Source organism: Miscanthus floridulus, chromosome 11 (assembly GCF_019320115.1).
Source record: "Miscanthus floridulus cultivar M001 chromosome 11, ASM1932011v1, whole genome shotgun sequence".
NCBI classification, from domain to species: Eukaryota; Viridiplantae; Streptophyta; class Magnoliopsida; order Poales; family Poaceae; genus Miscanthus; species Miscanthus floridulus.
The window spans coordinates 66,036,153-66,107,498 of NC_089590.1; the positions used below are offsets into that span (position 1 = coordinate 66,036,153).

Sequence of the window (71,346 nt, forward strand, 5' to 3'; positions counted from 1 at the left end):
ATGGAGGCCTGGTCCCTAATGGTGGGTTCCTATCTATTTACAGATGAACCTAAGATCTAGTCATGGGAGCACCAGTGCTAGGACGGGCTATGGTCTTGGTGAAGACTAGAGCAAAAATGGTCGTGGAGATGATCATGGCAATGCCAACGGGGAGAGCCATGAGGCCCCACTCCTTGGTCCTCCTCTGCCACCACCACCGCCTCCGATGACCTATGCTGAGATGATGGCTGAGATGTTGGCTGCTCATCGTGAGTTAGCTCGTGCCCTAGAGATGCTGGCACAAGCTATTGGTGGCTTCGCCCATGGAGGCCCTGGTGGCAATGGCGGGAATGGGGGTGGTGCTCGTAGTCTCGAGAGGCCCTATTCCTATTAGGACTTCTTGAGGACACACCCACCCATGTTCACACCGACTGCTGAGCCTCTGGACGTGGAGCATTGGCTTCATATTCTGGAGCAGAAGTTTTAGCTGCTCAATGTGACAGATGAGCAGAAGGTGCGCTTTGTCGCACAGTAGCTTTTGGGATATGCCTATGCTTGGTGGGACACTTTCAATGCCATGCAACCTATAGACCACCATGTAACTTGGCGAGAGTTTACCACTACTTTCTGTCAGTACTATATTCCTATTGGTTTGTTGAACGGGAAGTTGTCCGAGTTTCTGGAGCTGAAGCAAGGAAACATGATTGTGATCGAATATGTTAAGAAATTCAACCACCTTGCACAGTATGTTGGGACACATGTGGATACTAATGAGAAGAAGATGGATCATTTCAATCGTGGTCTCTCTTGCATCTTGCAAGAGAAGATATATACAGGGGGCTATCAGACCTTTAGTTCTTTGATGAATGTGGCCATTGCTATGGAAGAACTTCAGTGTGACTCTCGGGCTGAGTAGAAGCGCAAGAGGGTGATCACTGGGTCTTCTAGTCACCCATAGTCTCAGAAGGTACAGGTTGTGAGGAGGGTGTCATATCCCTCTCTAGGTGGATAGTCATCTCTCTAGACTCAGCAGACTTACCAGGCACCTCTCACCTAGTACTGTGCACCTATTCAGCAGGTGCAGCAGCCTCAAGGATAGCAGGTTCTGCCTCATTAGGGATAGGGGAATAAGCCGGGTGCTTATTTTAAGTGTGCAAGGAAGGACACTATGCTCGTGAGTGCTCCTAGAACTAGCCTGCTCAGTCTTTGCACCCTTTGGCCAAATCTCGTTTGGTTAAGAGTACTATCATCAGGAAGAACATGCCCGTGAGCTACTTGGGACAGGTTAACTTCACCAAGGCTGAGGAGATCCTATAGGGAGAGCCTATAATGACTGGTATATTCACCATTGATTCCCACCCAGCATATGTATTATTTGATTCTGGTACATCACATTCATTCATGAGTATGGGGTTTGCACAAAGGCATAATATATCTACTATGGCTATTCCTATTGCCTATAGAATCAGAACCCCAGGTGCGCAGTTGTGCATTAAAACTCGAACGGACATAGTGAGACTAGTACTAACTACTCACTCTTATCATCTCCAGTTCATGGTGCTTCCTAGGGAAGAGATGGATGTAATTTTAGGAATGAATTGGTTGAGAAACTATGGGGTAGCCATGAACCTTAGGCAAAGAATTGTTGAGTTAAAACTTCCTTCTTCTGAGGATAGAATGTCTCTCCTTATGCCTTCAGTTTTTGCCCTACCAGTTATTGCTCATGCTAAAGCTTCCCCTGATCTTGCGTCTATTCCTATGGTTCGTGAGTTTTCAGATGTTTTTCCTGAAGATCTACTAGGGTTACCACTAGATTAGGATATGGAGTTTGCCATTGAGTTAGAACCTAGTACTGCTCCTATTTCACGGTGTCCTTACCGCATGTCTCCAAAGAAATTGGCTGAGATGAAGAAACGGTTAGAGGAATTGTTGGAAAAGGGATTCATCCATCCAAGTTCTTTGCCATGGGGTTGTCTAGCTATTTTTGTGAAGAAGAAGGATGACACTCTTCAGATGTGTGTGGATTATCGCCCTCTTAATATGATAACCATTAAGAACAAGTATCCTTTACCTTGTATTGATACTTTGTTCGATCAGTTAGCTGGTGCAAAAGTGTTTTCAAAGATTGATCTTTGTTCTGGATATCACCAAATTAAAATTCGGCCACAAGATATACCAAAGACAGCTTTCTCTAATAGGTATGGCCTCTATGAATACCTAGTCATGTCTTTTGGTCTCACCAATGCTTCTACATTCTTCATGTATCTCATGAATTCAGTCTTCATGCTAGAGTTAGACAAGTTTGTAGTGGTATTCATTGATGACATATTGATATATTCTAAGAACAATGAAGAGCATGCACAATATCTTTGGATAGTCCTGACCCAATTGTGGGAACACAAGTTGTATGCCAAATTCAGCAAGTGTAAGTTTTAGTTGGATCGAGTATAGTTTTTGGGACATGTCTTAACACCTGAAGGCATCTCTGTGGATCCTAGCAAGGTGCAGGATGTGTTAAATTAGAAATCTCCAAAGTCAGTGCATCAGATTTGTCAGTTCCTTGGTGTTGATGGTTATTATCGATGCTTCATCTCTAAGTTCTTCAAAATAGCTCAACCGATGACAAGTTGCTCTAGAAGGATGTCAAGTTTGTATGGAGTCCAGCTTGTGAAGAAGCTTTCCAAGCCCTAAAGAAGTTTCTTACCTCTATTCCTATTCTTACCCAACCAGATGTTGATAGGCCATTTGATGTGTATTGTGATGTGTCTTGGACTGGACTGGGATGTTGTGGCAGAACCACCTAAAATAACATGCTTTTGGAGGTGCTCGTCTTCCATTAGACACTAAGCACCTCGAAAGTGAGCTACATTGGACAGTTCCATCAAGCACACCCCAAGAGAGAACTTGAAACCATCCACATTTTACATCCAGAATGCAATAATGAGTACAAGCTTATAATACTTAGTCCATTTCAAACAACAAGAGTTCTTAGAAATTATTTATTACAATACCAGAGTTCAGAGTGTGATAATTAAATAGCAGAATGAAAATAAACATCTAGCAGAAATGATATAAGGATCCGTCTGTGCCCACCAGAAGAATCCTCTATACAAGAGCTACTCCTCAAGCTGCACCTGCAATAGGGGTAAAATAAACCCTGAGTACACAATATACTCGCAAGACTTACCCGACTAGTGGGAATAGTTTCCCAACTCTCAAGGATATGATAGGCAATATGGGCTTGCTATTTTCTTTTTGTTTGCAAAAAGCATTACTAGAAGTACAACCTTAAGATCAAGTTTAATTAATAGTCATGATTACTTCATTAGGTAACCACCTGTTCTACTTCTAAGCAAGGGTTGAGCAATAGAACCATTTCACCATCTTTCATCTTCTAGTTCTTACTATGGTGCTAGACCATAGCCAAGTTGTACCGCCTCATGGAAATGGTGATTCATGAACCAATGTATCCTAGCTAGGTACCCCGAAACACATGCCTCATTTATACCCTAGGCACAAACAAGACCAACCCATTCCACTCCTATCATGGGGTCTAGGTCTCTGTCCAAACTTACACTCCAAGCCCCCATACTAGTGACCCAGTCTCAACATGGTGCTTAGACCTCCACCTTTCCCCACCTCCAATCAGTTGGTCCAGAAAAAGCCAGAACCCATGACAATTGCGTAATGAGCCTTTTCGCTCCCATAAACAAGTATGTGCTTAGGATAATAAGTCTATGACCTAACTACCATCCACAGTAATGGATGATCCTTAATCAACATGAACAAGGAAAATAGTGTAACCAAGCTAAGCCCCATTGGACACATGACACAACCTGTTACATCCACCAATACCCATACCATATCCCTATCATTTCTCCATTTTTCCTTTCATTATTTTATTATGAGAGTAATAATAATCACCTATTATGAGTAATGATAGGTTACTCACGCTACCAAAAACCTAAGCATAGTAGCTACTCGAACCTACACTAGTAAGACTCTTAGGATAGTTATATCTATGCATGTGGTTTTCATAAAATTCCTGTAACATAAATGCACATCACATATATATATTCAGTGATTATAAAAAACAAGGTTTATGCATCGGGGCTTGCCTTGGGCAGGCACGGTGTCAGCTGAGTCAGCCAGTGGTGACTCTAGGACCTCCTCCTTCATGAGAATCTCCTCCTTGTACTCCTCGATGATCTCCTCGAATTTGTGATCACCGGTGGTCACGATCTCCGCCAACTCATTCTCTACATGCATGCGATGAAGATGCAACACTTAGCATTTAAGCAAAAACAACTTCTAAACTAAGAATACACATACTAAGCTACTAAGCAAGCTCTAATGACTAAGGTACTAAGCTAACTATCATCTTTACCAAGCAAAGTGTTGGGTTCAACTAACAAACGCCTAGCTTTACAAATGAAGGATATATCTTTACTTCTACAAATGATTTAATGTATATTTGAAACGAGGAGCATTTAACTACCCTAATGCTTAGTCTATTCTAAATCTATAAAAATTATAGTGAGCACATAATAACACCATGAAGCTACTATAAAACTTTTAGGACTAAGGCTATCACCAATTTACCACAAAAATTTTTACAATAATTAACTTAATAATATTGTGCACTGTCAAATGATTTAATAGCTCCTAGTATCAACATGTATATATATGAACTAAATACACTAATACATAGAGCACAATTTTAGGAACCTAACAAAATTTGTTTCATAATTTTTGGGCACCTACATGATTTTATATGATTTACCAAAGATCGGCTCAGAAATTAAATTAGAAAACTATTTCTAATTCCTTAGGAAAAGAAAAACAAAACCTTCCGCGTGGCCCACACACGCGGCCCACGTGACACAGCGCATGCAGCGGCCCATAGGCCACCTAACAAGCCGATCTCCATCTCCGACCCGAGCGTCTACGCTAAGCGGCGGTACGGGGTGACATGACTTGCTGGGGAAGGCTACAGCGATGCACGACCATCCACGACGGCGGTGCCATAGTTCTAGTGAGCTAGGGTAGCTATAGGCCTAACTAGTTAGTCTGTGAGCATTAGGAGGCTACCCTAGACTAGGCCAAGGTGACGTTTGGGGCAGAGGATGATGGAGGAGGGCTAGCCACGTGTGGCTGAGCCATGCGGCGGCACACCACGGTGGCACGGTCGTGTCAACGATGACAGGGAGGTGGTAGCGGTTTGGCTAAGGCACGTAGGGTGAAGAGGGAGTCAAGGCTATGCTAGTGGTGTAGGTGAATTGGTTTGGGATGGGCGGTAGGAGGGCTACCCACATCCACGGTCGGACGCAGCCTTTTGGCACGGTGGCAGGAAAAACTCCAAATTAGAGCTTGGTCGTGCTCGCTTCAAGGCTAGGTGGGGGTCGGGGGTCAGGTGGCTTAATGGAGAATCTTGGGACGTGATGAATCGAGCGATGGTGACTCAACCATGCCAAATTAAGTGAGTGGGGTCAACCGATCATGGTGTCAAAGAGGGAGGGGCAGGTCTGGCTCGGCTTGTCCTTGCCTTGGCGATGCATGGATCGACCTATTTGTTCGCTCAAGCCAGAATATAGCGGCATTCACAAATAATTTTTGGCACAGCACACACTCACTCCTCGTACGCTAAATGATTCTTACGCAGCGTAAGTTAGTATACCTATAGAAGATTGATTAGATAAAACTAGTGCCACTATCCTAGATGGACCATATTACTAGGGCTTATGCTAATTTACGTAATTTATCGAATCCTACTTTTCATAAAGCTTTTGTTGGTCAAATTTTAGGTTTTGAAAAAAGTTTTTAAACTTGTACTCATTATTGGGCTCTGATACCACCTATGGCAGAACCGCCCGAGATAACACGCTTTCGGTGGTGCTCATCTTCCACTAGACACTAAGCACCTCGAAAGTGAGCTACATCGGTCAATTCTGTCGAGCACACCCTAAGGGAGAACTCAAAACAATCCACGTTTTACATCTAGAATCTAATAATGAGTACAAGTTTATAATACTTAGTCCATTTCATACCACCAGAGTTCTTGGAAAATATTTATTACAATACTAGAGTTTAGAGTGCGATAATTAAACAACGGAATGAAAATAAATATCTATCAGAAATGATACAAGGATCCATCTGTGTCCACCAGAAAAATCCTCCACACAAGAGCCACTCCTCAAGCTACACCTGCAATAGGGGTAAAATAAACCCTAAGTATATAATATACTCGCAAGACTTACCCGACTAGTGGGAATAGTTTCTTGACTCTCAAGGATATAATAGACAATAAGGATTTGTTATTTTCTTTTTGTTGCAAAAAGCATTACTAGGAGTATGTCCTTAAGATCAAGTTTTATTAGCAATCATGATTACTTCATTAGCTAACCATTCTAAGTAAGCACATGTTCTACTTTCAAGCAAGGGTTGAGCAATCAGAACCATTTTACCATCGTTCCTCTTCTAGTTCTTACTACGGTGGTAGACCATAGCCAAGTCATACAGTCTCATGGAAATGGCGATTCATGAACCAATGTATACTAGCTTGGTACCCCAAAACACATGCCCTGTTTGTACCCCAGGCACAAACAAGACCAACCCATTCCACTCCTATCATAGGGTCTAGGTCCCCATCCAAACTTGGACTCCAAGCCCCCACATTTGAGACCCGGTCTCAACATGGTGCTTAGACCTCCACCTTTCCCCGCCTTTAATCAATTGGTCCAGAAAGAGCTGGAACCCACGACAAGAGCGTAACAAGCCTTTCTGCTTCCATAAGCAAGTATGTGCTTAGGATAATAAGTCTATGACCTGACTACCATCCACAGCAATGGACGGTCCTTAATCGACATAAATAGGGAAAACAGTATAACCAAGCTAAGCCCCATTGGCTGTGGGACACAACTGTTACACCCACCAATACACATACCATATTCCTATCCTGTCTCTATTTTTTCTTTCATCATTTTATTATGCGAGTAATAATAATCCCCTATTATGAGAAACGGTAGGTTACTCACGCTATCGATGACCTAAGCATAGCATCTACTTGAACCTACACTAGTAAGACTCTTAGGACAGATATATCTATGCATGTGGTTTTCATAAAATTCATGTAACGTAAATGCACATCACATATATATATTCAGTGATTATAAAAAATAAGGGTTATGCACTGAGGCTTGCCTTGGACAGGCGCGGTGTCAGCTGAGTCAGTCATCGGTGGCTCTAGGACTTCATCCCTCATGAGGATCTCCTCCTTGTACTCCTCAACAATCTCCTTGAACTCGCAATCGTCTGTGGTCACTATCTCCACCAACTCATTCTCTACATGTATGCAATAATGATGCAACACTTAGCATTTAGGCAACAACAATTCTTAAAATAAGAATACGCATACTAAGCTACTAAGCTAGCTCTAATGACTAAGATACTAAGCTACTATAATCTTCATCAAGCAGAGTGTTGGATTCAACTAATAAACCCTTAGCTTGGTAAATTAAGGATATATCTTTATTTCTACTAGTGATTTAATGTATATTGAAACAAAGAGCATTAACTACCCTAATGCTTAGTCTACCCTAAGCCTAAAAAAATTATAGTGAGCATATAATAATGCCATGAAGCTACTATAAAAATTTAGGACTAAAGCTAGCACCAATTTACCATAAAAACTCCTACATTGATTAATTTAATAATATAAAGCATTCTCAAATGATTTAATAGCTCCTAGTATCAACATGTATAGATAAGAACTAAGTACACCAACAGATAGAGCATAATTTTATGAACCTAACAAAATTTATTTCACAATTTTTGGACACCTACACGATTTTATATTAATTGCCAAAGATCAGCTCAGAAATTAAATTAGAAAACTATTTCTAATTCCTTATGAAAAAGAAAAAAATCTCCCACGTGGCCCACGTGACACAGCGCGCGTGCGTAGTGGCCCACAGGCACGACCCACACGAAGACGGCCCATGCCGGGGAAAGCCCACGCGCGCTGGCGATTTTGCAAAAGAGATCTCGAACTTCTCCCAAATTATAACTAAGTGCTAACACTATTTCTCTCTCTCAAACCTCCTCACTTAACCCCCAGGCTTTCCTAGAATTTCCCCGCACACACCCCAAGCAACCCAGCGCACGGCGGCGTGGCAGCCGGTGACATAGCGCGGTTGCGCCGGCCACCTAGGACCTACGCCAAACCACCTAACGGGCTTGGTAGTGCCTTCTTCATGGCTAGGTGGGGTCGGGTAGCGAGAGCACCTGATGGTGAAGACATGGATGCGCTGAATTGAATGAAGGTGAGCACTCGGTGGCCAATTGATGGTGCGGCTTGAAGGCGACAGCAGAGAAAGAGATGGGGAGGCAAGTGGGCTCTTCTTGGTCTCACCTTGGCGGGACATGGTTGGCATGATCATGGAGGCACACGCATAGACGCTTCGGATGAGCGCGCGTGCCCCCGATCGACATGGCCTACGCGGTCGCAGAGCCATAATTGATAAGGCAACGGTGAGCTCGGCCACATGCACGCGGTAGTGGTGGCCTCAAACTGGGCTGACAGCGGCGTAGAGGTGCAAAGGATAGGCGCGGACGCGATGGTGATGCGATGACACCGGCAGTGGCTGCGTCGCGGCGCGGGATGGGCCGACAGTGCGGCAGCACCGCTTGGCTACGCAAGTAGCAGAAGCAGCTTCGCGCGCCAGAGGCTAGCGGTAGCTAGGCCACAGCCAGGTCAGAGCAGCCAGACATGCACGGTAGCGTGCAGCGCGCAGAGCGAGCAGGCGCAGCGACGTTGCTCCCCCGAGGTGTGGTGACCACGCTCACCCAGTGAACTGGCCCGAGAACATGCTGTGCACAAAATTTAAAGCGTCTATAACAACTAAACGATTGCTTCTGGACCTAAACCATCTTCACCATGCTCAAGATGGCATATGAGGCTACCAACCCGAGCTAAAACATAACACCTTTTTTTAACCCGATTTTGCAAAACAAATTGCCAAACATGGCATTGTCTAGCTGTCTATAAACTTAAAAATCTTCTAAGTCTATGAGCTAAATTTGATTCTAAGTTGCATTTCTAGGCTATTAGAAATATTGGCTAGCAATGTTATTTTTCTATAGCAAGTATTTTATTGCCATCTACAAAGTTTATATTTCAAACTTTATTTAAGCACTACACATATGTTCTATAGTGTTTTTGTTCAATAAAAATTAGTTTTAAACCCTACTTGATATACATGAGCTATTGAATCAACTTTCGTTTAACATTTTTATTAGTCATTTTAGGTTACAAGAAATTGATCTACACACTTTATCATATGCACTAAGACATAAACATGATGCTCATGACATGTTTTAGTAAATGATTTAGGGTGTAAGACCGAGGGTGTTACATCACAACATAACGATACACATTCATGTGTAATGTGGATTATTGATGGTTAGTCCAACATAATAGATAACAACAAAATACAAAGCTACAAGCTTACTTGCAATTAGTGCAATGTAGAGAAAGTTAACTCAGTCAAAAGGGACGCGTCTAGAACTTTAAGTCCAGATACATGCACTTAAGTATAGATTTAGGAATGCTATGCCTATTAAATATATATTACCCATATTTTTTTATGCCTTTACCTAAAATTCCTTCCCCTTTTTATGTCATAGTTACTTCAAGTAGTAATATGCTAGATGCATCATCTATGAATAATCATTTCTAATGTTCCATAGAATCCAATTATACTTCTGGTATTCATTGGTTTTGGCATGAAATTCACATATCAAGTGTACTATTTAGTGTACAACAACATATTCAGGGTAGGACATAGACTTCTAGCTTTTGGGCTATTAAAACTTAGTTTAAGATTATACTATTTCTTAGCAAAAATTGATCTTTCCAAGATTAGTTAATATGCCAGTATAGTCCAATTATTCATATACTTCTAGAAATTCAGTTTTCTTTCTACCTACATGGTAGTAATGCATAAAGAACTATAACCTTCACGCTTAATTGAGGCTTCTTTGTGGATAAGATTAATACAAAATTTGTTTAGATAGGCAATAGGAAATTGTTTATATGTAAAACATATAAATCTAATTCATTCCATGTAAGATTAACATATATCACTGTAAGTAAAAATTGCAACTAAGAACTTCACATTAGTCTTCAAGCTAATAAAGTAACCATTAACTCTTCTACGAGTTTACATAATCCACTTAATTCAACGGGAATTAAAACTTAAAGCACCACCACCACTACTATCAATACTTGAGGATATGAATTTCAAAAGCAACAAATCTATAAGCACATGAATTAAGTTCTTCTTCAAGAAAACCCTTAAATATTCTAAATAATATACATTCTCGCATGTCTTGTAACATATGCAAGCTAATAATATCCTGATTTATAAACCTGTCTAAAAATTCTGACTCAATTTCTATTTGAGTAATTTCTGATGATAAATTCAGATACTGCATGTATTGCATTGCTCTTTGATATTCTATACACAAGAGACATTTTTTTGAGAATATTCATTGATAAAATCTTATTTACCATCTTGTCTTCTAGACATTAAATACTAAGCTTTAAGCTATTGTTTATAGAGCAGCATCATACCTCAATCCATAGGCACACAAGCTTGAAAATTCAACTTTCAATATAATATGATATTCTATAATCATAATTTGGGATTTTTCTCATGCAGTGAGTCCCACAATGCATTTGTTATTTCTCTCGGCCATATACTCATTCTACAGAGTAATTAGAAAATATATATCCTAAATTCACTACACTTTAATGGTAGCAAAATATCCTACATATATTTAATAATGATCATAACAAATAATTCAACTATTCAGAATAATTCCAGGAAATTTCTTCTTTCTTTAAGGCATGCATATTAATATAAATTGGACCATGTACATATAAGTTTACTATATGTAAACAAGTAGCAAGGTGTAAAAAGATAGTGAATGGTTATGTAAAATATTCTTAGACGCATCCTAACATTTTTCAGGATATAATCATGGTACGTGCTAATTTTCAGAATTAATACCAACCTTCCATTCATCTCAAAAATTCATTATGCTAGGAAAAATAAATATGAATATCTCAAAGATGATAAGTTTAAGGTATGCAGGATTTAGAGAGCTCATATATCTTATACCATATTTCTAATGTAAACATTCAAGATTTTATTCTTGCAATTACATGGTATATAATTCATAATAGGTTTGCACTAGCCTTTTTCATAATTAAATTGAAAGCTTAGAAATTTTTAGTATATTCTACTATTTAATTCAGAAAATAAAGCTAGAAACAACACCCATTAAACTTCAGGTTGTACATGCGGGTAAAAGAAATACAGTAAATATACATAAACAGAGGGTCTAGGGTTAATTATTTAGAAAACTGTTGGGGTTGTATGCAAAAAACACCCTAAATATATAATTTCTAAATCTATTCTGCAAGAATACGAGATCTGTAAATAAAATCTGCAGGATTGAGAGATCCAACGTAAAAATTTCAGATCAATACAAGTCTTTCTTTTTTCTCTCGATTTTCTGCAGTTCTTTTTTCTCTCGATTTTCTGCAGTCCAATTCGATCTGGACCGATTCTGACCCGTTCTTGCTTTAGCACAAAGACCTTCTCGGCCTTCTATGTCTTCAACAACTCAGCCTGCTCGGTCCAATGCGCAGCGCGGTCTGCAAGCCGCTGTTACCGAGATTCTGCAAGAGGAGACGGGGCTGGAGTTTGACGGCGTGAATAAGCCGTTGATGACTCTGTGGCGTGCAAGCTGCTGAGGTTATGACGACATGCAAACCGTTCAGCGGCAGTGTTCGGGCTGAGATACCGATCCGCGTATAGGCGAGGATCAGCGGCAACGGCATGCTAGCCGAGATGCACTGGAGGCCAGGGATGAACAAAGCGTACCTACTCGGTGGCAGCTTGCAGCCATGGTTAAGGATGGTAACGGGGGTATACCCATCGGGCATCGTCGGAACGTTTTCTTTCCCGCTATGGAGAATTTATCCTGTCCCCGTCCCCGTTAACTGTCTCGGATATAGATTCTTGCCTATCCCCGTACCCATCGGGCATCGGTCGGGTAACAGATACCCGACGGGTACTGCATACCCAATAAACAAGGATACTTAGAGTCGCAGCTTTGCAATCAGAGACGTTTCTTCTTCACCCGGGTATAAGTGTCGGAGTCTCGGAGATGCTGAGGAGAAGGAGCGAGGTTGCGAGGAGGACGAGCAAAGGTGGTAGAGAGACCAAATTGAGGAAGCTAGGGGCACGAGCGCTCGTGAGGCAAGCGTGCTTGTGCTGCAGGCGAAGATGGTGAGGAAAAATTGAACTAGGGTTCCTAGAACATACAAACTATATATATATATATATATATATGATTGTTTAGATTTAGGCCAAAATACCTATGTTGAGCTTCTTTAGGCCTAATACTCGCATGACAGCTCAAATAGTCGGGTTCCCCAACGGGTAATGGGGACGGGTAAATAGGAAACGTTCCCGTACCCGCTATACCCATCGGGGATAGATTCTTACCCATTTAGATGTCCACGGGTAAAAATATAATCACATCCCTATTTCCTAATGGATCAAATACCCGTCGAGTATCCAGGTCCCGTTGCCATCTTTAGCCATGGTACGTGCGGTTCCGTTGCAGCGGAGGATGCACACGGTGGCCGTGTCACGGGACACGCGAGGTCACAGCGTTCGGGCTCATCCGGCTAAGCAAGGCACCACCTGCAGATGGCGGCCATATGCTGTCCGTGATGGAATTCCGTACATGTTGCTCACATACAAACCAAGAAAAGAAACTTCTACCTTCTTCTTCTTTATATTTTATTACCCTAGATTCCTTCTGTAAAGCATGTATTGTTCTGTACGTACTACGTGTACACAGGGACGAAGCTGGAAAAATTTAGTAGGGGCTAAACAATGGTAATTAGTAAAAAAAAAGAGGTTCAGCAAATCTCAGCCCCTCCTACCTATACATCTACAGCTGAAATTTCAGACGACGGCTCTACGGGGCTTCGCTTGCTCGCGAGCGGTAGGGGGGCTGGAGCCCCCCCTAGCCCCACCGCTGGGTCCGTGCCTGCGTGTACAAACTTATATGTACTGCATGTACTATATTACGATAGAAAGAGTAGCCAAGCTCGATGGCTAGTATAAACTAATCTGCGAGATATAATTCATTCATACGTTGCCGTGGATGCTAATTTGATTTAGCTCATATGCCACGTAGGACAGTGGTTAGTAGATACAACCGCGTAGGACATTTGACATTGTCGTAGAACTGCTTGTTTGATGACAACGGTGTATGTCGATGTAGTACAGATTAGTTACAGGTAGATGTAGCATATCCGTTCCGCTAATAATGTCGGGATGTCGATGTCGTCGAAGTACAGGGACGTCGACAGTAGGAGCGTCGGCGTCGAAGTTCGGCAGCGGCTTCAACGGCGATGTCAATGAAGAGCTTGGCGTGTTGATAACGTGTTATAAAACATGTTGCCAGTGGCTAGGATCTTTCCCTCTCCGTCTCTCATGATCAACATAGTAGATGAAAGTAGAACACATAAACACAAGAGATAGGGAGATTATTCTTTATTTCTCTGAATATCAGTGATTACAACATAGAGCTCCTACGTATATATGATCTTGTTAAGGCCTGAGAGTTTGGTAAGAGCCCACGTACAAACGTGGTCCTGTTAAGGCCTGAGAGTTTGGTAGGAGCCCACATATAAACGGACTAGGATTATGATTTCTTATTATCCTTTTCTTCTAAAATACAGTCCGTATATTTTACAACAGTTATCTGGTAGGATAGGAAAAAGTCATTCTGTACCCTCAGCTCGATTTACTTCTACGAACCAGTAAATCGGATGTTCTGCCTTCAACTTCAACTTTGATGGTGATCACATCTTTTTCTGGATTTTTTTCCAGAATTTTCAGGTACACGCACGCGTGCGTGTTTAGTGGTACTGCACGTTTCCCGCGCACTGAAGGCGACGCCTCCCAATCTCTCCTTTGCGTGTGTACGAAAGCGCAAGCGTGTATGTGTGCATGTGGTGTAAGTGTTGAGTGTGTGGGTCATGTGCGTCCAAGTTGTGCCCGATTAAAAAAAACTTCAACTATGAAACCGTTGTTTTTTCGAGTCTAATACACTTTATCAAAAAAACTTAAAAAATGTACCAATATTTTTAAAAATATATATGGAATTTAAAATCCAAAAATCTAGTTTAATTCTAGTAAACTCATACTCCCTCCGTACCAAAATAAATGTCACCATGTGATATGTATTTTAGCTCAGAAAAATATGAAATCTGTTTCAAAAATTCTCTAAAAAAAACACTATATTATAGTGCGTACTTCCTCTGTACCAAAATAAATGTCACTATGGGATGCATCCTTGTCAAACTTTCTTAAGTTTGTCTAGGTTTGTAGAAAATATTAGCAACATTTATATCTCCAAATAAGTTTATGATAAAAATATATTCAAAGATTCATCTAATGATATTAATTATGCACCATATATTACTATTTTCTTATATATATTTGGTCAAAGATAAAAAAAAAAGATGACTTCTCAGTAGGTGAGAATGGCATTTATTTTGGAATGGAGTGAGTAGATTGAAATGATTTGGATCTTATATTGTCTTATTTTTTTGTGTTTATTTACTAGTATATCTCTTGTTATCTTTTTTGTGTTCATTTACTAGTATATCTCTCCTCTCTCGTTATCTATTATAGTTTGAGGTCAAGAGGACTTTTTCCTTTCTAGTACTCGTCATAATGCTAGTTTGGGTCCGTTGACTCTAGAAACTATCAATGGGGCATTTTTTCCCCATCTTTGAACTCTATGCTTAAGCATTGAATGAAAATTACCATTTCAAAAAAATACAAGAGAGAAATAGGTAGCAGTAGGTCCCACGCAATAGAACCGAGGATGGGATAGAGAGGGCCGCAAGGGCATTATGGTCTATGTGAAGTAAAAGATTTACGCGTCTTTATATTAGGATAGAGAATATTTAATATAACACGCCAGAGTTGCGCCCTAGGAGGTCAGAAGAGTAGCACATGAACGCTCGGACCCGGTCTATGTGAAGTAAAATATGACGGATGAAAGAATCCTCTTTCCCATTAGCAGTAGGTATAAGTATTGATATAGACATAGATAGGTCAGCTAGTATAGATAGGTCAGCTAGTAAGCCAACGTCATAATGGAGCCTAGACATCGTGCGCAAAACTGCACAAAAGAAGAGCATATATAGACCGTGACAAAAGATTGAGGCCCTTGGGTTTCAATAAATCATATGAAATTTCTATGAAATGACTTGTTCCATAGAAATTTTAGAGAAATTCTACTAAGATATTGAACCTCATAGAAAGTTATCTTTGTGCCACTCTCTCTCATTAGGCCCCGTTCGGCTTGCTGAATCTTGGCTGAAACTAGCTGAAAGACACTGTTCTGGCTGAATTGTTGTGAGAGAAAAACACTGTTCCGGCTAAAAAAATAAGTCGAACAAGCCGGTTTCTGGGTAAGCCGAACGGGCCCGAATGGTTCTGAATTTTTTTTCTTGTGCTAAGTTTTTTTTTTTTTTGTATTTTCTCAGTCAATATGATTCAAGATTAAGGTTATTCTATCCCTACATTTTTTTTTCTTCTATTCCCACTTCTCAAAATTCTGTATTCCAAAGGTGCCCTGAATGGTTCTGAAATTTGAGGCCTCATGGAGTGATGCCGTTGCCAAAGATGAACTATAGGCGCAGCACTCCACATGGCATATGCAGCGTGCATCAACAGGGACACGAGCGAGTCAACACAAGCATTCAACTTCAAGTACTTCAATAAAAAAAAAACTTACATATATGCATTTATCTTTTTTTTTCATTTTGCCCAGTTGTCGTACACGGATAAGTACGTAGAACAGCAGCACAATCACACTAGCTTGGAAGAAAAAACAAGCAAATGCAGTGGAAATACAGACGCAAACTGATCACAAGGCGTGCATATATATATAATAACAATGCATGGCTAGAAGCAACGACGACGCACGTAGGCATTTCACGAGTGCAGTGGAGAAGAGGAGGCCGGCCTCTGATATATCTACAGTTCATGCCTCCGGTTGTCCTTGTCCGGCGGGGCGGCGGGAGGCCATCGATCTAGCGGCTGAAGGAGGCAGATGACCCCAGCTTGGCGGCGCTGGCCCTCAGCAAGTACTGGTGATACGCCGCGGCAATGGCAGCGCCGATGAATGGACCCACCCAGAAGATCCACTACAATCACAGACGAAGACAGGACAAGCAATCGATCTAAGACACCTCAACTGATTCTGCAGATCACTTCATCAAGTGGGTTGCGATTTCATATATATCAATTGCAGTCACAAATTAGTGTTATTGATCAGTGCAGTAACAGTAAGACGGCAAGATAACATTTAGGTATTTTAGTACATAGATTAAAGTTTTTTTGAGTTAGGTCGGAGGGCGGTTGTTGGGAAGAGATTAGGCTGCGTGTTTTGTTTCAGTGTGTTTTTAATCAAGTGGCTGAAAATGTCACTGTGGCTGTGTGAGTAGCTACTAAAGAACTGTTCAACTGTATACTAATAATCAATTTGGGTGACATCTGCTGATCAGCTTAACTAAGTGATCATCATTGAGCCTTATCCTGACTTCCTGACCCTCCAGCTTGTTATAATAATCCAACAGTTCTATCTGCTCCTCTTAGCCAGTAAACCTAGGGCTGAGAAATATCGCGATAGTTTTTGTTTGATTAGTTAATTAAGATTAGGCCAGTGTTCATGGCAGCGGCGGCCATGCCTGTAAGCCATTAGCATTTAATTTATTCTTTGGCAGGATGTCCCGTCATTATCAGTAGAGCTTTAGCAGTATGTGTGTAGGACGTACGTGGTCATCCCAGGCCTTGTCGTTGTTGTAGATAACAGCAGCGCCCAAGCTCCTGGCCGGGTTGATGCCGGTGCCGGTGATCGGGATGGTGGCCAGGTGGACCATGAACACCGCGAACCCGATTGGGAGAGGAGCAAGCACCTGAATGAACAAAGCAGAAAGCGCAAAGCATTAGCAACAGCTACTACAGTGATGAAGCTCAATGGATCGGAGGGGAGGCGCTGACAATCGAGCTAGAGGCCAGAGCTACTTACGGGGACGTGGGAGTCACGGGCGTTGCGCTTGGGGTCGGTGGCGGAGAAGACAGTGTAGACGAGCACGAAGGTGCCGATGATCTCGGCGGCGAGCCCGGTGCCCTTGGAGTACCCGTCGCTGAGCTCGTTGGCGCCACCGCCGTAGCGCACGTAGAAGGCGCTCTGGAATCCCTTGACGAGGCCCACGCCGCAGATGGCGCCGAGGCACTGCGCGACGATGTAGAGCAGCGCGCGCACCAGCGAGACCTTGCGCGCCAGGAAGAGGCCGAAGGTGACGGCCGGGTTGATGTGTCCGCCCGACACCCCCGCGGTGCAGTAGACGAGGATGAAGATCATGCCGCCGAAGGCCCAGGCGATGCCGAGGACGCCGACGCCGCCGCACGCCGCTTCGGGCGCCGTATTCGCCGTCGTGTCCGTCTGGTGCTTGTACCCGATCACCGTGGCCACCGTGATGTAGAGGAACAGCAGCGTGGCCACGAACTCGGCGATCACCGCGCGGTACAGCGACCATTTGGTCAGCTCCTCCGCGTCCACCAGCGGCGCCGGCGGCGGGTCCGAGTAGTCCTTCGCCGTGTACTCCCCGCCCTCGTGCGCCGCCGCGGCCTCGATGTCCTTGGCCATTGTCGCTCGCACTAGCCAATGAACTCACTCTCTGACGAGACTTGCTTGCTTGCTTTCTGCTTCTTAGCTTATAGCTCGCTTCTGTTGTGACGAGAGTGGCCAAGGCGAGGCGAGGTATTTAAGGAGGGGCAGTGAGAGAGTGAGACGGTGGTGGTTCGTGACAGGAACAGGCGGCTGCTTCATGATTGGATTGTTTAAGTGTTCTTCTCCTGAGAGATAAGCCGAGCGTCTGGCCAGGGAGGTTTCTGGGTTTATAATTTTGCCGACCGCGACCGACTAAAGCGCTCATCATGGTTAGATAATTCTGGAGCCTAATACGGGGGTTGGGGCTAAATTTAATCAGTGGCTGAGCTTCATTCAGCGACGACGACGATGCATGTGTGTCAGCGTGTCTATGCTTCGTGTCTGCGTCTGATAATGTGTGGTGAGGGAGGCACAGGCGTGAGCCTCATCAGTGTGGAAATGTGAAGTCTACAGTGCCATATGCATGCCTCTGCTATGCTTGCAGCAAAGACCACCGGCCTCTGTACGTGATTCAGGCAGGGCCTTTGCTAAATCTTCAGAGCTCTGGCAATCAAGGAGTGTCTCTGTATCTCTCTGTTTTCTTTTCTTCTTTGCCAATTTGTATCTCTCTGTTTTCAACTGCTGGATAGAGAACAATCAAACCTGCTATAAAAATTTGGCAGAAATTTTTTAAATTATCGTTTGCCTGGCAACGCAGTATGCTTCTCCACCGATGGAGAGCAGCTCAATCAGCAGTTTGGCTGCCAATGATACCACCGACGGACAAGGGAGACAACTAAGCAGCACGCAGAGGCACATACATCGCAAAGACCACCTAATGGCAGCTGCTAATTAAGATCGTTATGAGGCGCTTGATTAGGTGCAACCTAAATGTCTTATTGTGCGCAAGCATTCAGTCTGTTCGCTTGTCGTATTTGGCTTATAAGCCATGGCTGAAAGTACTGTTGGTTTGGTGTGAGAGAAAAATACTGTATCCCTCGTCTCTTTGACACGAAAAGGGCGTACAAACAAACTTGTGGCAGCACAGCGTGTAATACGCCCTGTCATGACGCCATGTGTCAAGGTCGTCGAACCCTCGACACGCCGGGCCTCGGCTACGCAGCTCGTAGCCGTCGGCCGTCTTCTCCGGTGAGGTTATACCCCTCTACCGCAGGCTTGTAGGTGAGATAGGAAGAGATAATAATCTTGCTTAATTTCTCAAGTGCCAATTACAATTGTTTATAGCCTATGCGGCTGCTATTAAAGGAAAACAAACCTCCTAATTTTAGGTAACAAATATATGCTAATTTCAAGGAAAATAACTTGATCACTTTCTAAATCTGAGCCCCTCTAGCCACGCAGTGGCTGCTGGGCCTCCGTGGGCGCGTATTGCGCCTGGCGAGCAGCGCGTTCGGCCGCCCTGCGTACGTCGCGAGCGCGCCTGCGCCTGAAGTACACGCGTCCGCACATGACATCTCTCCCCGCCTCGAAGGCCAGCTCGTCCTCGAGCTGAAAAGAAGGAAACCGAGCACGGAAATCGTCCCAATCTTCCCAGGAAGCGGAGGCGGGGTCTTGACCTTCCCATTCGACGAGGACCTGCCGGACACCGCGAACCAGGCGGCCCTGGGACACCCGCGATGGCGCGGGCACGACAGCACCGTTGTAGAGGGGCGGCAGCGCCGGTGGAGCAGCCGGCGGAGTTCCCACAAACTTCTTGAGGACGCCCACGTGGAAGACATCGTGCAGCCGGGCGTCTGGTGGCAGCTGCAGGCGCACGGCCGCCTCGTTGATGACCTCGGTCACCAGGTAGGGCCCGACGAAGCGCGGCTTCAGCTTACCGCGCACCGCGCGAGGCAAGGACGCAGCAGCACGCTGCCGGAGACGCAGAAGCGCCCAATCACCAACGTTGTAGACGACGCGACGATGATGCTGGTCGTAGACTCGCTTCTGGACCGCCTGAGCCTGCTCAAGACGGACACGAACGTCGTCCAAGAACGCCGCCCGTTCCTCCATCTCCTGGGCGACCGCAGCGACACGAGCTTCGCCCTACTCATAGGACCGGATGGTTGGCGGGTCCCTGCCATAAACCACACGAAAGGGAGTGTCGCGCAGGGAGGACTGAAAGGCGGTGTTGTAGGTGTACTCCGCCCATGGCAGCCATCGGATCCACTGCCGGGGGCGATCGCCGGCGAAGCATCGCAAGTACATGACGATGACCCGGTTGGCGGCCTCCGTTTGGCCGTCCGTTTGCGGGTGGAAGGCGGATGACATGTAGAGCTTCGTCCCCGTGAGCCTCATGAGCTCCTGCCAGAACGCCGAGGTGAACACCGGGTCACGGTCCGATGTAATGGACTGCGGGACGCCATGGAGGCGGACGATGTCGGCGAAGAAGGCGTTGGCGACGGACTCGGCAGTGTAGGGATGCGCCAAGGGAATAAAATGGCAGTACTTGCTGAAGCGATCCGCCACGGAGAGAATAACCGTCTTGCCCTGGACCTTGGGGAGCGCCTCAATGAAGTCGATGCCGAGGTCAGCCCAGACCGCGGACGGCACCGGGAGGGACTGCAGTAGGCCGGCCGGCTGCAGATGGTCAGCCTTGTACTGCTGGCAGGTGACGCAAGCCTTCACAAAGTCCTGCACCAAAGTACGCATGTTGGGAAAATGAAAGTCGCGCCGGAGCCTATGGAGGGTGCGGTGGATTCCCTCGTGGCCGTCGGCGTGGACAGCAGCCACGATCTCCTGCACAAGCGGTGAGGCTGGCGGGATGTACAGCCGCCCTGTGTAGGCGACCAATCCGTCCACCAGCGTCCACGGCGCAGTGCGGGCACCGGAGCGGAGCTCGGCGTGTAGGGCGACCAGGGCCGGGTCCGTGGCCTGGGCGTGGCGAAGCCGCTCGATGAAGTCAAAACGGGGCGCCGAGATGGCCAGCAGCACCCCTGCAGCATCCTGGTCGCGGCGCGACAAGGCGTCAGCGACGACGTTCGTGGCGCCCGACCGGTATTCCACCGAGAAATCGAAGCCGAGGAGCTTGCCGACCCAATGATGCTGCGGGATCGTGGCAAGGCGCTGGTCGAGAAGGTACTTGAGGCTATAATGATCGGTCTTGACGACGAAGCGCCGCCCCCACAGGTACGGTCGCCAGTGCCGGATCGCCTGCACCAGCCCGATCAACTCGCGTTCATACGCGGCGAGCGAAGAGTGGCGGTGCGCCACCGGCCTGCTGAAGAACGCGACGGGGTGGCCCTCTTGGACGAGCACGGCGCCAAAGCCGGACGTGGAGGCATCGCACTCGACGATGAATAGCTTGGCGAAGTCGGGCATGGCGAGCACCGGGGCCGTCGTCACGGCAGTCTTGAGTGCCGCGAAAGCCGTGGATGAGGAGTCGTCCCACGAGAAGCCCTCTTTCTTGAGCAAGCCCGTCAATGGCGCGGCGATTGTCCCGTAATTGTGGACGAACTTGCGGTAGTAACCCGCGAGACCGAGGAAGCCGGGAACCGCCCGAGGGGAGCGAGGTGTGGGCCAGTCGACGATCGCCTGGACCTTGGCGGGGTCCATGGCCACCCCGACGGAGGAGATGATGTGGCCGAGGTAGGCGACGGAGGGCGCCCCGAAAGAGCACTTGGACCGCTTGACGTAGAGCTGGTGGCGGCGTATCGTGTCGAGGACGGTCCGGAGGTGGCGTAGGTGGTCCGCCCATGACGAGCTGTAGATCAAAATGTCATCAAAAAATACCAAGACGAAGCGGCGGAGGAACGGCCGGAGCACGTCATTCATCAGTGCTTGAAACGTTGCAGGAGCGTTGCATAGGCCGAACGCCATCACCAGGAACTCGTACAAGCCATCATGGGTGCGGAACGCCGTCTTGTGGACGTCCTCCGGACGCATGCGCACTTGGTGATAGCCCGAGCGCAGGTCCAGCTTGGTGAAGAACTGGGCGCCATGGAGCTCGTCGAGGAGCTCATCGACCACCGGGATCGGGAAGGCGTCCTTGACCGTTAGCGCGTTCAGCGCCCGGTAGTCGACGCAGAAACGCCACGAACCGTCCGGCTTCTTGACGAGGAGGACGGGGGACGAGAACGGCGAGTCACTTCGACGGACGATGCCTTGCTCCATCATGGCGGCGCACTGTCGCTCCAATTCATCCTTGTGCGCCGCCGGGTACCGGTAGGGGCGCACGGCCACCGGCTGGGCGTCGGGCTTGAGCGTGATGCGGTGGTCATGCGCACGTACGGGGGGCAGGCCTGTTGGGTCAGCGAAGACCCCCCCCCCCCCCGTACGCGATCAGCAGCGCCTCGAGGAGGGAGTCGGTGTCGAGCGTCGCGCGGAGAGCCGGAGTCGATGGCGGGGCGACGCTGGTCCAGGTGATGGTGCGCTCGGCGCGCTGGAAGGACATGCGCTGGTGGCACAAGTCCCAGACGATGGCCCCGAGTGCGCCCAGCCAGTGGGTGCCGAGGACGATGTCGTACCCCGCCAACAGCATGACGAAGAGGTCGGCCGGGAACGTCTCGCCATCGACAAGCAGCGGCGCCGCGCGGAGGACGCCCGCGCACGTGACGCGCTCCCCATTGGCCACCAACGCAGTGAGGCGGGGCCGCTGGTGGAGGGGAAGTCCGGAGCGTCGCGCCGCGTCCTCCGAGATGTAGTTGTGAGTGCTGCCGGAGTCGAGGAGAGCCACGAGCGCTTGGGGGCCCAGGGTCACCCTGATCTGCATGGTGCCCGCCATCGGCACCCCTGCCAACGCCTGGAGGGAGAAACAGGGAGCCCCTGCGTCGTCCACGGCCTTCGCGTCGTCGGCGGCGGCTTCCAGTTCGACCCCTTCGACGAAGAATATACGCCTGCAGAAGCGGTTATGGCCACGGGTGTACTGTTCGTTGCAGTTAAAGCACAGACCCAGGCGACGGCGTTCGGCCATCTCATCTGGCGTGAGGCGGCGCTGGGCGCCCTCGGTCCGGCCCGGCTGCGCAGCCGCCGGCGGTGCCGGCAGTGCCAGGATGGGTGGCGGGGCCGACAGGACGGCCCGGGCCGAGGCTGGTGGAGGTCCGCGCGCGCCCGCTCGCGGAGGAGGTGGTGCAGGTCGGTCCAGCTCCATCAATTCGACCTGGCGGGCCAGGCTCATGGCGGCGGCGAGGGAGTCCGGGTGGTGGATGCGGACGGCGCTGCTGAGCGGAGGCCCGAGGCCGCCGGTGAAGAGCTGGACCCGCTGCGCCTCGTCGAGCCGACCGGCGCGAGGTAGGAGGGCCTGGAACCGGTTGGCGTACTCCTCCACGGTGCCCTCGCGACGGCACTGCGCCAACTCGAACATGGGGGCAGAGTGCAGGGGAGGCCCGAAGCGCAGATTCAGGAGGTCCTTGAAATTCCCCCACGACGGCGAGCCCTCGTCCTCCTGCAGCTGGATGAACCACAGCTGCGCGGCGTCGTCCAGGTGGTAGGACGCCATGCGCACTCGCTCTTCCGTCATGGTGCGATGTTGCCGGAAGTACGCCTCACACTTGTTGAGGAACAACATGGGGTCGGACGTGCCATCGTAGTGGGGAAAATCCCACTTCTTGTGCTTCGGGTGGAACTCGAGTTCGCGCGGGCTGTCGTGACGGTCGCTGCTGCTCTCAGTCGTGGACGACTTCGCCTTGATGGAGGCGACGTCGGCCTTCAGGGTGGAGAGCTCTGCGGACACGGCCCTCATCTCCTTGAGGAGGTCGGCGATGGTCGGCTCGGCCATGGGTGGCTGCGGACAGGGCGCGGTGGGTGTTGCGTGGGTGGGCGGCGGCTGGCAGCGGTGGGGATCTGGCGCGGCTGATTGGGAGCGCGAGGAAGATGAGCGGCTGACTACCGATACCAGGCTGTCAAGGTCGTCGAACCCTCGACGCGCCGGGCCTCGGCTACGCAGCTCGTAGCCGTCGGCCGTCTTCTCCGGTGAGGTTATACCCCTCTACCGCAGGCTTGTAGGTGAGATAGGAAGAGATAATAATCTTGCTTAATTTCTCAAGTGCCAATTACAATTGTTTATAGCCTATGCGGCTGCTATTAAAGGAAAACAAACCTCCTAATTTTAGGTAACAAATAGATGCTAATTTCAAGGAAAATAACTTGATTACTTTCTAAATCTGAGCCCCTCTAGCCACGCAGTGGCTGCTGGGCCTCCGTGGGCGCGTATTGCGCCTGGCGAGCAGCGCGTTCGGCCGCCCTGCGTACGTCGCGGGCGCGCCTGCGCCTGAAGTACACGCGTCCGCACATGACACCATGTCATGCTAGCACTTTCCTGAACCATCGAAACTGCAGGTCTGGAACCACACGGGTCGCTAGCTAGTTGCAACGAGCGCTGTGTTTGGAGGTCCTTCTCCGTTGCTTTTCACCAGGCAGCAAGTTCGAGCTAGAACCGTCTGCGGAGCTCATCAGTGTCTGATGCCGTTGTTGTGCTGCTGGTGCACAGAATAGCTGAGGACTCTTTTCGTGTATGAGGAGGACAGCAGCAGCACGAGACAGAAAGCCAAGCCCCAATGGTCCCGTCCCGTCTTCCACGAGATTCCATCACAGGACGCTCGAGCCTCGTGTTCCAGTGCCATCCTGTATTCCTGTTCACACGTGGCGACTACCTGGAACACGAGGCACAGACAGTCATGCAGTTTTCGTGCGAGGTCGAGACCCGGGCGTACAACAGCCATCAGATTACTATAAGCGAAACGGACAATGGTGGAGCAATCAAGCAGTGACGCTGGCACCTTGCATAATCTATACAAGCCTATATGGCTGAAACGAGCTGGACGGCTCGGGTCCTACACACGCCGATTTGTTTGATCGTTTTTTGGCAACTACGCTGCGTTGTCAATATTGGACAATAGGTTATCCTCTTAGCTCATTTAAAAAAAAAAAAACATCTCAAAATTCTCAATACAGAGAGAATTTCGGTGCATGCATACAGATAACCAGGTCCTAACGATATTGCAGCAGCACCAGAGCAATCGAATGACTTGCCGCATAAGAGTCAGTGATCTGATTAAAAGAATGACAACAAGAGAACACATCAAAAGCTTAAACTTTCTCAGAAAAAAAGTTTAAACCTTCTTGCACGAAACTGTAGCTGAGGAATAGGGTCTAAGGATCCGCATAGGCGCTTGACACTGACAGCCAGGAGTTTCTGATATTACATAACCCAATTTGATATTCATAACATATGTTCTGAAAAAAAAACAGTGATAACATGCAGCGTCACTAAACTAGCCCCTTATTACACCAGAATCAGTAACCAGCCAAAAACTAGCACAAAATGGGGTCGGGAATCTACAAGAGCTACACTAACATCCCGACCACTGCTTGTGTGATCAGAGTATAGTTCCAGGCTTCCAGGATCCCAGGCTAGTCCAAAACCTTGGTAGTCAGGAAATTCAGCAGTCCAGGCGTTAAACTTCTACCCCGTGAGCCCCAAAGTTTCTGTACATATGTTATTGTGAAATAAATGAACTGCCAAATGTAATAGTTACACTGGAATGTATAAATAACGGCTAGTTCAAACAAATGTTTGGACATTTCTCCACATTTAACTTAGAAAAAATAAGACAGCAAATTGTTGGCTTGCTACCAATCTTTGTGTGCCAGAATATTAACCAGAATATTAACCATTTTGGGTGCCACAAAAACAACTAATATTGCGCATTTACTTAGCAAACTGAAGACAACAAAAACAGTTCAAAGATAGAAAAGGTTCATATGACCTTTAACAGTATATTCGATAATACTAATCATCCAGGTATTCAGACAGTAATATTCAATAACTAAAAACAACTGAAACTGCACCTTTACTAAGGACAGTTTGACACGACAAAAATTTGGACAGTAGCAACTTTTTTTTATGATCTCCAACAGTACATTATAGAGACCAGAATATTAACCAGCTAAGGTTCCAGAAGTCAGTTGGCATTAAATTCCTTCTGTTACAGTAGAATGGCTTAAAAATTGGCAATACAATGCCCATTTCCTCCAGAATATCACCTTCAGATGTCTAAACTTATCATTAATAACACGAGAATATGATAAACGGTCAAATAATGGCTCATTGTCAACTTTAATTCTAACGGCTCCTTAAGTGTTTTAAACATGCAGAGATGGACTGATTGTGGTGCTTCAACACATGCAACACTAACTCTCTTGAAAGTGTGCTTATTTATGAAAATAGATCTAACAGAGATTTCTACAGATTTTCCTGGGGCCTCATGGCATGAGCACTAGAGAGGACACAATACAATATTTCAAAGAAGCTACTCTTCAAGATATATTTCTGGGACTTAAAACATTCACAGCTTCAATTCCTTAGCTATAACATAAGCTGGGGCCATCCACCATATTGCAAAACTAAACACCATAGTAGATTGTATGCCATATCACTGTCTGCACGATGCAGCCTAGATATTACATCCACGAGGGTACAAACTAAGAGGCTAGATGATCTGAGGGTTTCCTATGCACCATCGGGTGGTGCTTTATATCAAAGGAGACATAGGTAAGTACAAGCGTGCATGCACCCGTAAGGAGATGTCCAATGGTAGTCTTCTTGGTCAAGAAAAGCCAGGGTACCCCTTAATACCAGCTCTTTTTTTTTCTCGAACACACAGGAGAGCTGTGTATCATTATATTAAGAAGAAAAACAGGGGTTTAAAAACCCCTTACAACACCACACACACCCCAACACACTTCACAAGGCACAATCCGTCTCTCTATAGACAAAGACCTGACCCTTGAGGCCTTGACCACTAGTAGTAGAACTCACCCATTGGCTGGCTCTAGAACAAGGAGATGGGAAACTCCTTGAGCTCCGGCCAGACTCCAGAGGTGCAGTTCGTCCTTAACTACAGCTAAAACCCTATTAAGACTAGGTTGAATCCCATCAAACACACATCTGTTACGGTGGTTCCAAATAGACCATGCTCCTAGAATGATGAGAGAATAATACCAGCTCTTTCCCCTTTTTGTTGAGAAAAAACAGAGGGAGGCAAAAAAAAAGGCTGAAAAGGCATTTTTGCTTTCTTTTCTACAGTCTGAACAAAGCTTTAAAAACATTCAGTAAGCTTTTTAATCAACTTTTGGTTTCGAAAATTCACAATTTCAACAAAAACAGAACAGTATGAATAAAAATAACAGCTTCCTAAAAAAAGATCAAGCTCTATGACTCAAGTAGTATCGCCTATATGAGCTAGAATTTTCCAACCAACTTCTTGAGAAGTGAAAGCCCTAACTGAACATAGATAATGCAGCAGTTTTGAAGACACTTCCCAATGTTACAAATACCAAACTGGACCAGGGTTGCCCACACATCACTCCCTCTTCTTCACAAGCTACGGTGAGAATCATAAGTTTCCTAAACAGGCAGGCAGGCAGGTGAGCATCCCTTATCTGGTTTCTCGACAATGAGACCATGTTTGACAACATTAGTAATATTTGGCAACGAAGATAATGGACAATAAAATTATAAAACGGGAATTAGGATTTATTGCGTACAAGTATTCATATATCATATATCATATATGCTAGACATATATAGTAATTTGGACGCGCGAGCCACCGGCTGCCCCGGCTGCTGCACCAGCCGCCTCAGCTGCTGCACCGGCCGCCCCTGCTGCAACAGCAGCCCCGCTGCCCAAGGGTGCGGTTGCTGTTCCTCCGGTGGCCAACCAGCACTCCATGGGCACCCGTTCGAAGAGCGGCTACAGGATGCCCGCTATCTACCACGCCGTGCCTCTATCTCCGGTGCCGAAGACCTTCCGTAGTGCTCTTGCTGACCCCAATTGGCGAGCAGCTATGGAGGAAGAACACAGTGCTCTCCTGCAGAATCACACCTGGGATCTTGTGCCCCGTCCTCCTCGGGCCAATGTTGTCACTGGGAAGTGGATCTTCAAGCACAAGCTTCAGTCTGATGGCTCCCTCGAGCGGTACAAGGCACGTTGGGTTCTTCGTGGCTTTACCCAGCGGCCTGGTGTGGATTTTGATGAGACCTTCAGCCCTGTGGTGAAGCCTGCTACTGTCCGCACGGTGCTCTCCTTAGCGCTCACTTGCCACTGGCCCATTCACCAGCTGGATGTGAAGAACGCCTTTCTTCATGGCAATTTGACTGAGACAGTGTACTGCCAGCAGCCGTCCAGGTTCGAAGATCCAGCCCATCCGGATTTTGTTTGCCTCTTGAAGAAGTCGCTCTATGGCCTGAAGCAGGCTCCTCGTGCTTGGTACAGTCGAATGGCCTCTTACTTGCTGTCTATTGGGTTTGTCGAAGCCAAGTCAGACACCTCACTCTTCATCTATCAGCGCGGATCAGACATAGCCTACCTGTTGCGGTATGTTGATGATATTGTCCTCACAGCCTCGTCATCAGATTTTCTTCGGGGGATCATCTCAGCACTTCAGCGGGAGTTCGCCATGAAAGATCTTGGTGAACTACATCACTTCCTCGGTATGCATGTTCAGCGACGTGGTGATGGACTCCTGCTCTCACAGCGACAGTACATGCTGGATATCTTAGATCGCGCCGGGATGACCGAGTGCAAGCCGTGCTCTACACCAGTTGACACCAACTCTAAGGTTGCTGTAGCTGAGGGGGCCCCTGTGTCTGATGCTACAGACTTTCGCAGTCTTGCCGGAGCTCTTCAGTACTTGACATTCACTCGCCCAGACATTGCATATGATGTTCAGCAGGTCTGCCTCCACATGCATGACCCTCGAGAGCCTCACCTTGCTGCTCTGAAGCGGATTCTTCGCTATGTTCAGGGCACACTCCACCTCGGTCTCCTGCTGCGACCGACTACTTCGACTGATCTTGTTGTCTACACCGACGCTGATTGGGATGGTTGTCCCGACACTCGCAGATCCACCTCGGGTTATGCAGTGTTCCTCGGTGACAATCTCGTTTCCTGATCTTCCAAGCGCCAGAATACACTATCAAGATCAAGTGCTGAAGCTGAGTATCGCGCAGTGGCTAATGGAGTTGCAGAGGCGACCTGGCTACGTCAGCTTCTTTTGGAGCTACATGCCCCTCTTCGGCGCGCCACACTGGTGTACTGCGACAACATCAGTACCGTCTACATGACCTCCAACCCGGTGCAACATCAGCGCACCAAGCACATTGAGATCGATCTTCACTTCGTCCAGGAGCGAGTCGCCATTGGTGATCTACGAGTTCTGCATGTTCCTACCTCCTCGCAGTATGCTGATATCTTCACCAAGGGACTGCCTACCTCAGTGTTCACGGAGTTTAGGTCTAGTCTAAACGTGCAAAGTGGCTAACGTTTCGACTGCGGGGGAGTGTTAGCGATAGGCGCCCTAATGGGCTGTTATGGGCCGGTGCGGTTAAGCACCTTAGGGATTAAGATAGATTGATAAGGCAAGGATCACCGTTGATTGGGTGTTTCTATAAACCCTTAGGGATCCTTGCCTATATAATGTACCCCTGTACCCCTTTAATCAATCAATCAATCCCGAGGCTAATTGCTCTCAATCATGATACATGAAGTTCAGCGTTTTGGCGCACCCGCCTAATAAAAGTTTAAAAGCCTCAGGCCATACCAAACAAACAGTAAAAGGAAACACTACTCAAGTCCATTCGCATGCTTTTTGCGGATGTTCTAGACGAAGACAGCCTGAGCGTGGAGGTTGGCCATGGCAGTTGTGGCCTCGTGAAGGAGAGCCGCGCGAACATTGGGCGGCATGGAATTGTGGTTGTCCGAGCCGGTGTGATGTACATTGGATTCAAGAGGAGGACGCAGTGGCAGTACGGGTGAGGACATCACGCACGCGAGCCTCAGCAGCATCGCTTTCCGTGGCAGTAAGGGTGGCCTAACGTTCGCAAAGTCATCCTGAGCAAGTGCATCAGCACAGGTCTTGGCGGTAGCAATGGTGGCTGCTACAAGGTCCTGAGGGACAACAACAGCCGCGACAGCGGCTTCATCCTTGGCGACAGTGGCGGCCTACTCCCATGTAGGCGGTAGTAGCAATAGTGGCAATGGATGAAGGATCGCCATACATGATGGGGTCCAGGTGGCGCCGCGACACCTGGAGGAACGTGGAGCGCATGAGATCGGGTTCGGGGTGGCACTACGACACGGAGATAGAAGGGATGCGAGATCGATCGATCAGTTAGGCGGAGACACGCGGGAACGTGGTGCGAGGCGCGCGATTGAGGAGACGACGCGAGAAGGGAAGTGGAAGGAGATGATCGGATTGATCCGGTCTCTTGATACCATGTAAGTTGTGAGAATATGTAGAATAGTATATTGATATCTCGAGTACAAGGTACACGTATATATAGGCGTGTATAGGAGCGGCTCATGGAAACAGACCCATCCTTCGATATCCTTGCCAAATACAACTCAATCTATAGGTGTGCAAGACTTAGAGTTCAAGGCAACACAGGCACATGGGATGGCCGGCACGGCTAGAGCTGCATGTCCAACCCAAGCCATATCCATATCATGGTTATTAAGGCGGTAAGGCAAGGCATGGCGAGCTACCCCTTCCAGACGCCTAGGCATTTAAGGCATGAGGCAAGGTGATGCCATACAAACATCTTATAATATATAATGACACAATAGAATGTAAAAGCAATTATACTTTAATATTGCTGATTCTTAGCCTGTAATACCATAATAAGTAGTGACACTAGAGTATTAGTGCACAACATAAAGTAGCAAAATAGCAAATCTGAAATCTCTCCTCTCAATAGCAACAAATTAAACTCTAATGACACCACTTAATTACTAATGACATAACACCCAACTCTTGCCTTTCATCTCTTAGTATACATCATCATCATCAAACTCATCAGCATTGTTAGTAGCATCCAAGCATTCTTGAATCATTTTCCTTAGTTCAGTGCCATACTCTGGACATGGAATCACATCTCTATAGCCACCAGCTAGATGTTTCTTCAATCTTTTAATTCCTGCTATAATTCTCGTCACAGAACCTGTCCAATAACCATATCCCATCCTGAATCATTCGAGTTCAGTGGTCTACGTTTTGGATCATTCTTCGGATCGTATTCAGCTGGACTCTCCATTGTGTTGTTGCCTTGTTGGCTGCAGAGTAGAGAAGAACCAAGCACAACCAGTCAACAACCTAGCACAAAGCAGCAAACCAGCAACAAACCAAAATATACACTCCAAGTCAACTATCCAAGCGAAGGAAGGAGAAGACAACAACATAGAACAGAGGAACGGGAGGGGAGGAAGACAGAAGGCGTACTTATGTTGTGAACCGTTGGCAAGAAGCTAGAGCAGAGGGAGTTGAGGCCAAATCAACGAGCGGAGGTTGGAGGCGCGAATCGACAACGCCAATGTTGGAGGCCGTCGAGGAGTCACGAATCCAAGAGCGGTTGGGTAGGGGCGCGGATTGAGGCGGGCAAACGGCGGATCGAAACGAGCAGGCGACAGCGGAGGCAGCCCACTTCTCTCCCCCTCTCATCACGCCCCCCCCCCCCCCCCCCCCCCCTCCCTCAACTCACACGGATTCCCAATGGGCGCCTGCTTGCAGGAGAGCAATAGGCACGCGATTCCCTCTCTTTCCCGTATGCAGTGCCTTTTTGCATGCCTTTTTCTCCTGCGTGTGCGACGTCCAAACGACGACTTGGTTGGAAAATAAGAGGTCATGTCCTTTCCTGCATTGTTGGCTCAAAGTGAGGAACTCACCCTAGTTTCAAGCACTTGACCTGCCACAAAAGTGGGAAGACACAGAAGAGTAACAATGCCATAGCTACTAATCCAATCTTTTGTGGTGAAGACAAAGCAGATGAAGGTGGGAAGAGCACCCAAACTGCTGATTCGTCTCAAGCATCACAAGGAAAGAGGCCCATTGGAATGAAGCGTGCAAAGGAGTAGCGAAGGAAGACTTGATGCATTATACAAGGATGCAATTCAGGAGTTGCAATGGAGAAAGAGAGGAAGATGATGGACATGAGATGACAAGAGGCCAAAACAATTCAAGAGCGCAAGGTATTTACGAAGGAGCGTTGGTTGATGTGAGATCAAGAGAAAAGATCATGTTATGTGATGTCTCCATGTTAGATCTCGAGTAGAGGAACTATGTCTTGGCAATGAAGGCACAGATTGAATTCTCTCATTAGCTCACTTGCATCATCCAAAGAACTTTCTAGGATGGAAACATAAACATTTTGTAGCCGACAATATGGCATTGTCACGTGGCCATTTCATTTAATTCCACTGAAACTACATGAATCAAGAGGTTTGTTCCTAAACACATGTCAAGACGCTCTAGGGTCCACATGGAAGAAACATTAAAGCGTACCTAATATGAGCAACAATCCACGAAAATCCCATGCTTCATAGTGCAATAAAATCTTTCTCCATTATGACCAAAAACATTTAGGAAAGCTACTAATAGGGTCAAAGTTATTAAGGCGTCGCCTAGTCGTCGCCTAGGCATCTGGGCGATTTTCCAATCGAGGCGTCGTGCCCGCCGCGACCTCCCTGTGTATGGCGTCGCCAAGGCGTCGGACAGACGCCGCAAGAGTGAAAAGGCGGCTGCAGGTGTGGGGAGAAGTGTGCGAAGCGATGCGCGTGGGAGAAAAAACGAAAGGTAGTTGCGCGCGTAGGTGAAATCGCGCGGGAAAACAAGAGGGAGGTGCGCGCGAAGGGGAAATCGCGCACCTATACTTTCCGCGGAGACGCGCCGCACCCTGCAGCTTGCCAATTGAGAGACGGGAGGGAAAGAGATGAGATCGATGGCGGCGGTAGCACCTGGAACGCGCCCCATCCCATCCAGCCGCTCCTGCCCCCTCTGCTTTGCCGATTCGCGGCTCCTGCTACTGCTACACGGCCTTCTGACCTCCGGTCCGTCCGCTCGTGTCTTCAACATCCAACCTCGCGCCGCGTCCTCGCTCACCGATCCACGCCTCTGACCTGTGCCCGTCGAGGACTGCCTGCTTCCGCTTCTACATGGGCTCTGCGTCTTCTTCCGCTGCACACTTCCCTACCAGAGGCCAGGCCCATCACCCTTTCACATAGGCTCAAGGGTACCTCTTTTCCCCTCCTCTGCATGTCCTTCCTCGAAGTCTGGATTATATTGCCTATTTGCTTGTGCTTTGGATCTTGGACTTGGATGATATACTCCTGTGATGTGGGATGTTGCTTGTGCTTGGATAATTGGATAGGGGTATAAACTGCTCTGGCTAGTGGGTGGTGGCTACTTGCATAGAGTCTAAAATTGGCAGCAAAAAGGTGCATACCAATGTATGTTTGTCCTGCTCTAATGTAGGTGAGGGTATGTGTATGGCATCGCCTCGCCGCGCGCCTTATTCGCCTAGGCGTCTGGAAGGGGGTGGGTCGCCACGCCTCGCCTTACTGCCTTAATAACCTTGAATAGGGTACAAGGAAAGAAGAATATTGCACAACAGACACCACCTTTTGGCTTTGGCATATGACAAGGAAAGAAATTCTTGAAAGCTTCAGGGTTAAGAATCTCAAATTCATCTGCCAAGCCATGTTAGTTTGGCTAAACGCCTAAACCTAAGCTAAAATATGACGACTCAGCTATGGCAAAATAGCAAAACAAGGAGTTGATCAAAGGGAATTGAATCAGATCATGAATCACTTCCCTTGTGCTAGGTAATCAAAATATCAAGAGCGCTTGGCTTGTAAGAAATTTTGGTAAGACCAACACACCTAATGATAGTTATAAGAGAAAAATTAGTAAAGCCTAAAACAAGGACATAACAATGGATTCATTAGACCAAAGGTGGGGAAACAAGCTACATTCAATGAATCAAATATGTGAGTTCTCTCTTTATTCAAGTTCCTCAAAAGGTTTGGGTGCAAGCTGATTCGACATTCCATAAATGGTAATGGAAAAAAGGAATAAACGTTCAATGGCTTGGCAAAGAAAGAGGTGAGAGGCAATCAAAGGAATATGTTAACATATTACAGTCCATTCTATAGGCCTTGCATTGTGTTAAAGGACCCTATTTACCAAGACAAGGAGAGTAACACCAACCAAGAGCAACAAAGACTTGACACATACAAGAACTAGACAAGTTTAATAATACCACTTGGTAGTTCAACAAAAAAAAAATGTCATGAGGCCTAATTAGGAAGTGAATAACACAAGATGAAATGAGCAGCAATCACATACAAACAGTGGCAATCACTAACACAGTCAATACACCCATATGGAAAGAAGACATACCGGCTGATTAAAGCATTCAGGTGTGTAGCTAATATCGCTTCAGCCTTCTTGCAATGTGGTCATATTCTTGGTGCCTGTTAGCCTTAGCAAAAACATGCTTCATATTCTCCATCGTGGATCGTGACAACTCAACTCTCATGTCAATCGTCTCATCGGCACGCCTCTTCACCTCAGTTAACCTGCCAAAATCAAGCAGCCCTGCTATTAGCTCTTTGGCAGAGTCCTCAGCTGGGGTAATGTTGTGCTCCACAATACAGCGCCACACGTCGATTGCTGCAGATGGGTTAAACTCCTTAAAGAACAAGATGATAGCAGCAGCGCAATTGGATGCAGTAGGCAGTTGCTCATTCTTGCTCATTTCCTTTAGGAAACTTTCAGCCTCACGAGCCTTGCGATGCTTGGTGAATCCCTCCAGTATGGTATTGTATGTGACAGAATTTGCAAAGACGCCGTTAAGGGGCATTTCATCAAGCATCCCAAGGGCATAGTCCATGCTACCAGCATTGCAGTAGAGGCCAATCATGGCGTTGTACATTGAGAAATTGGGAACGAGGCCAGCTTCAGAGACCATCATGTTCCAGATGGCTACGGCGTTGGTGTAGTCACGCTTGCGGACGACCAGATCCACAGCGGTAGCAAAAAAATTGATCCCCGGCAAGCAGCCCTTGCTCCGCATCACCTGCAGGAATTTGAACGCCTCGTCGAACAGGCCGCCGCGGACGAGAGTGGAGAGGAAGGAGTCGTACGCGGCCACGTTGGCTGCGTCCCAGCCGACGCGGACGACCATCTCGCCAAAGACGCTCTTGGCGCGCACCGCGTTCCCCTCCTTCTCACATGCCTCGAGCAGTATCGCGAACGTGTCGGCGTCGGGTGCGATGGTAGCCTTGGTGCGCTCGAAGACGTCGTGCGCCGCCTGCGCGCGGCCCTCGACGCGGCAGATCGCCGAGAGCAGCGAGTTGAGCGCGACGGCGTCGGGCTTGAGGCCGTAGCGGTCCATGACGTCTAAGGCGGCGATGGCATCCTTGAGGTTGCCACTGGCGCAGTAGGAGGCGAAGACGGAGGCGAACGTGGCGACGGAGACGAGGCCGCCACCGCCCTCCTGGTGCATGGAGCGGATGGCGTCCCACATGGGCTCGAACATGGCGGCCTTGCCGAGGATGTCGACGAGGAGGTTCCATGCGTAGGCGGTGTGCGACACGGAGTGCCCCGCCCAGCGGAAGAAGCGGACGGCGGACCTGGGGCGCTTGTAGCTCTCGCCGGACTTGAGCACCAGTTCCTCGACCTCCGCCGTGGGGCCGATGCCGCAAGCGGACAGCGCCGCCTCCACCTCCCCCGCCGGGACGCGGCAGATGATCTCCAGAAAAGCCTCCGCGCGCGGGTTCGACGACTCCTCCCTTTCGGGGCTCTTCTCCGCCGCCGTAACCATCGGCAAAAGCGGGGGCTACCTTCGACCTGCTGCTCCTCTTTTATTCTATCTACTGATTCCAAATCCTCCTATCTCCTGGTTCGCGTCTGGATTTCAATCTGAAGAACTTGGAATGTAAATCGTACTGCCGAATGAAGAACGGCAGAACGGAGTTTGGAGTCTGGAATCTGGAATCGAACACCTACGACACCAAAGGGAGAATAGCAGCGCCGTCGCGGCGTTTTGGGGGACAAGGTCCGAGGCCGCCATTGATGGACAGGCAGGCGAGAAGCAGGGCCCCCACGATGTTTGGGTCTCTCAAATCTCAATTCTGGTCCATTGGGCTTATTTGAGCCCACACGCCTCGGTCAGTCGCGCTGGGCCATCAGCACCAACCAAAGTGAGATCTATTGTAGGCCCAAATGCGAAGCTTTACTATGCGGTACCCCCAATTCACTTCGCTAAAAAGCTGAGCTGAAAAATACTGTTTGTTAATTTGTTGTAAGAGAAAAACACTGTATAATAACTGATAAACTAGACTGATAAGTTCAAGCAAACAGGCCCCTAGTTTCATGTACAGCGCACAGTGCATACCCTAATAATGACCGATAATGTGGCACAAATAAAAAAGCAACCCATGAGATTGACCGCAGGTTTGACAACCAAAACTAGCCACACGACTTTCTTTCACTGAAGAGAATAAGAGATCACCGAATTTAAGTCAGATAAGGTGTAACCGGCCGATTAATTAGTCCGCGAGTGACAAACTTTCTCGTATTGATGATGCTATATACTCCTGCCATACATAGTATGTGTACGTGCAGGGGCGGATCTATGGGGAAGAGAGGGCTCCAGCCCTTACAGCTGATGCATCAATAGAAATATGGAAAGAACGAAGGAGAAGAAAAGGCGGAGGAAAGAAGAAAAATTAGAGTGGAAGGAAGAACAAGAGACCAGCCCCTTCAATCCGCACTGTGTACGTGCCGTGTAGTACATGTTATGCACTGCGCGCTGGAGTCAGTGTCGAGCAGTCCGGGATGCGTACGGTATTGACCTGCGTGCTGATCCAATCAGATCAGCTTTTTATCCGGAGCAGAGCAGCGATGGAGGAGGCCCGGCGCTGCAAGCAAGAACTGGTAGGCCAACAACTCCTCCGAGACAAGACGCTGATGCAGTGATGCGTACGTCCATCGATGGTCGATCGATCGACAGCGCCCCGCCTTATTAATATCAAAGCGGCGCACGAAACCGGCCGATCGAACGGGACGCGGGGGGGGGGGGGGGGGGGGGGCGCGGCGGGGTTTGCAAATGCGGAATAGTACGGGACAGCGCGATGTGCTGCGGTCACGGGGAGGAGTATGGCCTTATTTATTGAGGTTACTAATCAGTATTTGATACTGTAGTACTTTCGTTTGTATTTGATAATTATTATCCAATCATAGCCTAACTAGACTTAAAAGATTCGTCTCGTAATTTATAATCAAACTATGTAATTAATTATTTTTTTATCTACATTTAATACTCTATACATGTGTCCAAAAATTTAATGCGATTGAGAGAAAGTAAAAAAACTTGTGATCTAAACCAGGCCTAGCTTGCATTTGTGGCCGCTGCCGCGTCTGGCGGTACCATGCATTTGTCCGCGTGACACGCCATTCTTTGGGGCCTCTCTGAATTCTGAAAGACGGAAACATTCAGTGCATGTCGAATATATATTGTTCAGACGAGCTCTGCTCCCATGCATCTCGAGTCTCGTAATGCTGATCCGGAAGGAGCAAGGTTTTGCACGCCTAGTACTCCTACGTGATTATTTTTAGTGGTCGCTGGCAACAGTAGCGTTCTTCTTGTCACGCTCGCGAAAAAGGGAAAACAGTGGCTCTCGGTCGCGGTCGTGTAGTTTTGGTTGTTTGCCGATCGCCGCTGCCAATCCTGTGGATTACATCGCCCTCCTAATTCATAATCTGTTCGTTTGGTTGATAAATTATAATTAAAAATATTATTGATTAATTTATTATAAAAAAAATATTATTTCTTCGTTTAAAAAACATACGACTTATAAGTGACGAGAACATATCGTTTGCCACTAGGCCGGCCTTCACGTGGCCACGCGGGGGCCACCGGCGTCCGGCAGCGTTACGTGGCGAGCGTGAGGGGCAAGAGTGCAAGACCGCCTGTCACCGTCGCAGACCCATGGACAGGACGCTAGCGAAGCGAGGGCCCTGCTGCCATCGTGCGGGCAGCTAGCGACAAACTCGAGGGCCTGGAACATTGTTTTTGTTCACTATCATACGGAGTACGTCCATTAGACACCGGAACTGCCCTTGCACCAATTATTATTATGGCCATCGGCCACTAATTAACAGACGATACGGCCATCCGGCAACATTAGAGAAAATAATGAGAATTCTACTCCTATATTATAGGTATGTAGACACTTTAAAAAATATTTCCTCCGTTTTAGTTTTTTTATATACTGAGAGTTCTAAGACATACTCCATAGTTTATATCTAAGTTTATAGTAAAAGTTATGTATGTAGAAAAAAAACAAAATGTCTTATAACTTGGGGCGGAGAGTGTAGACATACCATTCCAACCGTTCCCATACAGTTTATGTGTGGCTTCCTATTGCATTGTAAACATTGTCTGTCTAAGCACACCTAGACCGGACATCTCAAATAGCGTGTAGACGGAATAGGAGCACGATTAAACCATCTAGACAATGATTAGTAAATATTAATTGTTACTCACGTGGTAATTGTGTAACTAGCGTTTTGTGTCTAAGATAACATTGATCTGTTTGAGACTGACATAGAACCATTTTACATTGGCACTTGTTTAAACTACGGTATATGTTCTTAAATGATGTCCGATGTAGAGGGCTGAAAGAAGGGAGAGAATTCTCTAATGGTGAAGAAATCATCGGGCGGTTTTGCCCGGATCGAGGACATATGAGAGAAGAGGATACAACTGCTGATTTGTAGGTTTCATTTTTCTCTCTCTTATTTCACCTCAACCAACGATTGGTTTGAAGTAGCATTCACAGGTACTCGGTAGTTGTAATCATCTCATATATCCTCTGTGTGGACACCTAGTTACATTGTTTCTTTGTCGATGGAAAATTAAACTAGCAGTTTCGGGGTCTTTTCTTATTACTCGTCATACTTTGATGATCCTATTGCTTACTATACTTTGACGTCGGCGGTGCTTTTCTGAGAATATCTGTTAAATAAATTACTAAAATCGTTTCCATCGAAATCGTCTTGATAAGCTTTGAACAGTAGGGCTGTAGGACCGAAGCAGTCAGTTGTTTGGAAGAAACGGACAAAGTGCATTCATGGTACATCACGTACGAAGGTGGCACAACCTTATCACCTTTATCTTAAAGAAAGGTGGTTTGGCATTTCTGTCTGGATGACGCGTCTACCACATTTAGATTTGAGGTGACAAATTTCCCTTTTTTATTTGTAAAATAAAAAAATAAAAGACCACAAGTGACAAAACCCAGTGTGTCCGGTGGGAGGTCAGCACACCAGTGTGTTTGGTGGTCCGGTCATCCGGTGGCGGTGGGGTTCTGTTTTGCATCATTGCATGCATGGGTTTGCACTGTTCCTATCACAAGGTTAATTAACGCATCCAGATCTCTCGTGACGAAGCGAAACTGCTCCAACGTTGGCGTGGCCATGCCTCAGGAGTCAGGAGTGGCCGCACAGGCGCCCACCGTCCCGCCGAACGCACCTTCAACCCGTGGCCGTGGGCCGCGTGGCGCGCCAAAGTCCAAACCGCCGGAGGGCAGTGCCGTCATTCCGGAAACAGCCTTATCCGCTTCCGGTCCCACAGTGCCCCCTCGTCATCACTCTGCATTCTGCAAGCAGCAAACCCAGCGAGTGCACCCACTGCTTTCAGCTTTCCAGCTTCCATTTCCAACCCTCCTCACACATCCGGCGCTATAACATCCAACCCCGTGCAAGTTCCAAAACCATAGCCGTCCTAGTCCTGGCACCACACTCTCGCACTCCTCTTCGGTGTGGTTCGTGCTTGCGGCTTTCGAGCCACTGATTCTGATCGATCGGCATGGCCGGGAGTGCGAGGTCGTCGGCGGCCGCGAAGCACGCGTACCGGATGTTCGCGCCGTCCAGGGGCGGCGCCGCGACGAGGGGCCCCGGCGCCGGAGCCGCGGAGGAGTTCGACGAGTCGGACGTCGTCTGGGGCTCGTTCGGCGGCGGTGCGGACTCCCACTCCAGCCCCGGGGCCGAGCTGCAGGCCGCGGCCGGCTGGGTGCGCCCGATCCCCACCTTCCGCGCCGGGGCCGGGCGTAAGAAGCCCGCCGTGGACGGCGGCGGCGCGGCGGGGTCGCTGCCGATGAACATACCGGACTGGCAGAAGATCCTCGGGGTCGAGTACCGGGACCACTACCACGCGGGCGAGTGGGAGCCTGACGCGGACGACGACGACGGCAGGGCGCGCGGCGGCGGGGCGGAGATGGTGCCGCCGCACGAGCTGGCGTGGCGCAGCCGGGCGGCGTCGATGTCGGTGCACGAGGGGATCGGCAGGACGCTCAAGGGGCGCGACCTCAGCCGGGTCCGGGACGCCGTCTGGAAGAAGACCGGCTTCGAGGCGGACTGAGCTGATCGGTGATCCACCGCCGCCGCGCGCGCCGGCGGGAGAGCTGGCTCGCTCGTTCGGCGGGCGCGATGTACGTTGCTGTAAATCACTCTCCATTTCTTTTGGACGAGTGCTACTGCTACGCTTTACTGTAGGTCGTACCAATAATGGGTGCATAGCACCAAACGATCGATGTGAGTGGCGATGTAACGGCAGGCGAGACGGCCCACTGAAAAGCACGAAGAGACACCGAATATTTCAGGTCCAGTACATGGATGGATCTCTTAAAATAGCTTCGATACAGGGGCTTTTTTGGTTTCATGGACTAAATTTTAGTCTATGTCACGTCGAACGTTTGATGCTGTTTAGAAGAACTAAATATGAGTTAATTATAAAACTAATTACATAGATGGAGATTAATTTACGAGATGAATTTATTAAGCCTAATTAATCCACTATTAGCATATATTTACTGTAGCACCACATTATCAAATCATGAACTAATTAGGCTTAAAAAATTTGTCTCGCAAATTAGCCACAATCTGTGCAATTAGTTATTTTTTTTGTCTATATTTAATACTTCATGCATGTGTCCAAACATCCGATGAGATATGGACTAAAATTTTTCCTGTAGGAAACAAACACCCCCACAACCTGCTGACAGCAAAACAAAACGTTCGATTCGAGGCTGGGTTAAAGAAAACACGCACAGCATGCTGCGAGTCTCCGCGCCAGAGCCAGAGGAGGAGGGGCTTCAATAATTGATGGACTGGATTAGAGAGCACTAATACTGCCTTAGTATATACATGGCGAGTGATCTAAAATGGCGTGGCGCGGTGTCGTTTTCCCGGCGCCGTAGGTGGATAAGATCAGGTAGGCCCCGAGCCGGCGCGCACCCCCATCATCTTGCTGCACTGCACTGCACACGGGAAAGCGGAAAACCATCAGGACGACTGGATTTCCCGTCCGACCTGACCCACCGCCGAGTCGTGACGCTCCTCCTGATCAGTGATGTCGGCAGGCAGCAAAGGCAACTAATGTACGTAGGCAAGCATGCATGCAGGCCGCGGGTGCACCGCGTCTCCGACTCAGCGCTCCGCGGTGGCGCGTGCGCTCCCCATGTCCAAATTTGTCGGGTCCGACCGAGCAGCTGCCTGTTGGCCATGCACCGCGCGGCCTGGCGCAGCCGCGCAGGGCAGCGTATCATGCCTGCCGCGACCTGCGAGCTGCACGCGCGATGATTACTTTTAATCGATCGATGCTGGATTCTGGAGTGGAGGGACTGCACGTAACGTAGCGTGGCTGCGGGTGGGGGAGAGGAGAGGCTTTGGCTTCTACCGCGATCCGTGTGATGAGTCACCGGCACCGCGGCCTGCGACTCCACTTACGAAAAGATGCACCCTACTGTTGGGGGTCCGTCGACCGCGCTCACCGGAGACCACCTCCGCGCCGCGATTGCCTTGCCGACTGGAACGCACGCACGCGCGTTGAGCCGAGCATCACCGGAAGCAAGTACACTCTACTCCGTACGCTGGTGCGCTGCGGATCCAAGTGGTGTTTGTGTTTGTCGCGTGGGCGGCCGGCCGCGGGGGCGTGCGTGTCACCACGCGCGAACGGGCACGGCTACCCAGCTTTCCTATCCGGTCGCCGCGCGACTGCCCGGTAGATGGTTTTGCCGAGCCAAACCAGCCAAACAAGTCTAAACGAACAGGAGATGGTAGAGGAGCCGCGAGAGCGAGTCAGTGGGCGTGGCTGGCGTCAGGTTACGTTGTTCTACGCGGTCACGCCGAGCGGCGAAATTGGGGGTTAGAGAGCCTCGGAGGTTGCGGGCTTGCCTGCGGCTCTCCCTCGCTCTCGCCAGGCCCCACAGGCCACACGGGGTGTCCGCTCCTGAAACAGCAACAATTTCCTGACGTTGACACGACGGGTAACGCCGTTCCTACCCATTGGTGGCAGGCTGGCTGAATTTTTTTATTTTTTAGCCTTTTTTCGAAAAAAAATCACAAATATGTCTCTGGAGGTAAGATTTTAAAATTTAGACCTTTAGCTCGGCGCTATTATTGCTGACGCCGAGGTCTTAGGCTCGACGCAGACGTGACGATGACTTGATAGGCAGCTCGGCGCTATATATCCTAACGCCAAACTTGACGCCGTAAATCCTGACGTCGAGGTCGGATAGCTGTAAAGTGGCCTTGCTGTCCTATTCCGTGCAAAACAAATACACCATGCATGCTAGAGCTAGCAGTATACTACAACAATCTTGACCACTTGCGTTCGCGAAGTATTCCAAGCATTATCTGGAAATACTCCAGTTGCATGCGTTCCTGCTGCGCTGGTCACAAAAACATACTATGATATACACGCGGCATGATGCATGAAGTATGTACCTGTTGTAGTGTGTGTGTATATAGAGAGAGACGCGCGCGCGATGCACGCGTTCGTGCATCTAGCTAGCAAACCAACGCACAACGCAATGAACATTTGGTAATTGCACAAGCGCAACTTGCATTGTTCTCGACGGTTCTCCTCGGTCGATTTTTAAAATCACCGAAGCATCCCTCTGCACGACTGTAGTCGTGTATGTATTTCCTATATATAGAGAGAGTCCTTACGTGACGACACGTACGTCGATCGATACACCGTGCGCCTCTTAACGTTCCGTGCGCTGTAGGTTTTTTTTAAGAAAAATCTGTGTGCTGTAGATTGTTGCAAGTTGGACGTAGTGCACGCGTACGTGGAGCTACCTATCCGGAGAGTTATCAAACGGCCGCTCCCGCTGACTCGATCTTGAAGACAAAATCGCTTGAATAACGTACGTACGTTCAAAGCCTATAGCTATCCGGACCTTAAGTGCCATTAAAAAAATAAAATACAGTATTCCTTTGTTACAATTTATTCAGAACTTTTTTTTTTAATTCTCCTTCTGTGGCCCTGCCGCTAATTCTCAGCAAATAAGTCAGGACCTAACGGCATCATTCAATATGATCGTCCTGTTCGCTTGACTTATAAGTCATACTTTTTCAGCCAATAAATAGTAGTATTTTTCTCTCACAACAAATCAACCAACAGTATTTTCAGCCATGACTTATCAGCCAAACGAACAGGGCAAATAGCATAAATTGTGAATAATGTACCCCTAGCGCGCTCGTCACAAATTGTGAATTACGTAGCCACGTGATGAAACTCATTTTTGCTTAGAGGAGAATAATATAATTTCGGCATCAGCAATGGCACATAAGGAAAGAGAAAAATGTAAAACGATGGCGTTCAAGGAAACCACATAAAAAATATATGGTTACGAAGTATACTATAACACTTTTCCTATTGTTCCGTCGACTGAAATGTGGCTGATGTTTCAGTCGACTCGTTGTCCTATTGTCCGTTGGATTGTCATCAAGATGTGTGCGACCGATTGGGTCTTTGGTTGTTGTTCGGTCCGATCTTTCTTATTGGGTTCGGGCACCGGTGACGCCACCCGCTAACAAGGAACGGACGGGTGGGAGCCGCACGCACAGACACGAAATGAATCGGCGTTCCTGGAGCTGGTCGGGAGGGAGCGGTTATTCTTCTGGCCATTTCCTCTCTCCGCTGCGTTGAGGCGCATCGGAGGCTCTCCCTCGCCGATTTGGAGGCTTGCTCGCGTCGGCCATTGGTAGAGCTCAGGAGGTACGTTCGTACGCGGTGTGGTTTGTGACTTTAGTGTGATTTGTTCTAGGTTTTGGTTTTGGCTGCTTGTATGAACCGAAGCCCATGGAGCTGGACCTGGATGCGCCCTTCCCGACGCCGCGGCGGTGGTCCACCCCGCTGGCAGCGATAGAGTTAGCTGGTGGCCTAGATCTGTGGCTGGGCACGGATCTGCGGTGACGGTCGTAGCTGGGCGCCGCCATATCCACTCCCTCTGCAAGCACTGTCGCTAATGGTGTTTTTTTTCTTCATTTCGTGCTTGCTGCAGAAGAAGATGGGGAGGGTGCAGACATTGTCAGGCTGTGGGTGCAGACTCATTTTTAGGTGCCTAAGCGTTGTTGCAACATGTACTAAATTGATTTTGACATGTACTAAATTTGTGCGGTGATTTCAAGCAGTAGCCAAGGATTTGTAATAGCAAGGGATACAGTGATTTTTTGCCTGTTACTTGCATTACTACGGGCCTGATGTTACACATTGATGTATTGCTAGGTTGTAATTTGGCACTGGTGGCTTCCTGAATCTAACTACTTTGGTTATTCAGTATTATTTGGTTAGAAAGCTTGTGGGATTATACTACTACTTGCTTCTGTTCTTTTAAATCGTATTAATTCACCCCATTTGATTACCGGTATTGTTATAACTTGGGCTCTGCTCTAGTATTGCCTCTTGTCTTGAATCTAGTTAATTTAATTTTTCCAACATTGTTTGGTTATGAAGCTTTTAGGACCACACAAATACTTATTTCTATTCTTTTAAATGACCCCATTTGTTGTAAGTTGTTAGATCTTTACTAGCAGTGACGGTAACTTTAGGATAGTTACTATTCCCAATTTTACAAAATTGGTCCATTACTGCTGGATTTAGTTCTAGAACTCCAATGTGATAAGCTAACTACTGTCTAGGAACCAGTGTCCTCTTTTATTCTGTTTTTTAATAACTCATTTTGATATCTCGAGGCACTAGGCAAATGTTCCAAAACTTCATCTATGATCACTTTTCACTTCTCTAGAAGGGAATGATGGGCATAACAGTTCCTTAGTTGTTCTTTATGAAAGTTAGGATATTATTTGCATATAATCGAATAGTATTGTTTCTGATTAATGGGAGGGCACCAGATTGGAGCATTCTACAATATGGACTACATGTACTTTGTAGATTGTTTTAATAATACATACATTTTAAAATTGGTTTTTGGTGATTTCACTTGTAGAGTCATTGCCGAGGAGCTACAAGTATCATCTTGAGTTGTTTGCCAATTGATGGCAGGCAACTCTCTTTCCATTTCAGTATCCAGTACTAGTAGTCACTGGACAAACTTTTCAAGTGGCTTTCCATTGTGTTTTCTGTGTAGATGGTGATTTATTGCATAGTAAATTTGGTTTATGCTCTTTCTTTCTTTCTTTTAAACAAGAAGTTTAATAGTTCTAGTTGTCTGAAATCTTGCTCTCAGTCAGCGTCTTCCCTTTATTAGATTGATATAGGCTTGTGTATGCTGCCAAATGCACTTATTTATCCTGATCTAGTGATCTGCTAGAAATACTACCCCTTTGTCAGATGGTTGCATGTGTTGTGAGCCTCATAACTTACTGCTTGGGCCACATTATCATAGTTACTGCATATGTTATCATGTTTATACGTGTTGCCTAACCATTTTTGTGTGATATATACAGGGCTTATGGCAGTAGCAAAGAAGATAGCCCTCTCTGTGACATGCCAGGTTTTGAAAGCTGTAGGATGAAACTCTTTATACATGCATGTTTCATTTTTTGATTGCCTCGTATGATGAAACCATAGCGTTATTAATAGTTGCACTATTGTGTTTCTTTCCAGTATAGGATCTCTTACTTGGAGATTGTCAAATAAAATCCCAGCTACATTAGTTTATAGGCTTCGCAACCCAACCTGAGTAGTAGAATGCTTTCTTTAGCGCATGACATGTCTATTGCCTTGTGTCATGGTGCAATAGTGAATTTGTTTACTAAACACTGGAAGTCTGGGATACCATAAGTTTTTTTTTAATTTCCAGTAAAATTTGTTTTCTAGATATCTGATTTGTTTTAGAAAAAAATATTGTATGTGCAACAATAACGAAGACCTCAAAGAAGGATCGTAGTATTATCAATTGTGTAGGCTCTGCCATAGTCATTTCTTGAGAAATTATTCTTAAGTATGTGTTGTACTAGTGGCGCGTTGTCAACTAAGGACATTAGATTGGTTTTTACAAAACTGAACATCATGTCTGAAAAAATATTCTGTGTTATTGCACTTACAATAAACTGTTGTATCATGAACACTTTTTGAGTTGCAGGCTTGTAACTGTGCATTCATATGCCTTTTGAGTAGCAAGTCATATATGTATATATTTTGGATTCAGAGTTCTGGGGTTTCTCTGTTTATCTCCTTTTGTCTTCCTAAGCAGTTTCAGCGTTTCTTTAACAAAACGACAGGCAATTGAGTGTTGCATTTTACAGATTATATAGGAAATTCAACTTGACATATTGTGTTCTTCTACTAGCAGCGTTCGTAGGATCTTAGATCTAGAAACAACATGCTGCGCAATCAATTATCAATATGTAGTGACTTTTTTAATTTGAAAAGAGATAAGCTTATTGTTATACGTGTTCTTGTTTTGTTCTTGACAGTTGAGCTGATTGAATTCTTTAGGACGAATTCACTAGAGTATAGACCTACGTCCTCTGACTTCTGGATTCACGGATGCGATGGCCACACTGCTACATGCATCTCTTGCATTTAGTTTGTGAATTGAGATCAGTAAGCATGACTGAAAAAGTTTTTCTTGCATCAAGTTTGTTGATTGGTCCTGTGGTCCTGCAATCTTCGACGTCGTCTCTGTCCCGTCCTGTCTGTAAGACAAGAAGAGATGGCAAGATGTACCTGGTGAAGGATATTAGCAGTGCATCAGGCTGATGGCATGACGATTGTGCTCCTGGGCACCTGGCCGGTTGTCCTGGCGGTGCTGGAGCGACAGGGCCGGCTACCGCAGCACAGGTCCCTTGACTTCTCCATCACTAACTTCTTGGCTGCCATGCTCATTGCCCTCACCTTCGGCCAGATCGGCCTCGACACGCTGGAGACACCCAATTTCCTCACCCAGCTTACTCAGGTAGCTCACTTTCCATTTCAATTAATACTCGTTCACATTCAGTTTTCTTTCAGTACGTACATCGTTCAGACCTGAAAAAGTGGAAACGTGCATGTCTTAATATTTGAAACTCTAGTTGTTTTGTGATTGTGTCTGTCAGTAAGAACATCGTCATCTTGTGCTAACTAAGCAACTCCACTCTGCAGTTAACATTTTGTGACTTCCAATTCAAATACTAATGATGCAGCTCCTGACACACCATGCCTTGCCACCACTTGAATTGTCTTTGTGCCAACACAGTTAGGATTTTTATCCTTGTGTGACTATAGAAAAAATTAGAACTTGTTAATTGTCTTTGTGCCAACACGGTTCAGATTTGTTAATTGTTTTAGTGTCGTTAGAGATCATGTCTTTTTGTTACTCTGTACTTGTTTCTGCGACTACTATTGTTGACTAAGTGATCATGCCTAGGTTCTACAAGCATGCATACTAGAAGTTGTTCTTGTCAAATGATGGCAAGTCTTCTGTCAATTCTTTAGAACAAACAACCAAGAAGCTTATGATTATTATTGCTTTGGATGGTTGCTAATTCAGTCCTAAGAATCCAAAGTGTCTGTAGATTTCTATGTTGCTAAGGACATCTGCTATGATCCTCACAAGTCTTTTCTCTTCTCTTGCGGCAGGACAATTCATGTATATTGTTAGTTAACTTGAAAGTAATGGATACTGCTTATTTTGCACGCCTGCAGGCTGTACTTATCATTCACATTCGTGTGTGGCTAAGGAACTTCAATATAGAATATTCATCTTGGTAATGGCAAGCAAATCTTATTTTTGATAAATGAGGTATGAATTTTGAATGTCACATTCCTTTCATCTGTTTGTTGTTGTTCTCCATAGTTCTCTGTTCCCGTTAAACTCTCATGTTCATGAAAAACAAACAAATAAAACACTAAGTTCATTAGTTGCAATTAGGAATAGTATAGATTGCAAGTATTTAAAGCTGCAACTGTAGGTGTCATAATATGCAATATGTGGAATTTTGATTTACCTCATGAGTATAATTGGCATTTACATTGTAGATTTTTTTTCAATAATCAAATTGGGTTGTGGGCCAACAAAAAGTAATATTTACTAGAATCATATAAGTTCTATATTATCATCACATAATACTGAAGCTCCTCTCACCAAGCATGTAGCAACACCCATGTATGTTAATTGTACTAAGATGAGGCAAACCTGTTGTGCTATCACTTAATATCCAGGCACCATGCCACTTGAAATAATTATTCATAAACTCGCGATTTCCCTCTCGCGGTTTTTGAATTTTGAGGAGGGCTTGACCAGATTGAGATGCATGGAACCGGGTCGCAACTCTGGTCTAGTGGGCATAATTGTTTTGGGGCGTAGGAACCATTCCAGTTTGCCAGTTGTGAACTGTGAAGTTTAGGGGCCTATCGATGTCAGAACTAGGAATGTTGATCATGCTTTATTAATCATTAGAGTCTGGCAAGTGCCGAATAATGGCGCACTTGTTAAATAGCCGAGTTTTGGTCCTCAATTTAACCATGTCAGCAACATGTTTCATCTTCTAGACTTCTTTAGTCTTCCGATCATTCAATCTAATAATTACCTTAGCTATGACAACAAACTATTGTTTCTTGTGATTTGTGATTGTGCTTCCATGGATAAAATTTGTAATCTGTCCTTGTATAGGAAAAAAATGTTTATTGTGTTTTATGACTGTGTTAGCATAGAAAAAATTTGTAATCTATCCTTCTATAGAAAATAATTGTTTCTTTGTGATTTGTGATTGTGTTTGCATAGAAAGAATTTGTAATCTGTCCTTGTATAGGAAAAAAATTTCTCTTTTGATTTTTTATTGTGATTGCATAGAAAAAAATTGTTGTATTTTGTGTTAAAACTAGTTGGAATCTGTCATTTGTGATTTGTTCATACACAAACCTCTCATTAGTACAGATCCTGCTATTGCATCTCCAATAGCAGGATGTGCTTGTGGCAACTCACACATGTTGATATAGACAGTATCATGCAAGAATGGTTGTTGTAGTGTGCTAGCAGGTGTTTGTATCTTTGTTAAGAATGCAGAAATAAATAACATATTCTATAGCAGATGTAGTAGTGGGGGGGAGAGGGTGACCTTTGATGGGCACTCCGGTGAATCTCCTGTGTGCTCCAAATTAAGCTATTCTATAAATTTAGAACTACCCGATGGATACAACACTCTGACCAAATCACATAGAATTGGGTTTGTGTTACTGTGTTCCAAAGGGCTAGTTTGCGGCTGCCGACCGACACTTTAGAACATAGTAGTTCTAAAGCGATTGTTGAAGTGCTTAGTTTCTTCAGGCAACAATTAGTTTAGATCATCTAATACATGTGATTGTTTGCGCTTGATTTTTAATCTCACATTCATTCCATCTATTTGTTGTTCTTTTCCTAGTAGTTGAAGTGCTCTGTTCCTGCTAATCTCTCCTCTTCATAAAAAATACAAATAAAATACTAAATTAATTAATTGCTATCTGTAATAATGTAAATTGCACAAGTCGGGCACCACAATTTTAGTTGTTAGCATACACAATTTACAACATAGTAGTTTCTCTATTGATTGCCACAAGTTTGTTCACGGAGGGTGAGTAAGGGCCTAAGGTTAGGCTGAATGGCACAGTCAATGGACCCGTATTTCATTACATACCTGTTCATTGTCAAAACGTTGTTGTAGCCTTGCAAACTAATTTGTGAATAGGCTTTTTGTGCTAATAGAATATTAGATGTAGGTGAAGTAGGGGATCCAACAGATTTGAAGGAGCATTGCTAGATGGCATAGGACAACATAGTGTTAGTTGTGGCTCCAAATTAAACTTGCCTACGGATGGCATGAATGATACTATATTTGCATTGTTTTGCTAGGCGCAATCATTCTACCATGCTCGGTAAGAACTTTACAGACTGGTGCAGCATTCGAAAAAAATGTTAGCGCGTATGACACTGCTTCTGGTACCGAGTTTACCAGTATCTGCCTCATACTGATCGTAGGTATTGATGGGTTTCAGCACCTGTAGATTAGATGAGAGTGTATGTTTGCTCAATCTAGTCTGAACATGTATTTGCCATTGCTACGGTTTTCATGCTTTTAGCCACTGCCTGTTGTCTGAACATGTTAGGATTTGAGTGAACTGATTACTGACCAAATAGAGAAGTGTGTTTCTGTTATTTCTGACGGTTATTGCACACATTTTGTACTAAACTTGCAAATTTCCTTATTTTCAATTTGTATAGGTGCAATGCGCAATTTTCGATACCAAGAATAAAAACCCATTTGTCTCTGTCCTTCTATAGAAAAAATTATAATTTGTTAATTGTGATTTGTGCCAATATAGACCACATTTTTGTCCTTGTATTTCTGTTGTTTGTGAATTTTGCCATTGCCTGGACCTAGATCACTGTCTGGTTCTCTTATTCCCCACCCACCCTCTCAACCATTCTCTGTCTCTCTCTCTTCCCGCCCTAGAAGCAGCTAACAACTATAGATAAACCTTCTGTCTGTATGAGTTCTTGTTGCACAGTGCTTGTTTCTTGTGATTTGTGCCAACGCAATTTTTTATGACAGTACTTGTCCCTTCAATGGTTATATTCAAAGACTAGCTGAACTGTAGGAGTAAATTTAGCTAATATTTGTTCTTGATCTGCGCTTGTGTTGGGCCATGTGCTCACTACTTTGGATTTTTAGTTTTCTGACCTCTATTAATTGGTGTCCTTTGCATTTATCTTCAGCAATCTGAATTCAAATAGGCTATCCGGATATATCACTAATGAGATTGGTGCTTGTTCATCACTCAGGATGTAAGTTGAACTTCGAGTATCATGTTTATTTGTGGTTGTGGCCTGTAGGTTTTAGCATACAGTGCTTTTATTCAAACTTGCCTTTTGCGTTTAGGGACTTCTCCTTCCAACAACTTAGATGGTGACATATCATTTTCAATATCAAAGTTGCGATTTTGTTGGTGTTTGTGATTTCTAGGATATTGAAGAAAACCAGGTGATGATTGGTGTGATCCCATCAACATTGTCATAGCTCTCAAATTTGAAGATCTAAGTTAGTTTTTATCTGAATAAAGAAAATAAGAAAAATAAAAGGCACCAGCAACAAATATTGTCCTAGCTCGTGTTTTGACGAAAGATTTTTGGGCTTGCAGGGCAATTAGATGGAAGCGTTTTCTCCTTATATGTACTAGATGACTGGCCTTTGGTTCTTGTAACTTGCCTAGTCTACTGCAAGTTAGTTATGCAGTAGTCTACTTGCCTAGTCTACTGCAAGTTAGTTCATTCTTTACTCAGTAGAAATTATTATGCCTTTGTTGTTATGTAGTTCATAATTTCTTCTCCGTAGACTTGAGTGTGTGTATCCAACAAATCATAATGAAATACTAATGTCTTTATTTATAATTGCATTTTTCAATACTAGAAATTGCATTTGTTGGAATGCGCAATTTTCGCAGTTAGATTTGTGATTTTTTGTGTTTGTGCCAACACTGATTAGTTTGTTTTTCGTTTAGATATAGATCAGGCATTAAATCTACTTACAACATGCTTCACATGCATGCAGCTTATATTGTTCACTATCATCAGAGAAAGAAGAGGTCTGTAATTCACGTGTTCGCTCTGTTCAGTTCTTGCACGATTTGAATTCTTCTTAGGTTGGCCACTTGATCAGGTTGTGCAATTGTGATCTATAAGGCCTAGAAGTCATTCAGCACTTGGAGCAAGTAGTAGGGGAACTGACCAGCTAAACTGGTGTCTCCATGCAGCTGATCTAACATTAGGCAAATGTGTCTCCCTTAGCAGATCAAGTAGTTTTTGGTTTTTGGTGCATTTTTGTGCGGTCTTAGCTAAGGCAGTAATAGTACAATCTGATTTGAGCACATACACAATGGTAGTGATACAGTCTATAAGGCCTACATGGCATTGAACACTAATACAATTATGGAATTTGTACACAGCAGAGGGGAGTTCCCATGCCTGATTTTCTTGCAAAGTGGTGTGTGATTCAATCGGCCATGTTTTTTTTCTTCCTGGAGGGTGCAATGAGAGTTGTAATGTCTGGTGTGCTTCTATGTCTGTTTATTGGACCGATAGGGTCATTTTGGGTCAAACAAGCACCAACTTCAGTTAACGGGTATCAGATCATGCGCCCGTTAAGGTTTGGCAGGCCCGGTAGCCACATGTGTTGGGTTTGTGGGTTCATTCGCGGACCCGTTAGCCTTGGCAAAAGAAGAAAAACAACAGAGACCATTTGAACCCTTGGATGCAGATCCAAGGGTTGTGTTCGTCGACTGAAAAAAAAAACTCTATATTTCAGTCGACTGGGATATAGCAAGTCCCATACTATAATTTAATGGTACTGATGGATTTTTCTACACGCTTGGGAGTACTCCAACTTGAAAGAAAACAGTTATAAAAAGCACGATGCATATGCACGCAGCGACAGGAAGAAAGAAGGGCTCCCCTTTGCATGTGGCCCAATGCGGTGCAGGCAGGCAGGCAGCAGAACATGATGGCGGCACCATGATTTCAAAAACGCAAAACCGCGGCAGCCACCATGCGGCGCTCCCCTCCCCCCGGGCCTCTCAAGCATGCAGTCTGCCTGCACTAGCAGTCATGCACAGTGAGCTCGGTGAAAGTACATGGTACTAGCCGCGCGACGTGGCAGCGTCCGGGCACCTCAATGTCCGTGTGAGCACCGAGCGCCTGCCGCCTGTGCAGGCCCGGACGCGTGGTGAGAGGGAGCGCGCGCGAAGAGGACATCCAGGCATGGCGACCGACAGGACACGACAGGCTCGACGAGGAATAAAACATTTGGAGATCATGGCGCCAAGCTCGACGCTATAGATGATGGCGTCAAGCTCGACGTCAAGATCTACGGTGTCAGAATCTATGGCGCCAAGCTATCTGCCAAGTCACCGCAACGTCTGCGTCGAGCCCAAGACTTCGACGCCAGCAACGATCACGCCGAGCAGTGTAAGCTCGGTGTCAGCAACGATGACGCCGAGGTAAGGGTCTACATTTTAAAATCTTACGTCTAGAGGTATATTTGTGAAATTTTTTCAAAAACAAAGCTAAAAAAATAAAAATTCGGGCTGGCTGGCTCCTCCGGACTGCATCCATCTGCATGCACTCCATGCCAATGCGAAGCAGCTCTTAGTCTGTTCGCTTGTTGGTTTCAGTCAGCCCAAACCAGCCAGTCAACAGTATTTTTCTCTCACAATAAACCAGCACCAGCCAGCCCAAACCAGCCCAGAACACAACCAGCGAACAGGCCGTCTATCCAGTAATCGGTTCTGCTGACGTGTCTACACTGTACGAGCAGTATTCATCGTTGCTCCACGATGGCGATCGATCAACAAAGAAATGCCGAAACGGATCCATCTCCCGGCGGCACCTAAGTGCGAGGTCAAATCGTACTCGAGCTAACAGTGGTCAGTTGGTCACACTAATAGCGCTGTCGCGCTCCAAGAATTGGGATGATCCTGTCGCATGCAAAACCACTCGACATCGGTAGCCATCACCTCTCCGTTCAGAGCTACGAGTATTTTCAGTCGTCACAGAGGCACTGTTCGAATGCGACAATTGGCTAGTAGAATCCGCACATTGTAAAACCATCGATAACAACACCCAACGGTGCAGGCCATATCCTGTCATCAGAAAACGCTCTCCAGGTCAACACAGAGCTGTAGTCCCTGCAAGTTGAGAATTGTTATCTGAAGTCTGATACGGAGTATTTCGTCTCCAAGCCGGTCACAGGCTCACAGCTCGGAAAGTCTCTGCCTCTGACATCAAATCAAACATCCTAATGGCTCATCGTACCGGATGACGAAGCTCCAGCGAGGCCCTGACAGATTTAGCCAACCGGATGAGGTTTAGCTCTGGGCGAGACATGCAGTTGTGCGTTGTGCCGAATTGCCAATCGATGCCCGTCTGAGGTTCTTAAGAGCTCAGACAAAATTTTCCGTGGCTCTCGTTATCTAGTATGACACCCTGCTTCCTAATGACGTGATTTGCTTCATGACTTTTGTGTCAAGTATCCCATCCGGTCAAGTCCTTCATTTTCTCCCTTCTAGTCACGCAATTTGGGGAAGCATCTTTCTAATAGACATAGTGGATCATCTAGACATAGATCTAGCAAATACAATTTTACATATGGGATAAAAACTTTCTAGAACATGATCTAGAGAGAGAGGGAGAGGTGAGATGTCACCGATCATCCACGGGCTTGGAGGAAGAGCTCGACGTAACCATGACGAAGGTGATGCAGTCCGGGTCGGCGGTGTCGCGGTGACGGTGTTGAGGTCAGTCGTAGTGCAGTGGTGGCACAGAGGCGACGGTGAAGACGGTAGTGGGGCTTCTCGTCGCTGGCTGCGCCCCTCACTAGATCGGATTGGGTTTGTTGGTGGATGTGGTGGCTCACGGTGAATCTCGTACTAAGAGCCGCCGGCCCCCACCTTTATTTATAGCGCAGTGCGACGGGGGCCCACCAACCATGTAGGGTTGGGTGCCCCTGATCAAAGCGCAAGGTCAAGGGCCAACTCTGCCGTTGGGCTGAGCTGGAGAGATCGACACTAACAATCTTTCCCTTGATCTTATCTTATTACTTAAACTTAACTTACTTTATTTTTTTTCATTCCATCATAGATCAGTGCATAGAGCGTGCCTCATCGTCACGATCAGTGCCATTAGATTAATAGTTACAATGCACCTCTCTATTTTGAAACAGATTCTCAACTAGGTCCTTATTATTTAGGAATCATAGACTTTGCCTTAAACCCATGCCGGCTAATTGTTCTCTGAACATGTTGGATGGTAAGCCTTTTGTAAGCGGACCCACGAGTATCTTTTCTGTACTTATGTGCTCAAGACTAATTATATGATCCCGGACTTTATCTTTCACAATGGCCATGTTCGGCTTATCCCATATTCGGCTTGTTCGGCTTCTTTTTTCAGTTAGAACAGTGTTTTTCTCTCACAATAATTCAGCCGGAACAGTATTTTTCAGTCAGTTTTAGCCAAGTTTCAGACCAGCGAACAGGGCCATAATACTTTATGTCAATGTGTTTTGCAGCACCACTTGACTTATTGGTGTGAGCATAATATACTGCTGGATTATTATCGCAGTATGACTTGGGTGGCTTATATATGTCGTCTACCACTTTCAACCCGGACATGAACTTCTTTAGCCAATTCACCAGCCATGTGGCCTCATAACACGCTACAAACTCAGCATACATCGTAGACGATGTAGTGACAGTTTGCTTGGAGCTTTTCTACGATATAGCTCCTCCTGCGAGAGTAAATATATATCCTGACGTTGACTTTCTATCATCTCCCGCATAATCTGAATCTGAATACCTCTCTATGTGTAGGAAATCAAATCTTCTATGCGTTAGCATTAGGCCTTTTTGTGCCTTGCAAGTAACGCAAAACTTTCTTTATCAGTCTCTAGTGTTCTATTTCTGGATTACTCTGATATCTGTCAAGTAACCCGAAAATAAACGCTAAGTTAGGGTGTGTACACACTTGAGCATATTGTAAACTTTCGACAGCTGAAGCATATGGAACCGTATTTATTTGATCAATCTCATATTCGTTCCTAGGACATTAGAATTCCCCAAATCTATCGCCCTTGACTATGGAAGCAGGTGAAGGCTTACAATGTTACACATTGTATTTCTTTAGAACCTTTTTTAAGTATGCCTTTTGTGATAATCCTAAAATCACTTTTTTTCTATCTCGGTGAATCTCTATTCTCAGAACGAACGAAGTTTCACCGAAATCCTTTATATCAAAATTCGAGGACAAGAACTTCTTCGTTTCTAGTAGTAGATTAATATCACAACTAGCGAGTAAGATGTCATCCACATATAAGATTAGGAAAATATATTTCACATTCTTGAACTTTGCATAAACACAATTGTCCTCTACATTTTATTGAAACCTAAACTTCCTTATTGTACTATCGAACTTTAAATACGACTGTCTTGATGCTTGTTTTAATCCGTAAATAGATTTCTTCAGGCGGCATCCCATACGTTCTTTTTCTTCCACAACAAAATCTTTTGGTTGTGCCATGTAAATATTTTCCTCTAAATCTCTGTTTAGGAACATCAACTTTACATCCATCTGATGTAACTATAAATCGTAATGTGCTACAAGCGCCATTATAATTCTAAAAGAATCCTTATATGAGAGTATGAGACTGGAGAAAAATGTCTCATTATAATCTATGCCTTCTCTTTGCGTGAAGCCTTTCGCCATAAGTCGCGCTTTAAATCTTTGTACATTCTCTTTGTAGTCATATTTAGTTTTGTAGATGTGGGGGTATGGCCCCCGGTATCCACAAGACAAGACATGGGCTGCACCATCAGAGGTGGCCCAGCCCACAAGATCAAGGCGTGCACGGCGCTGCTCGACGTGCACCGTAAGATATTGTATAGTACCAAATAGGCTACTTTCCTTGTAACCCTGCCCCTCCATAGTATATAAGGAGAGGCAGGGGTCCCCTAACGGACAAGATACATACATCTACACAACGATCCATATATCTCAATGCAATACATCAGAACACAGGATGTAAATATTATGTCATACTGACGGCCGAACCTGTCTAAATCTTGTGTCTTGGTGCTTGTATTACCATCTCGCTCCTGATCTTGCTCGCCTCTACGACAAATCTACCATCGTGGGATACCCCTCGGTGGACTGCCGTGCATCTTTTGTCGACAGTTGGCATGCTAGGTAGGGGTGTGCGCTTGATCCATGGCGAGCCAGATGGACCACAAATCAACAGCGTGTTCTTGTCATCAATCTTGTGGAGATCCATGCCGGTCCACGACGATGATCCATCGCTGGCTACATCGGCCTTACGACTGCAGATCCGATCTCAGAACTGCCTCTGAGGTCGCTTTCATCAACAACTCGCCGCCCACTTCCTCGCTACCAGAGGAGGCATATCAACAACGATGATCTGATCGTATCCATCGACCGGGTCGGTCTGAAGCTCGTCGATTACCTCTCCATCGCCGAATCAGCTCTGGACATTCTGGTTTAGCGCCGACCACCCTCCGATCTAGATCTATCGGAGGCTGCTCGGGAAACTCCAGGGGTTACGGCCCTACCGTTCGGGTTCACCAACGCTGTCGCCACTTACAAACATGCCCTGAGGGTAGATTTGCCGACCATGTTGAAGACGTCCATCCTCTCGCCGACCAGATAGCGCCATACGCCATCGACCAGACTTTCTATCTAAAGCTAAGTCACGTTTTAATATTCTTCTAAATATTCTTCAATCTCCGTATATTGCCATGACGTTTCTCCGAGCTGTTTTCTCCATGTTTGCTCTCCAAATGATTTTCTGAACCCCTGAACAGTCCTGTTGATGCTCGGACGCCTCTAGAGACGGCCCTGTCTCCGGCTCCTCCCTACACGTGCACGAGCGTCTGCCCTCTACGTTATGGGTGATCGGTAGCGGCTCCTTAGTGACGCTTGTTCCTCCTACACGTGCACGGGATCCGCGCTCCGCGTTATGGTTAACAGGCTAGCTAGGGCTGGAGATTTAGCTACACACTAACTTTTTGGACGGTTTATATTAAATACATCTTCGCTCCAACTGATCGCCAAGCTACATACACTATTTTTTCTCCGGAGTTCATATATTTTTACATCATGTACTACCCGTTCTACATGTTTGTATTACGGGATCATCGTCCAGGTGATCGGACCACCTGGTGCTCGGACTTCTCCACCGATCAACTGGTCGGACCGCTGGGTTCATGGACTTCATCGTCGACCAGTTGATCGGACTATTCACCTGTTGCTTCTACTCAATGCTCACTTCACCATTGACTAGTTGACCAGACTGTTTATCGCTCGTGCTTCATCTCCAGCTACGCCGGTTACTCCTCGGTGCTCGGTTTCTTTGTGCTCGAGGACTAAGTGGGCACACTTCACCGCACGGACGTCGCCAGCTACGTCGATGCTCGGACCTCGCCAGATTCGCCGAGAACTCCTCGGTGCTCAGACATTGCCAGCTACGCCGGGGACTCCTCGGTGCTCGAACATCGCCAGCGATGCCGGGGACTCCTCGCTCCTTGGCGCTCGGTCATTGCCAGCGATGTCGGGGGCTCCTCGCTCCTCGATGCTCGGACATCACCATCGACGTCGGGGACTCCTCGCTCCTCGGTGCTCGGACATCGCCAGCGATGCCAGGGACTCCTCACTCCTCGGTGCTCGGACATCGCCAGCGATGCTGAGGACTCCTCGCTCCTCGGTGCTCGGACATCGTCAGCGACGCCGGGGCCTCCTCGCTCCTCGATGCTCAGACATCACCAGCGATGCTAGGGACTCCTCGCTCCTCGGTGCTCGGTTATCGCCAGCGACGCTGCGGACTCCTCGCTCCTCGGTGCTCGGTAGTCGCTAGTGACACCGGGGGCTTCTCGCTCCTCGGTGCTCGGTCATCGCCAACGACGCTGGGGACTCCTTGCTCATCGATGCTCGGACAGCACCAGCGACACCGGGGACTCCCTTGCTGGTTGGATCTTGCTACGTCTCATCGGTGTGCTATCAAGCTGCTTCATACTGTTCGGATCAGGGTGCTGATCTTGGGCAGCACGTCTAGGGTCTTGATATGAGCATGTCAGACGACGTCGGCAAGCTTTTAGACTTCTTTTCCTTTGACCCTGCTACAAGATTCATTCTTTATCTTCCAGCAGGCTCGGAGACTAAGTGGGCACACTTCACCTTGCGGTGAATGTGCTTTTTCTCATCTCGTGGCTACACTCGGGGACTGGCTACCTGCTCGGCTGGTCTTCTACTTTCCGACCCTGGCACCACGTGACTACGTCACCTACTATCAGGCTCGGGGACTAGCTGTGGGGGTATGACCCCCGGTATCCACAAGACAAGACATGGGCCGCACCATCAGAGGTGGCCCAGCCTAGAAGATCAAGGCGTGCACGGCGCTGCTCGGCGTGTACCGCAAGATATTGTATAGTACCAAATAGGCTACTTTCCTTGTAACCCTACCCCTCTATAGTATATAAGGAGAGATAGGGGTCCCCTAGCGGACAAGATACATACATCTATACGACGATCCATACATCTTAATGCAATACATCATAACACAGGATGTAGGTATTATGTCATACTGACAGTCGAACCTGTCTAAATCTTGTGTCTTGGTGCTTGTATTACCATCTTTCTCCTAATCTCGCTCACCTCTATGACAAATCTACTATCGTGGGATACCCCTTGGTGGATTGCCGAGCATCTTTTATCGATAGTAGACCCGTTTACAGCCTATTGTGTTGGCTCCTTTAGGAATTATTTCTAAGTCCCAAATACCGTTGGTATTCATTGATCTCATTTCATCTTGCATGGCTTCAAGCCACTTTGATGAGCGAGCGCTTCTCATGGCTTCTTCAAATAAGGTGGGATCAGCCTCCATTTGAAATTCTTCATATTCATAAACTTCGTAGTCATCAGGAATGACTCGTTTCCTGACTCTTTGACACCTTCTAGGGGCCTTGTTAGTTGACGCTTGTTCAATATGAGGTTGTTGTTGCTCTTCCTCATGTGTGACAATAGGTTCTATATGATCCTAAATGATAGGTTCCTCATATTCATTCATTGTTGTCATGGGAGAACTAACAACAGGTACTGTCACTACAGTGTCCTAAACTGTTGGTGCAGCAGCAACAGGTAACGAGAAAAATTGCTTCTGATTCATCAGAGTGGGCACGTATATCATACCCTCTTCTCTTTAAAATTAATTTCTCGCGCTACCATGCTCCCCCTGACCATATCATCCTCCAAGAACATATCGTGTCTTGTTTCTACAAACTTCATATGTTTGTCAGGACAATAGAAGCGATAATCTTTTGACTTTTCTGGATAGCCAATGAAATGGCAACTGACTGTCTTCGAGTCTAGCTTCCCTATGTTTGGGTTAAAGACTTTAGCCTTAGCTGGATAGCCCCACACACGTAAATAGTTATGTGAGGGTTCCTTTCCTGTCCACAACTTATATGGTGTTTTGGGCACCGACTTGCTTGGCACTCGATTAAGAATATGAATGGTGTTTTTAACGCCTCCATCCATAAATTTATTGGTAGAGTAGAGTAACTTATCATACTTCTCACCATATCCATTAAGATACGGTTGCGTCTTTCAGCTACTCCATTCTGCCGGGGATCGCCCGGTGTAGAGTACTAGGCAACTATGCCATTTTTTGTAAGAACCTTGCAAAAGGTCCAGAAACTTGTCCATATAGGGTGTGTCGACCGTAGTACTCCCCCCCACGGTCGAATCTTACTATCTTAATCTTTAAATCATGCTGATTTTCTACTTTAACCTTAAATATCTTAAATTTATCCAATACTTCTGATCTTTCCTTAATTGGATAAATATAGTCATAACGAGAATAATCATCTATGAATGTTATAAATGAATCATAACCATCCACACTCCTCATAGGAAAAGGACCACAGATGTCTGTATGAATTATTTCTAAAATTTCTACGCTTCGTTTGGCATCTTTTTTTATTTTCTTAACATATTTTCCTTTTATGCAATCAATGCATTGTTCTAAATCTGAAAATTCTAATGGCAGAAGAATTGATTTCTTAATCAATCGCTCTATTCTCCCCCTCGAAATATGGTCTAAACGACAGTGCCATAATTTTGATGATACATCATGAACTCTCTTTCGCTTATTTCTTGCATTTATAGATGAGGAGGCATTCTCATTCTTAGTGCTCACAACATTCACATTCTTAGAAAGTGATAACAAATAAAGCTTGTCTTATCGGAAGGCAAAACAAACACACTTATTATTAAACACAATATGACATTTGCCATTACCAAAATAGCAATCATATCCATCATCGTCTAGACGTGAAACACTTATCAAAATTCTACGTAAAGAGGGTACATAAAGGACATCTGAAAGCTGAAGTACAAAGCCATCATCTAGTTCTAGAGAGAGATCTCCAATGGCTTCAACTTTAGCTTGAATTCCATTTGCTACTTTAATTTTTCTTTCTCCTCTTTGCACGGTCCTCCTCGTATGGAATTCCTATAATGAATTTGCAATATGAATAGTTGCACCTGAATCAATCCATCAAGTAGATTTTGTATAACATAAATATAAGGACTCATCTATGAATATAATAATGTCCTCACCTCTCTTCAAAAGGCTCTTCATGAACTCTAGATAGTTCTTCTGGTAATGTCCATACTTCTTGCACCATTTGCATTGATCCTTGTCAACTTGGACATTATTCTTCTTCTGATGGTGATCATTTTGAGGGGCTTTTCCTTGTGGTTTGGCATTCTTGTTAAAGTTCTTCCTTTTATTGTCCTTCACATGGTTGATGGAGTCACCATGTGAGCTCTTAAGTCTCTCCTCTTCTTACACACACATGGCAGTGAGCTTCTCAATGTCCCATTTATCGGGTTGTATGTTGTAATTAACAACAAAGGTTTCATTCTCTTTGGGCAAAGAAGCAAAAACCAAATGAATCTGGAACTCATCTTTGAGCCCCAAATCTATTGGCTTGAGATTGGATGCCATGTTGCTCATCTTTAATATGTGCTCTCTTATCCCTCCACCAGAGTATTTCTCATTGAATAACTTCTTGATTAGAGTGCTTGCATAAGCCTTTGAAGAGTCAATAAACTAACTCTTCACCTTCTTAAGATACTCAATGGCGGTGTCACAATCTGAGATTGATCCCCTTATTGCATTTGAAATAGTGGTCTTAGCCACCATCAAACACTTGCGGTTCGAAATGTCCCACTTCTCACGATCAAGATCATATTTCATTCTCACTTCTGCATGATCTCGGAGCCGAGCAGTGAAATCAGCATCAGTTTCATTCTCTGCCCTCACCGGGTCCACTAGCTCAGTAGGACACGGAGAGGTAAGTGCTAGATCATTTTCGGACAGTACAAGTGCCAATTCATACTTCTCTCGCCATACGTGATAGTTGCCCCCTCAAGAGGCGGAATGTGCGAGAAGAATGCCGTAGGGTTGAGTCCTGAAAACAGCGTCAGAGATAGTGAGAAAACATGACATAATAATTGCATGCCTTAATTTAACGTTGGTCAAAATTAAAACATACAACATTCTTCTACATTAATTTTACATCACTTTTGGGTAGAAATAGAATTAATGCATCAAATCTCATGGACAAAATTATAATATTGCTATTATCAACGTTGGTAATAAAAATAGCAATATCATAAATTAACTTAAATAAATATAACTACTCCTCCAATTTAAATTTTTTCGTTGGTTCTAATTGAAATTAGAGGATAAACATAATAATAATTTACTGAACAAAAAAATAACTGCTCTTCAAATTAAATCCTCCCGTTAGTTCGAATTTAATTAGAAGATAATAAGCATTAACTTCGCAGCGGAAACATGAAAGATAATCTTAAAATTAATATTATTAGAAGCATTTCTTTGTGCTTGACTACTCTCTGAATAAATTCTTGTGAGGGTTCAAATTTAAACAGAGATATGAACTCAAAACTTAACGAAATTCATCAAAAGAATGCTTCTGAAAAAGAATAAAACTTAAAATCAGTGTTTACCGTTCATTTAGCTCGGCCTGGGGAACACAGCCCATGGCCCATTCTATAATAGCAGTGCGCATCCCAGCGAAAACACGGTGGCCCAGCGGCCTGCTTCACGCGGTGCGCGCGCCCGCTCCCCCGCGCCCAGGCCACAACCTAGGCCTAGGCCGAGAATCTCTTCGCCCGCCTAGGCCTAAAGCAGGCCCGAGCGCTGTCAGCCGTCGGATCCGATCCGATGGTTCTTCATGCGCTTCGGCGGAACAAAACCCCCTCCCCGGTCGCTCCTCCCGACCCTAGAGCATTTGCTTTCTCCCTCCCCTTGCTTCCTTCTCAACGCCGCAGTGAGTCAGGAGAGCATCAGTGGCGGCCGTCCATGGCGGCCGAAGGAGAGATAGCAGCGTCGCCGTAGGCCCCTCGTCGGCGCGCGCGTTCGCCCGAGGTGAGCGTGCCGCCGTTGAACGACCTTACGTCGGTGCCCTGAGCTTGAGCCACTGTGGCGGCACTCTTTGCCTGATGACGTGTGGTTCGGCTCGTTCTCCCATGCAGCGGCGGGGCTTTCTTCCCGCACGACGACGGTGCGACGGCGGTGGAGGAGCCATGGTGAATCCCTCGCCCGATCTGTCCATGTTCTTTAGGGTTAGGTTTTTGGGTTTGCTTGGGATTTGGAATTTCTAGGGTTAGTTTTAATTCGAATCGAATCAAATCGAATCTTCTCCTTCTTAATTCTACCCCAAATCCTAGATCTACACCTAGACCTAGCTTAATTGATACAAATGATAGACATAGTGGATCACCTAGACATAGATCTAGCGGGTACAACCTTACATACGGGATAAAAACTTCATAGAACATGATCTATAGAGAGAGAGAGGAAGGGAGGTGAGATGTCACCGACCATCCGCGGGATTGAAGGAAGGGCTCAACGTAGCCATGGCGAAGGTGATGTGGTCCGGGTCGACGGTGTCGCGGTGACGGTGTTGAGGTCGTTCGCAGTGCAGTGGTGGCGCAGAGGCGGCGGTGAAGACGGTAGTGGAGCTTTTCGTCGCTGGCTGCACCCCTCACTAGATCAGATTGGGTTTGTTGGTGGGTGTGGCGGCTCACGGTGAACCTCGTATTGTGAGCCGCCGGCCCCCACCTCTCTTTATACCACCTCACTAGATCGGATGTAGGGTTGGGCGCCCCCGATCGGGGCGCGAGGTCAAGGCCCAACTCGGCCGTTGGGCCGAGCTGGAGAGATCAACATTAACACTTTCTAGAACCAACACCAAATCACAAAGCGTTTCCTTTTACTACCAGCGTACTCTGAACTGATAGGGACCAAACAAACGGTGCGCTGGTACTGCATCGGGTACATAATGATTCATCACCTTTTTTTTCCTCATCAGGATGGCTCGTAATTTTGTTCGGCTGATGGTGCGCCGACTGAAACTGATTTATTACGATAGAAAAAACACTATTTCATGATTGATAAACTAGGCTGATAACTTCAAGCGATCGGGGCTCAGACCATAGTCCACTACTCCATTGTTCCTTCAGGAATCAGGAGGCCTTGTTCGTTAGGCTTGGATTGAATCTCGGCCCAGAGTGGTTTGTAACCCGGCCCAGCCTTTCAACATCACCCCGGCCCGGGAATGTACCCTCGTGGCTGACCCAGACGGCGTGCGGGCGTGGAACGAATGCTCGAAACTCGCTCGCGCGAAGCGCAGCTGACGCTGCGACGTCGACCCGCGGCGGTGGCTGCTGCGGGTGCGGGGGCGTGACTAGGACTCTACGCAATGCTCTTCCCGCCGCCGGCTGTCCCCTCCGGTGGTCGTATTCTCGTACTCGCAGGTAATCACATCGCTTCTTCTTTCACCCCCTCTGCTCTTGTGTGCTAGTGCTAGGTTATCAATTTGCTTGTATAGTTGGAGATGCCTGCTCTCAACGTCTTATTGGCGAAGCCTGCTCTTCTTCGATTGGATATGGATGGTCGTCGCCTTGTCGGTCTACTCCCAGGAAGATCAGATAAGAGGGAGTAGCAAGAATATGTAGGCGGCAGCGCTGTGGCTCTGCGGCACCTTGATTTGGAACAGGAACTGAAATTATGTTCAGTTTTTCTAGGCCTAAAATTATGTTGCATTTAAAAAATATAGGCTAAAACCTAGAAAGGTATCCTGAAATGCATCCATTTTTGACTCGGAATACTGAATACCAAAGGCCATGCTCTTTAAGACGAGATTTCAACCTTCGTTCAGTAACTTGGAGTAATTACAGGACTGTTAAATCGAGTCTGCTGTGCAAATACTCTTACTGGTATTCAATAGCGAAGCTAGAGGCCTAGAGCAAATTGAGATGGGTGCACTTGCTTTGTGCTTTCGAATATATGTATCATAGGTGCAAATGCCTGTCAGGATCCTGCTGAGGATTGGACTGATAACTCCGAGAATCGGTTTCAGAATGAAGAAGATTGGGATTCAGGAGTCCAGAGAACGGGTTTCAGAGTTTCAGGGTTTTGTCGTCATGCCGTTTACAACCAACTCTCTGGTACTTAACTACTCCACTTATACAACCTACGAAACCGCTAACAGCCGGTCCAAACAACCTACGTCACTTCCAGCTCATTGCCAGCACGCCTGCAAACCGCCTCACCCCACCTTCTGCTCACGCTGTCACGCATTCTGTGAACCCGTTGCTGGATACTGAACAGTATCCTTCAGAGTAGCTGAATCCCTTGCCGCATGACTGACAGCGTTCTTCAGCTTGCTTCCTCACTTGATCCTGACAATGCCGTGCAAAATTCCACGAGTCACAGAAAGGCTACTTCTATGTAAATAGTCTATTTCTAGTAGAACATTTGGAAAGAATGCAACAGGGGGACTTTCCAGTACAAAGCCTTGTACCCACGGGAAGTTGCCTCTTTGATCAAGGAAAACATCCAGCAATTTTCGCTAGATTTGATTCTTCTCCTTCACCTGTAAATTAGTTCTGTCTGGCGTTCGAAGTTGTATGGTCTTTTGATGGTGTTGGTTTTGGGCATCTTGGCTCTTTCAAGTTTTGCTTGAGTTATTTTTAGTAGTTCATTCAGTAGTTTTATCTTCTCAGTACTTGTCCTGTTCAAGGGGGTTCAGCCCGGCTGAGCACTAGTTTGTTCAGTTTTTTTCCCTTTTCTTTATGTTGTTGTTTCTTCTAGAAATATATATAGCAAATCTCTCCCGTAGTTTTATGTTTTTTTTCTCAATCACGCAAAAGATTTGCACGCTTTTGTATTAAGAAAGAAAATCAGTTTGAGTACAAAGCTTTCGCCCTCCCTTGCCCACACCGGCTAGCCTCCCGTAGTTTTATGTTGTTGCTTAGTTTCTGGGTTACGATTACTTTTAGGTCCTCTTTGGTACAGTTGTGGTCGGCTTCATCTTCTTTGTCTGGACATTGCAGATCAGCAGGTGTATTGTTCCATAAAACTATTCTCCTCTCTCCCTTAAAAACCAACTAGCCAGCTGAAAAAGCTGTTGAAGTTACCTTTAGAGGGCTTCATTGGCTTGGCTTCTTCAGAGCACAAGGCAAAGCCCCATCGAGGCTCACCAAAAATGGCCTTAGCTTGCCGTGTCATCATGTGTTCCGCTCCGCTTCACTGCTGTCATGCACGCGCACGTGAGTCGCCGGACAAAGTTGCCTTGGATGGTAGCCCAATAGGGCACAGTGCAGTACAACACTAGTGCGCGTCATCGAACCGAAGCTTTGCAGGAGACAAGGTCGTGTCCTACTCCTAGCAACTGGCATTTCGAACTCGCAGTGTGCTCATCTGTAACTCGAACACAAACGGGCCTGCTACCAACTCGCAGTGTAACTCGCAGTGTGCTTCACTGCTTCGGATAATGGTTCCTCACCACTTGCATGATCACCTTTGTTATGTTAACTTCCTCTCAATGAAAAACGGGCACAATGTCCCATCAAGAAAAAAATTGTAGGTCATCTTCCGTCTTTTTAGAAAAAGGAATAAATTATATTCCGGCCTCTGCAAGAGCTTTGCACACAACCATTCATTATTACAACGAAGTAGCCTTTAACTAGAAAAAAAAAACTAAACTAGCAAAAGGCAAAAAGACGCCGGAAACAAAAAAAGAGACTTCGAAAGGCCAACTAAGCCTCTAGGGGCCTATCAGAAGACATCCACCTCATGCTTGGCGAAGATCTCCAACACAGTTGTTTCCAGAAGACGACAAGTCCACTTCATGGTCGTCCAAACGCTTTCCTTCTGTAATTGGGACCATAATCGAGTCCAATATGTAGCTCTGAAGATAACCTATATATAAGAATGTATTCTTTTTTTTTAATCAAAAATCATATCATTCCTACCTAGCCAGATAGACCAATAAACAGCAATCGCTCCCACCCAAACTTGGAAGCGTGTTTTCTTTGTCTATCCCTTGCAACCAATTCCGTCTAGTCAGGTAGCAAGCGGCATCGGCCCCGTTTGTTTCGCTGAAAAAAAAGCCGAAACACTGTTTCGGCTGATTTGTTGTGAGAAAAAAACATTGTTCTGGCTAAAAAAAAACAAACTGAAAAGTAAGCGAATGTGGCCATCGTCTCCAACTCTCATGCGACCCGTCTGCCGCAACATCGTTATAGTCTTATACTCGTATCTGCACCAGCGCATTTTCATCCGTATACGATCACTAACTTATGCCATGTGTAATCATGTTTATGTCCTGCTTGTGCTCAATCATGCTTACTGATCGTGTGATAATGTGTTGTTCATGCTATCTAGTAGTGTGTGCGATAGATCGTCGCATCTTAATTAGTATTTTTTTTCATAATGTTTTATATTCGGAGTTTCGTCTTGCAATGGCACAGCAAGCAGCAAGCAGAGCCGTTGACGATTGGATCATCACCGGTAATTGATTATTACCGCTCGTCGAAAGCAGAGCTCGTCTCCCCAGCCAGCCTCCGCCTCCGACATGGTGCAGTGTGCCGCGCGCGAGGTCGCCTCGGTCGTTGACTTCTTATTAACCCTGCTGACCGAGCAGTGCTTCGTCTCGCCGTCGCCTGTCGCCTGTCGCCTTTGCGCGGTGTGCGCTGTCCGTCTGCTGTCGCTTGGCTCGCGCCTCGGCACGTGCCGGCGACGGCGTGCAGCGCACCGACGCCGCCGCTTTTCTTTGTTCCGGCCTTCCGGACGGTCCCTTGCTGTACATGTAGATCGATCAGAGCAGAGGCGAGTGGGCAGTGCAGGTTGATGCGTCGCGATGATCACGGGCCGTCGTTCTCCGTGTCCGAGAAGGAACCAGTTCTTTGAAGGCAAAGCAAGAGCTACTAGCAGACAACAGCGACAGCGATGGTTGCAAGCACGCACCGACGGACCGACGGTGTCGCCTGAACAGACTGACCGATGGCAGCGCGTGACGGCGACTCATCAACCGTACTGTACACCGCAGGCACGGAGCGCGCACCGCACCGGTGCAGCAGCGCACGCTTGGCTCTGCCGGAGCATTCTATCAGGAGCGGTGAGACGGCCGATGACGACGGGACGACTACGCCTGTTACTTGGCCGCTAACCCTGGCTCTGCCTTGCCGTGCGCCCGTGCCTTTCTCCCGCCGCCCGCCCGCCCGGCCTGGTGTTGCCATCGGCGACAGCGACGCGGTCAAGAACACCTACCGAACAAGCAAGACAACTAGGCAAGCCCGGGGACCGGCCTAGTGACGGAGCCATCTTTGTCTCCCTCCTGGTTGTAGCTGGTCCAGGGTCTCGTCTCCTGCGTGGTGGTGCTATCTGCACCGTCGTCGTTGACGAACCTTTGTTCATCAATCAGTACCTCTGTCTGTTGCGGAAGATGATGACATTCAGTTGTTAAGTATGGCCAAAGTTCGGTACGTGTGTGCAGATTCAGAGCTATAATTGTGTTTTTTTCTAGACCCAGGGAGCAGTTCCGAAGACCAACACTTCTGTACGTTCCTGTGTTAGTACCGGCGGTTTCTGTCACAGAATTGATTAGTCAGCGGTGGAAATTCCAAGAGCTTATTCCGAGACAAACAACACAATGATGAAAGGATGTCAATGGAAGGGGCACTATACTACTGCGGACACTCTTTGCTCTGATCTCGTTAGGCCCCGTTTAGTTCCGAAAATTTTTGGCTTTTGGTTACCGTAGCACCTTCGTTTTTATTTGGCAAAAATTGTCCAATTTTGGACTATTTAGGCTTAAAAGATTCGTCTTACGATTTCTCGGTTAACTGTGTAATTAGTTTTTTTAGTCTACATTTAGTACTCCATGCATGTGCCGCAAGATGTGACGGGAAATCTTGAAATTTTTTTGTTTTTGGCTTGGAACTAAACGGGGCCTTAGATGGGATGTCCATTTCTTCGTGCAGCAAAGCAATATCCTGGGTGAAACGGGCAAGCAGCGCAATCATTTTGCAGCGGCAGGCAAACGACAGGGCCCCGGTATCGGCTTATCAGCTGCTCTACAGTATTTTTCTCTTAAAAAAACAGCTTCGGTCCGCTTTAATACCGGCCAGCAGCACTGTCGCAGGGATAGGCAACAGAACGCATAGTATCCGGCTACCGGCCGCAAAACAAGCGAACAAATGGAACGCCTGGAGCGGCCCAAGCCTCCAGAACTTCCAGGCATTCTCCAATCGATTCAGCTGCTGCTGCTCCTGTCTCTCTGGGGCTCTGGCACCGCTGCTCCACCGGTCGGGATGCCAGAGGCCAGGAGCTAGCAGTCAGTTTTCTGAACCATCACAAGGTTTCGAGTTTGATCATTGAACAAATCCAAAAGGGGGAAGGGAGAGTTTCGGTTCAGGATCAAGATTATATCTTGTCTGCATTATCAGTTTCATAGAAATCTCATAGGAATCGGTTGCTGAAAAAAAAAACGTAGAAAATAGAAGAAAAAAAATCCAGCAATCCAAAGGAGTCCTAAAATTACAAGAAAAATACTGGAGTACAACCTAGCTGAACTGAATAACTCATGTTCGCCTGAACTTATCAACCGGCTTATCAGTATTTTTCTCTCACAACAAAACAGCTTCAGCCGACTTTAATACCAGCCGAACAGGTGTGCATCCGGCTGCACGCGGCAGCAACCTCAGCTGTGCATCCGGCTTATTGCATCCTAGGAGTATAGCGCCCTACAGTAAGTTATTGCAGCCGATCCCGATTGGTCGTTCATCGGTTGCCAGTGTTGTCGCTGCCAGCGTCGCTCACTATGGTGATCCTCCGCGCTGACTTCACAAACGCGCTGCAAACAAACAAGTGGAGAAAAGTGAGAAAACGGGAACCTTTTTCAGTTTATAGGCATCGAAAGGAGTGGCAACACGGTTTGGATTCGTATAAAAAAAAGGAAATGCAATGAAGTCGCTGCTGTGCTCACCTGAAAGGCTCGTCGCCGACGTGCTTCACCTCGCCGGCGATGGTGCGGTAGACCATGTGGCTCCTCAGATCAGCGTTGTTGATGCCGAACATGCTGGACAGGCGCGCGCAGAGCTCCTCGAATGAGCCCAGCGCCGAGAGGTCAAGGTTCCTGCCGAGGGTGTCCGACTCCACAAACACCTTGCACTGCCCGGGCTCCAGCCCAGGCTCTGACGCCGGACTGTCTCCAGACCACCACAATCTCCAGGAGGAGGGCGAATTCTTCTTGGCGGGACTTCCATGAGAGACGTCGGAGCGAGAGCGATCAGACGTGTTGGACGCTTTCTCGTCGTCGCAGTCGGGCTTGGACGAGCCACTGCTGGTGGCTCGCGGCGAGGTCGGTACACCAGAGCCGGTACTGTTTTTCATCTGCTCCTCGGTCAGTATCTCCCGTCCGAACAGCATTATCCCCGATGGCTTGACGTCGTCGCCTTTCTTGGCCTCAGGTGATGGAGAGCGGGGCGTCGGGCTGCCGATCTTCAAGTCGGTGGCGATCCTTGGCGCGGGAGGGGCTTGGTGATCGGCGGGGCGGATGCCACAGAACAGCAGGCTCTGCTGCAGGTCGCTGAGGTGGAGATCCGGAAAGAATGGAGCCAATTGCGGATGCCTGGCTCCCTGGATGCCTGCAGCAGAAGCAGCAGCAGCGATGCTGTCCAGGATGACCGGGAAGGAGGGGACGAGATCGTGGCGGTTCCGGTCGTGGTTTGGGGCAGGGAGGGGTGGTGCCAGTGGGAGTGGGTGTGTGGGCGGGAACGGGAAGGCGGGGTCGAAAAGTTGCTGGCGCTCCGAGAGAGTCTCCGTGTGCGTCGGGGTGCGCGGCTTCTTTCGCGGCGGCGGTGAGAAGCGCGGCATGCTGGGCATGCTCGACACCAGCTCGACCCGCCACGGGCACACGCGGTTCACGTTCCGCAGGAGCTCGGGCTCGTCCCAGGTCACCTACGAAATCGGAGAAGCAGCCACCACGATTTACCGAACGGTTCAGAAGGAAGAACGAACATGGAGGGAGTGATGGCGTGTGCGTTTATTTACGCGTACCTGAAGGAGTCGCCAGGGCGACTGCGGCCACCGTTCGGGATCGGCCGCGTCGACACGGGCGATGGTGCCCATGAACCAGCTGATCCGCGACACGTCCTCCGTCTCGAACGCCATCTTAAAGCGCAGGCCGGGGCACCAGGGGGCCTGCATGGACTCCTTGACGGCGGCCGCACGCACGATGAACTCCGGCGCGCTCGCACGCGGGTAGTGCACCACCTCGAACGGCTGCCCGGCGGCGGCCAGCCTCGCCGCCGCGACCACGTCCTCCGCCGGGACCTTGCCGTCCGATGGACCCGCGGCGGCGGCGGCGCCCGGGCTGCCCGCATTGCCGCCGCCGCAGAACACGCGCGTGGCGCGCCGCAGGCCTATGTGGATCTTGCCGTCCTCCTCGCGGACGAAGACGACGGAGTCGCCGGGCCGGAGGTTCTTGTTGCCGACGAAGTTGCTCCAGCCGGTGGTGAGCAGGTGCCGGCGCGGGGTGCCCCGGTAGATGTGGCGGAACGT

At 47.0% G+C, this 71,346-nt stretch overlaps 5 protein-coding genes across 6 annotated transcripts in view; 1 reads left to right on the top strand and 4 right to left on the bottom strand.

The window, feature by feature from the left end:
• Nucleotides 1–15,872: 15,872 nt before the first annotated feature.
• LOC136491064 (aquaporin PIP2-5-like) lies at nt 15,873–17,864 on the bottom strand. The gene is made up of 3 exons (XM_066487278.1): nt 17,176–17,864; nt 16,922–17,062; nt 15,873–16,291 (listed from the first exon to the last, which is right to left on the bottom strand). The coding sequence occupies exons 1-3, from the start codon at nt 17,794–17,796 to the stop codon at nt 16,178–16,180; spliced, it is 876 nt and encodes a 291-aa protein (XP_066343375.1). The 5' UTR covers nt 17,797–17,864; the 3' UTR covers nt 15,873–16,177.
• A 4,184-nt stretch (nt 17,865–22,048) lies between these two features.
• On the bottom strand, nt 22,049–23,515 carry LOC136492091 (uncharacterized). Its single transcript, XM_066488232.1, has one exon. It carries the CDS (start codon nt 23,513–23,515, stop codon nt 22,049–22,051), a length of 1,467 nt encoding a protein of 488 aa, XP_066344329.1.
• A 1,354-nt stretch (nt 23,516–24,869) lies between these two features.
• LOC136491056 (pentatricopeptide repeat-containing protein At1g77360, mitochondrial-like) lies at nt 24,870–35,631 on the bottom strand. Of its 2 annotated transcripts, none has more exons than XM_066487263.1 (2): nt 33,973–35,631; nt 24,870–25,224 (listed from the first exon to the last, which is right to left on the bottom strand). In XM_066487263.1, the coding sequence occupies exon 1, from the start codon at nt 35,396–35,398 to the stop codon at nt 34,001–34,003; it is 1,398 nt and encodes a 465-aa protein (XP_066343360.1). In that variant the 5' UTR covers nt 35,399–35,631; the 3' UTR covers nt 24,870–25,224; nt 33,973–34,000. The 2 variants fall into 2 exon arrangements, with proteins under 2 accessions (XP_066343360.1, XP_066343361.1); XM_066487264.1 differs by lacking the exon at nt 24,870–25,224 and adding an exon at nt 26,532–30,851.
• A 3,647-nt stretch (nt 35,632–39,278) lies between these two features.
• LOC136491067 (protein S40-4-like) lies at nt 39,279–40,325 on the top strand. Its single transcript, XM_066487281.1, has one exon. The coding sequence runs from the start codon at nt 39,449–39,451 to the stop codon at nt 39,998–40,000; it is 552 nt and encodes a 183-aa protein (XP_066343378.1). The 5' UTR covers nt 39,279–39,448; the 3' UTR covers nt 40,001–40,325.
• Nucleotides 40,326–69,352: 29,027 nt separating this feature from the next.
• The window catches only part of LOC136491048 (auxin response factor 10-like), a 2,918-nt gene continuing 924 nt past the window's right edge, over nt 69,353–71,346 (bottom strand). Inside the window, exons 1-3 of the mRNA XM_066487253.1 lie at nt 70,843–71,346; nt 69,770–70,743; nt 69,353–69,637 (exon numbers count right to left, since the gene is read on the bottom strand). The exon at nt 70,843–71,346 is cut by the window's right edge and continues 924 nt beyond it. Coding sequence (XP_066343350.1) covers nt 69,565–69,637; nt 69,770–70,743; nt 70,843–71,346 — 1,551 coding nt within the window. The 3' untranslated portion in view covers nt 69,353–69,564. The remainder of the gene's footprint in view (nt 69,638–69,769; nt 70,744–70,842) is intronic.

Coding starts and splice junctions, on each gene's coding strand:
- LOC136491064 (XM_066487278.1), bottom strand. CDS start 17,796: ATGGCCAAGGACATCGAGGCCGCGGCGGCGCACGAGGGCGGGGAGTAC. Junction 17,063..17,175: donor CCCGTGACTCCCACGTCCCC/GTAAGTAGCTCT, acceptor TTGTTCATTCAG/GTGCTTGCTCCTCTCCCAAT. Junction 16,292..16,921: donor ACAAGGCCTGGGATGACCAC/GTACGTCCTACA, acceptor CTGTGATTGTAG/TGGATCTTCTGGGTGGGTCC.
- LOC136492091 (XM_066488232.1), bottom strand. CDS start 23,515: ATGGCCGAGCCGACCATCGCCGACCTCCTCAAGGAGATGAGGGCCGTG.
- LOC136491056 (XM_066487263.1), bottom strand. CDS start 35,398: ATGGTTACGGCGGCGGAGAAGAGCCCCGAAAGGGAGGAGTCGTCGAAC.
- LOC136491067 (XM_066487281.1), top strand. CDS start 39,449: ATGGCCGGGAGTGCGAGGTCGTCGGCGGCCGCGAAGCACGCGTACCGG.